At 35.3% G+C, this 60,948-nt stretch overlaps 1 protein-coding gene across 1 annotated transcript; it reads right to left on the bottom strand.

Moving 5' to 3' along the window:
- Positions 1–2,874: 2,874 nt before the first annotated feature.
- On the bottom strand, positions 2,875–33,163 carry LOC149781236 (uncharacterized). Its single transcript, XM_089934683.1, has 7 exons — positions 33,078–33,163; positions 24,100–26,559; positions 22,509–22,732; positions 17,370–17,606; positions 16,001–16,200; positions 11,944–12,165; positions 2,875–3,343 (listed from the first exon to the last, which is right to left on the bottom strand). The coding sequence occupies exons 1-7, from the start codon at positions 33,139–33,141 to the stop codon at positions 2,887–2,889; spliced, it is 3,864 nt and encodes a 1,287-aa protein (XP_089790809.1). The 5' UTR covers positions 33,142–33,163; the 3' UTR covers positions 2,875–2,886.
- Positions 33,164–60,948: the final 27,785 nt, after the last annotated feature.

The following is a 60,948-nucleotide window of genomic DNA, read 5'->3' as shown; positions in this document are numbered from 1 at the left end:
AAACCAAACAATACAAGCTACAAGAAACACCACAGAAAATACAAACAACATATTAAAAACAAACAAAAATAGAAGATGAACAAAATCAAGAAATACAACCAGAAATAACAGCATTTGATCAATCATTAATATATATCAAGCACACAATCACAAAATAATTAAATAATACATTACACATAAGCAACCAATTCATCTAATCTATGGTAGGCTCAAGTCCATAAATATCAAAACATACAAACTCTCAGGAATAAAATAATACATTGTAAGGCATGGTGTGTCATATGAAATAAGATGACATTATTATTGTATACAACCAATCAAATCAGGCATTTCATTTGCTTAAGGTGGAGGACAAATGAAGCACATTTATTGGGCATATAATTCTCAAAAAGAGAGTGATGTGCTGATCCAGTCCAACCCAACCATCACATGACTGGAAAAGTCTATACGCAAAAAGACACAAACAAATCCATAATAAAAATACTTAACAAAATATTCCGGAAACTTCTAACAAAATCAGGCTTACATTCACTAATGTAAGTCTAAACCAAATTGCAAACAAATTCTGATCCATACAGAAAAGTTGCATGGGGATTATATCCTTTAGGTAAGAGGAGGTGATGATGAGAGGCTGTGTTACCATGGTGATAAATGAGGTAGACAGACTCTCACATGAGGCTCAGACAATAACGGCATAATAAAACTATCTACAAGAAAAACAAAACAAGAAAAAAAAGGAGAAAAAGTCAAAAATATGTACAAATATAAATCAAGAAGACTTGATGCAAAAAAAATGTTTAATACTTGATAGTTAAAATGGAAAAGATACAACTTATACCAGATTTGATCAAGGAAAGCCAGTCCTGACATTATAGGGCCTAACTCTACATATTACGACAATTATAAAATAGATCTTTCATGGCTGAACTAAATAAAAATAGACTGATCCAATGATCCATTACATTGATCACGACAAAAAAAAAAATACTGATCCATTGATCCATTGCAATGTTCACTTAAAACAAAAGTATACTGATCCAATGATCCAGTACAATAATCACAATACAATTTTCCAAAAAGGCAATGAAACCAGCAATAAAGGCATAATACCTTAGGAGGGAAGAACAAGCCTATTTTTAAATGTAATTTAGGCTTTGGAATTGAACAAATGGAAACCAGTCAAAAGAATCTAAAAATTCAAGTCCTGTAAAAAGAAAGAGAAAGTCCAGTCCCAAATATTTTCTTCTTTTTTACCCAAAATTCTGTTTCATGTTTTGAAAAAGTACACACAGTGCATAACATGGGGAAAAAACAAACATGGCCATTTTCATGAGTTTCCAAAAATGACCACTGTGACCAGATTTGACTTGGTTCAAAAATCATTTCTACCTATTTAAGATAACTACAGTTTCATACATTTTACACAATGGCATTTAAATCCACAATGAATTTGATTGGTTGTTTGAATATGGTTCATCCAATAAAAATCATCAATGATTATCAGTAAAATCTATGAAAATATAATTGCAACAGAATTACTTTTAATTTACTGCTGATCATGCTGAAATAACTAAAAACAAATCAAGTATTTAACTAATGAAGCAGTTCAAAGGCTCCCAGCAAACACTGAAAAAAACAATGTTGTTCTGGAAGATAAAAATTAATTTGTTTTAAAAAAATGTCAGATTGGTACCAAAAACAATAAGATTTATGATGACCTACAAATTCTGCTTAAATTCCTTTTACTGTCTTTAGGTATATGTGACTGTTCTTTTACTGTATTTAGGTATATGTGACTGTCCTTTTACTATCTTAAGACATATGTGACTGTCCTTTTACTGTCTCTAGGTATATGTGACTGTCTTTTTACTGTCTTTAGGCATATGAGACTGTCCTTTTACTTTCTTTAAGTATATGTGACTGTCCTTTTACTTTCTTTAAGTATATGTGACTGTCCTTTTACTTTCTTTAAGTATATGTGACTGTCCTTTTACTTTCTTTAAGTATATGTGACTGTCCTTTTACTTTCTTTAAGTATATGTGACTGTCCTTTTACTTTCTTTAAGTATATGTGACTGTCCTTTTACTGTTTTTAGTCATCTTAAATTTAACCTCATAATGATGTGTCAAAACTTTTATATTCCTTGCTTCAAGTGGCAAACTATGCCATAATTACAAAATTCTAGGAAAAAATGGTATTTTGACTCTGTAATAGAACAGTATCCTAATCAAAATCTGTATCAATAATGTGAAGACACTGAAAGTAACACATTTTGACCAACAAGCAAAACTTATACTGAAGCATTGTCAAATCTCAGTCTACAATTTAGAAAGGAAACAAGAAGGCCACTGCAGTTCTACTGTATACAGCAAATTTCTTGATGTGGAGTGGGATTTCTGTAAGAGTACCTTGCATGATCACCTTTGAACTAAATATCATCCATTTCATGATCTTGTCTCTGGTAAATGGTCTGGATGCTAGATGTATCAGATGACCTGTCAGATGACCTGCCAGATGACCTGTCAGATGACCTGCCAGAAGACCTGTCAGATGACCTGCCAGATGACCTGTCAGATGACCTGCCAGATGACATGTCAGATGACCTGCCAGATGACCTGTCAGATGACCTGCCAGAAGACTGTGGATGAGAGTAAGTAAATGATGCTGAAACAGGACAAGACCTGATATTGTTGGAGAAACTATCCTTAATGGTAGAAGAACTCTTAAGAGGTTCAGACACAGCCAAGACATTATGCTTCTCTAATGATGAGGAACTCATGTGGATACTTGATGCAAGATGAGTAGACTGATCTGGCAATGGTGGTTGAACTTTGGTTACCTGAGATGGTGTATAATTATGGTTTGGCTTGACTATGGTTGCCTCCTCAAAAAGGAAACTCTTCCAACCTTTTGTAGCAGATGAGATATTCTGGATAACATTGCTTAAAATCAAAGACAACAAATATGGAAGGGTTGTCTACATTGTTGACACATGAGTCAAACAGCTGGTGTGCTGTGCCTCCTGGTTTTTCGGGAGGCCGTGTATAGGTGGAAGAACCAGTAGTATACTCCCCTACCAAGACCTTAGCCAAGAACATGTACCTATCAGCTGTAGAACTGGAATTATTTGTGTAGTAATGACTGTATTTGGCATCTTGAGCAAAATAAGCCCCCTTCCCATATATTGTACCATGTTTTTTGCCACAAACACGGAAGTCAAAACTGTTGGTGCAGATTCCTTGCACAGTGTCAAGGGAGTCTGTGCCGTGGAAGAGATTCCTCTCGTCTACTTCTTTGGTCTGACCAGCTCTCTCCAAGCTGATCTTCATGCTCTGTTTCTGCCTGAAACACAATGACAAAATATGCAAAATTTATTGTCTTGTCTGCAGTGATGAAATATCCAACAACTATAAATTTTAAACATTTTGGTGCCAATTTTGGTCACAACAAAGTGTATTTTGGTCAGGTGGCTTTGCATGGGTATGGTTGTGGATATACATAGTGGTTGGTTTTAGCATGTGGTCATGATGGGGACCTATATTGTTGTTGTTATTAGTCAGTAGGGGTATTTGATCAGCTTAAAGGGGAATTTTACTGAAAGGGTCAAAATTGACTAAGTCCAGAATATTCACATTCAGTCCTGAATTTACCAAGTGTTGTGAAGAAGTCTAAAGTAATATGTACTAAGTCTCAAAGTAGTATGTACTAAGTCTCAAGGTACTATGTATTAAGTCCCAAGGTAGAATGTTTTAAGTCTCAAGGTATTATGTATTAAGTCTCAAAGTAATATGTACTAAGTCTCAAAGTAATATGTACTAAGTCTCAAGGTAGTATGTTGTAAGTCTCAAATTAATATGTACTAAGTCTCAAAGTAGCATGTACTAAGTCTCAAAGTAATATGTACTAAGTCTCAAGGTAGTATGTTTTAAGTCTCAAAATAATATGTACTAAGTCTCAAGGTAGTATGTTTTAAGTCTCAAAATAATATGTACTAAGTCTCAAGGTAGTATGTATTAAGTTTCAAAGTAATATGTACTAAATCTGAAAGTAATGTGTACAAAGTCTCAAAGTTATATTTAATAAGTCTCAAAGTAATATGTACTAAATCTCAAAGTAATATGTACTAAGTCTCAAAGTAATGTGTACAAAGTCTCAAAGTTATATTTAATAAGTTTCAAAGTAATATGCACTAAGTCTCAAGGTAGAATGTACTAGGTCTCAAAGTAATATGTACTAAGTCTCAAAGTAATGCATACAAAGTCTCAAAGTTATATTTAATAAGTCTCAAAGTAATATGTATTAAATCTCAAAGTAATGCATACAAAGTCTCAAAGTAATATATATTCAGTCACAAGGTAGTATGTTTTAAGTCTCATGTAATGTGTACTAAGTCTCAAAGTAATATGCACTAAGTCTCAAAGCAATATGTACTAAATCTGAAAGTAATGTCACTACAAAGTCTCAAAGTTATATTTAATAAGTCTCAAAGTAGTATGTACTAAGTCTTAAGGTAATTTGTACTAAATTCCATAGTAATATGTACTATATCTAAAAGTCATATGCACCTTTATCTCAAAGTAATACGTACTAAATCTCAAAGTAAAATGCACTGCATCTCAAAGTAATATGTACTAAATCTCAAAGTAATATGCACTGTGTCTCAAAGTAATACGTACTAAATCTCAAAGTAATATGCACTGCATCTCAAAGTAATATGTACTAAATCTCAAAGTAAAATGCACTGCATCTCAAAGTAATATGTACTAAGTCTCAAAGTAATATGCACTGCATCTCAAAGTAATATGTACTAAGTCTCAAAGTAATATGTACTAAGTCTCAAAGTAATATTCACTAAGTCTCAAAGTAATATGTACTAAGTCTCAAAGTAATATGTACTAAGTCTCAAAGTAATATTCACTAAGTCTCAAAGTAATATGTACTAAGTCTCAAAGTAATCTCATATAGACTGCTGCAGTAGTAGATTTACAAAGTTCAGCCTAAATATGTCATGTCTACAAAATTATGGGAGCATAAATATTTGTCATTTTTAGATGATGTTCACATCAGGGTATCACCTTTCACAGCAATCCACAAAAAGTTCCAAGAAAAACGGTGAGACTAAATGTGACAATGAAATTGTGTAATCTACTGCATTGAGCTAAAAGATAAAAATGACAATAACTCCAACAAAAACTGCAGGATCAAAGTCATTTGTTGGTGTGTGCATGTTCAGGTTGTTGTTGTTGTTGTTGTAGGGCTTAATGCCATTTTTCAGCACAAGATAGGCTATACATGGCGGCCAGTATTAATGGTGGAGGAAGAACCCGGCAAACCCCCGGAAAGAACCACCGACCCACGAGAAGCTACTGGCAAGCTTTCTCACATAACCACATTAGCCGAATCCGAGACTCGAACCGACGCAGACAGAGGTGAGATGGCAGTGATCTGTAACGGTGAGCGCTTTAGACCACTCGGCCACTCGGGGCCCCGCATGTTCAGGTAATGACCATAGTAATTACCAACTTAAACAGCAATTGATTATGAACTGCTAGATTAATGGCACTAATAAAGTTGTGTCAGATCATGCAAACAAATATGCATGAAAAACTGACCATTGATGCAAATTTAACCCAGATCAAACACATTATATTTAGGCCACAGTGACCTACTTCTTAAGATAATATTATACCCATCAAGATGCATAATTTTTTTAATTATCTTTCTGTAACCACTAAGGACTGATAGACTAACATAAATGCAGCTCTGAACCATTGTCACTGAAGCATGAAATTTAGAGGTTACAGTGATCTACTTTTGGCAAGATGGCATCGCATTTTCAAGATGCATCTACATACTGAGTTGCATGGCTTTGGAACCCACAGTGCCCAAGAAACTTATCTGATACTAAAACTTAACTGAAGTCACTAAAGTTTCAAATTTAGGTCACAATGATCTATGTTCAATTGATTGATACATGTAGTACTCACGAAAACAATCAGTATACAAAAGTGGCATGGCTCTGGGACTTGCAATGCATGAAAACCTGATGTAAAACTTAACCATGGTGTGATATATTAACATACATATGGACCAGTATAATTTTGTATGCCCTTTTTACAATCATGTGGGGCATAAAGCAAAATAGATAAATGCTACTTGAAAATTTGCTATAATAAACAGGTTTTACTGTATGAAATTTAGCTATTAATATGTTACAAGTTCAGTTGATACTGTTATGTATTTTGATTTAATTTATGTTTGATTTACTTTAATTGTTTGTTTGTTAGTTTTCAATTTTTTCTATATTCCATTACATGGTATTGTAATGTAACTTTATTTACTGGATTAGACATTGTCCAGAAATTCAGTTCCGTTCTGTTCAACCTGACTGTTTTTTGTAAACAACTAATAATAGAAACTTTATCTCTAATGCTGACCTGTTCCTGACCTTGATTCAGAAATCAGTGAAGTTGTAGTAAACAAATTTTGAATTTTTTTAAAATATTCTTTCTCAAAGTAAGATTCATAAAGTGAAATCGAGGCCATACTTGGAGTACATGACAAATAGCGTGTAGCAATTGTTACAAACTCTGGTTTTTCCAGAGGATTGACCTACTTCTGGGTATGTTTTGCATTGTAGCTAGATTTATTATTGATGTTTTGAAAAATAATGGTTATTCTTGTCATGACACTTGAGAAGTCAAAGTGTTTTATGCTATGACCAGTTGTTGGGCTAATTATTTTATTTTTCTTCAAATTACTTTTATTCCAAGAGATTATTTTTCCATCAAAATACTTGTGCTCTGAATTAATTCTTGGACAAAGACAGTAATAGAAATTTATACAGAATTCAAACACTGGAATATTATTTTCTGTGATTCAACAAAGAATGACACTGATCACAGCATACATCATCGCCTTCCATTTTGGATTTCATCAGGATTCAAACTCAGTTTCATTAGGACTTTTTATTACTTGGACTTTTTTAAAATAATTTTTGGATTTTTCTTGGGTTATTTTTGGATTTGATTTGTAAAATGGTAAGTAGTTTTTCTCATTTTTAACTTGTTTTTCTAGGAAAATAAATTATTTGTTAAATTTTATAAAGCTTGTTGTCTTCACTTTTTTCTTGTTATGTTTTGTGAGAGCCTAAACACATAACAATACAGATACCTTCACCAGTATGATAGCAAATTCCAAGTTAAAATATGGAGCCAAAACACCATATAACCTTTTGGTCAAACAATTATGAAAATCAAACAATTAGTCTGTCTTCTTACTACAAATCTTGATAAAAAGTTAGTCTGAATCCAAATAATCTTTCAAAAGGTAGCAAATGGAAATGAAATTCATAATGTATGGGTCAGCACAAAAGGAAACGGCTAACATTGTACGCCCCGTCCACATAGATGGTACAGGCATACTATAGTCACTGGTCATTTGTGGACAGGTTCTGTAACTCATTGGTGGAGGTTACAAATAATATATGTATTTTTTAAAGACTATGACTGACAATTTTAATTCACACAAAAAGATTATCCATCTTGGAGGCAGAGAGATGGAGTTCGACACATTGTAAGGTGGGAAATGGTCATGGTTTTCACATAACTTAGACCTAGTATGATATACAGAGAATTTGTAATAATAGCAATATTACTCAGGCAAGATAGGATGCAATTGCATTAACAGTGACACATAAATCCAGCATGATTAGTCACCTGGGCACAGGTAAACCACTGATTGTAAGCCAAAGTTTTATTGGTCTGGGACAAATCATGATATATAAGCCAGATCTGGTAAGTTGTGATGTCAGAAATTAAAGAAGTCAAAAGTAAAATCGAATTTAGAATTACTGGCAATAAAGAATGATGACTGGAAACATTTCAAACCAACGTGTTGAAACAGGACATTTGAAAGAACCATTACTAATGGAGAAAAAGGGAGTCTGTGTTGGTCAGTTTTTAGAGAATAGTAAAATATCCATGCATTTTTAGTGAGAAATTGTTATAAAATCACCAATCCTTCACATATCTGAGTAAATTCATAGTTGCCAAGGAAGACTGAGAGGGTTTTCAGCCTAGGGATAGACTTATTGTAAACATGGAACTGTCAGCATTCTCTAGCTGATTCAAGGAGTGACATGTTGGATTCATTGTTTGATTTTCTGCCCTAGTGACTTATAATAGACATTTGCTAGCTTATAGTGTGTTTGTGATTTGGATATTTTAATGTAGCTTTGACAATTTTTCAGTCACATCACTATGATGCCTGCAGTATGGCAGTTTATTGTGATGTCTAGCAACTGGGGTATCATGCGCATACAGTCACATTATCCTGACACCAGGTCAACCAGTCCAAACACTAACCTCTTAATGCTGAGTGCCAAGTAAGGCAGCTGTTAGTATCATTTTTATAAGTCTTTGGTATGATTCGGCCGGGGTTCAAAACTGCAACCTCATGCATCCGAGGTGGATGCTCTTACAACTAGGCCACCAGAGTGGTGTGTATTGCGATGAGTAAAATTGACTGATATATGAACAACATTATCTCACAATTCCATTTATGTTGTATGAACAAACTATTGACATATATATTGTGTGAACATGATATCTAATGTGTGTACATCATATCTAATGTGTGTACATCATATCCAATGTGTGTACATCATATCTAATGTGTGTACCTCATATGTAATGTGTGTACATCATATCTAATGTGTGTACATCATATCTAATGTGTGTACATCATATCTAATGTGCGTACCTCATATCTAATGTGTGTACCTCATATCTAATGTGTGTACATCATATCTAATGTGTGTACCTCATATCTAATGTGTGTACTTCATATCTAATGTGTGTACCTCATATCTAATGTGTGTACATCGTATCTAATGTGTGTACCTCATATCTAATGTGTGTACATCATATCTAATGTGTGTACCTCATATCTAATGTGTATACATCATATCTAATGTGTGAACATCATATCTAATGTGTGAACAGTATGATCTCATATAATTCAATATCTATTGTCTGAACACAATAATTTCAAATATATTGTGCACAGACTAATCTCATATCTGTTATTGGAACATAATAATTTCATATACTTTCATACCTATTGTGAGTATGTAATAATTTCATATATGTTGTGTACACATAATAATTTCATACATGTCATGCACACATAATAATTTCATATGTGTTGTGCACAAAATAATTTCATACATGTTGTGTACACATAATAATTTCATATATGTTGTGTACACATAATAATTTCATATATGTTGTGTACACATAATAATTTCATACATGTTGTGTACAAAATAATTTCATACCTGTTGTGTACACATAATAATTTCATATATGTTGCATACTCATAATATTTTTATATATGTTGTGTACTCATAATAATTTCATATATGTTGCATACACATAATAATTTCATATATGTTGTGTACTCATAATAATTTCATATATGTTGCATGCACATAATAATTTCATATATGTTGTGTACTCATAATAATTTCATATATGTTGCATACTCATAATAATTTCATACATGTTGTGTACACATAATAATTTCATACATGTTGTGTACAAAATAATTTCATACCTGTTGTGTACACATAATAATTTCATATATGTTGCATACTCATAATATTTTTATATATGTTGTGTACTCATAATAATTTCATATATGTTGCATACACATAATAATTTCATATATGTTGTGTACTCATAATAATTTCATATATTTTGCATACTCATAATAATTTCATATATGTTGTGTACTCATAATAATTTCTCATATTTTGCATACTCATAATATTTTTATATATGTTGTGTACTCATAATAATTTCATATATGTTGTATGCACATAATGATTTCATATATGTTGTGTACTCATAATAATTTCATATATGTTGCATACTTATAATAATTTCATAGATGTTGTGTACTCATAATAATTTCTCATATGTTGTGTACTCATAATAATTTCATATATGTTGTGTACTCATAATAATTTCATATATGATGCATACTCAGAATAATTTCATACATGTTGCATGCACATAATAATTTCATACATGTTGCGTGCACATAATAATTTCATATATGTTGCGTACTCATAATATTTTTATATATGTTGTGTGCTCATAATAATTTCATACCTGTTGCGTACTCATAATAATTTCATGTATGTTGCGTACTCATAATAATTTCATATATGTTGCATGCTCATAATATTTTCATATATGTTGTGCACACATAATAAATTCATATATGTATATATGTTGCATACTCATAATAATTTCATACAATTTAGTGTCTGTTATACAAGCACAATAAATTCATATCTGTTGTGCAAGCAGAATAATTTCAACCTGTTGTCCAAACAGAATTATGTCATTTCTTGTGCAAAAAGAATAATTTCATATCTGTTGTGTAAACAAAATAATCTCATCTGTTGTGTGAACAGAATAATGTTATATTTGTTATGCAAAAGTTGAATGATATTATAAATACATGTTGTATGTACAGATTGTGGCTATGATCTGTGGAGCAAAAAGCATAATTTAATATCAGCTGTATAAATGTAATAATTTCATATCTGTTGTGTAAGCAAAATAATCTCATCTGTTGTGTAGACAGAATAATCTCATCTGTTGTGTAAACAGAATAATCTCATCTGTTATGCAAACAGAATAATCTCATCTGTTGTGTAGACAGAATAATCTCATCTGTTGTGTAAACAGAATAATCTCATCTGTTGTGTAGACAGAATAATCTCATCTGTTGTGTAAACAGAATAATATTATACTTGTTGTGTGTACAAATTGTGACTCTGATTGGAACCATTTTCATTTAATACCAACTACATATCATAAGTAGTTCTTTTGTAAAAAAAACCATGTAACAAAATCAAAACATTATGGAGAAACAGCAATAACAACATTCTCATGATGGCTACCATGACCATCAAAATGCCATTTTCATTTAGAACCCACTAGACACCATATTAAGTTTTCTAGTGAAAAACCCATGTTGATATGACCATTCACTCCGATGACATCAGATGGCTGTATAGTTACCACCCCATGTTGATATGACCATTCACTCCGATGACATCAGATGGTTGTATAGTTACCACCCCATGTTGATATGACCATTCACTCCGATGACATCAGATGGTTTTATAGTTACCACCCCATGTTGATATAACCATTCACTCCGATGAGATCAGATGGTTTTATAGTTACCACCCCATGTTGATATAACCATTCACTCCGATGACATCAGATGGTTTTATAGTTACTACCCCATGTTTATATAACCGTTCACTCCGATGAGATCAGATGGTTTTATAGTTACCACCCCCATGTTGATATGACCATCCACTGTGTTCAAGGTGACCATATTTGATATCTAAGGGACATCCTTTTCATTTAGGGATAAACTAGACATCATAAGAATTTAGTGTCAATAAGACCATCCAGTAATAATGAGCAGTGATATACAGATTTCAAGATTGCTTATTGTGGTGGCCATATTGGATGTCAGATCTGAACCATGTCATAATAAAAACCTTTCCATGAAACCCCATGTTAACATGACCATTCATTCAGGAGGAGTGATAACAAAATTTTAAAGATGGATGTAATGGTGACCATAGTTTATGTCTGAGCATCACAAATTTCATTGAGAAAAGCTAGAATTTGAAATGAATATGTGCGAAAAGTTTCTTGTCAATCCTCTAAGTATGGTATAGTTTAGGAGGATTAGCTATAACAAACTTGTACAAATGGACAGATGATAGATGATTGATGACAACAAACTGAATCGTTACATAAGCTCGTCTGATCTATGACTAGTAGAACTAATATGGGACAATATTACTATAATATTTTAAGTAACCTTCTGAATACTATACTAACCCATCATAGGCCATCCACAGTTCCATGTTTTGTACTCTACATATATATGTTATATGAAACTCATAGGTTGGAAGAGTGGCAAAGAAGGAGCCTTCCACTTTTTGGAACTCATGAGAGTCTCGTTTCAGCTCCACCAATTCAAAGGCATGTGCTAGATCCCATGGAACCCAGCCAACTGGTAAAGGTGTGGCAACCCCTGAAGGGATAGATATCTTCTCAGGGCTGTAAAAATGATGAACACAAATGTTTGTAAACATTTTGAATGAACAGACAGGTAAGTTAATTTGCCAAGTAAATATACCATTGCATCACATTACTCCTCCATGATGGAGATGAGTCTACAGCCAAAAAGCAGAATAACTCTTGGAAATACAGTGTTTATACAAAACAAATGAATGTTCAAAGTAAATATCTAAAAAAATATCCATAATACAGTATATATTAAGTGTCACATCAGTATAGTGAAGCTGCAAAGGGGTGAATTAAAAGCTGTGGTAGTTTGTGTGTATAAGATCCTGTCATTGACTGCATTTAACTGCAAGGAAAAAAGGGCAATGGTTCTATCAAATACATGTTTGAGGACAGGAAGCTGTTAATATGCACATCTTCAAATGATGCACAAAGTTTCATGACACATAATAAATAAATAAAGCTGTTGAGAGCAGCACAGTAAATTATCAATAGGTGATTATGACCTACTGTTACAATTTGGGAGTTGCTCATCAAGATGCTTGAATCCCCTCATCATGTTTCATGTTTCCAGTTATATAACAGTGTGTGTGTGTGTGTGTGTATGTGTGTGTATGTGTGTGTGTGTATGTGTGTGTGTGTGTATGTGTGTGTGTGTATGTGTGTGTGTGTGTGTGTGTGTGTGTGTGTGTGTGTGTGTGTGTGTGTGTGTGGATAGATAGATAGATAGATAGATGTGATGTGTGATGTGATTTGGATTTTTAACGTAGCTTTAACAATGTTTCAGTCATATCGCTACGATGTCTGCTATGTGGCAGTTTATAGTGATGTCTAGCACTGGGGCATCATGCCGCAGACATGTAGCATGATGTCCCACCCAGTCACATTATCCTGACACCAGGCCGACCAGTCCTAACACTAATCTCTTAATGCTGAGCACCAAGTGAGGCAGCTGTTAGTACCGTTTTTGTAAGTCTTTTGTATGACTAAGCCGGGGATCGAACCCACGACCTCCCACATCCGAGGTGGACGCTCTAACCACTAGGCCACCGGAACAGTAGATAGATAGATAGATAGATAAATATATGTGTGTAGATAGATAGATAGATATGTGTGGGGGGTAGATAGATAGATTATAGATAGATAGATATATATATAGATTGATAGATAGATAGATGTGTGTGTGTGTGTGTGTGTGTGTGTGTGGATGGATAGATATGTGTGTGTGTGTGGATAGACAGATAGATGGATAGGTAGGGTGCAATAAAACAAATGTGGTTATGACTTAATTGTAAAGACATAATCTTGGCTGGTAAAAGTGAAATGATGTCACCATGACATCATGTTCTGATAAAGGTGTGGTACTAACCAAGATACATATTTTCCTCAAGTTGGATGATTCCAGCATTAACAGCACTTGAGAAATAAACTGAAAAGAACATACATTAACCAAAGTTGGTGAAGCATGAAATAAGGGTCACAGTGGCCTATTTTGTGATGTAATGCCCTTCAAGATGTATTCCCTTATACATTTTTTGTGATTCTGGGTATAACAGAATGTATACTGGGTGAAAAACGGCTGAGCTAAATGCAGACTTTTAACCATAAATGAATAGTTTATATATATATACAGAGTAATCTCCCTTAGGCTGCTCCCACTGAAGTTGGTGCTATGAAACCCACTTCAGACATGCCTAGAAACCATGGCTGAGATGTGATGAACCTGTGTATATGCATATGCATTTTTATGCATCTTAAGGTGATGACCATAATATTTACCAAGTTAGAAAACAATTCATCAGAATACATAACTTGTTTCACTTACAGCCTTTTGTCACAGAAGGAAGGAAGGATGGATAGACAGATTGACTACACTTGGAGATGGCCATATAAATGTATATCCAGTGTACAAATCAAGTCAAATTTATATGCATTGAAAAACTCAATTAAAATTTATACAAAGATATTTTTGGTTAAAGTATTTATATATTTATTTTCCTGTCTTGATCTTTCACAAAATATTTAAAGTTTTTTACCACTCCTACTCTGATATTGTTAATTTTCTTTTGAAGGTTCTTTAAAATGTTATGTTCTCTTCCCTTATGCACTGTTAATGTTTCATTTATTTATTCATTTATCTATGTATTTCAAACCAAATCTAATCATTACAGTAGTACTCTGAACACCAACCACTGAGAGTCAATAGCTCTTGAGAAATGAAAAATAATATTTCATTATAACTTCATTTCAATGAATGGCTTTTATCTCAGATGGAATATATCAATGCAAACACCCCACTCAAACTTATTGTACCCTGTGCAAAGAACTGTTTTTGAGTCAAAGGGAAACCATATCAGTTAAGTCACTTGTGGATTAATGTTACTTACATTAGACTAAAGTGGTCATTACAAAAGATATAGCTGAACATGCTGTATATACTCACTTATAAGTCAAGTCTAGCTGCATAAAACACTGAACCTGATCTTCTATCATATCATGCACAGGCATATCGGGTCTGTGTTGATGTAATCTACTGATTACTCCTATCTGTATAGATCCAGATCTGACATTGCATTATGCAATAACAGAGCTAGATCTGTGTAGTTTGGAACTGGACTTGACTCATAAGCAATTACATATAATACCTGACTTGACTTGTAAACAATTACATATAATACCTGACTTGACTTGTAAACAATTACATATAATGCCTGACGACTTGTAAACAATTACATATAATACCTGACTTGACTTGTAAACAATTACATATAATACCTGATGACTTGTAAACAATTACATATAATACCTGACTTGACTTGTAAACAATTACATATAATACCTGACTTGACTTGTAAACAATTACATATAATAACTGACTTGACTTGTAAACAATTACATATAATACCTGATGACTTGTAAACAATTACATATAATACCTGATGACTTGTAAACAATTACATATAATACCTGATGACTTGTAAACAATTACATATAATACCTGACTTGACTTGTAAACAGTTACATATAATACCTGACGACTTGTAAATAATTACATATAATACCTGACTTGACTTGTAAACAATTACATATAATACCAGATGACTTGTAAACAATTACATATAATACCTGATGACTTGTAAACAATTACATATAATACCTGACTTGACTTGTAAGCAATTACATATTATACCTGAATTGACAATTTTTATTACCTAATCCTTCCAGAATTAACCAGGGGGCCCCGAGTGGCCAAGTGGTCTAAAGTGCTCTCCGTTATGGATCACTGCCATCTCACCTCTGTCTGTGTGGGTTCGAGTCTAGGAATCAGCCAATGCGGGTATGTGAGAAAGCTTGCTAGTAGCTTCTAGTGGGTTGGTGATTCTTCCTGGGGTTCTCCCAGGTTCTTCCTCCACTATTAATACTGGCTGCCATGCATAGCCTATTGTGTGCTGAAAAATGGCATCAAACACCACAACAACAACAACATTAACAACAACAACCAGAATTAACCAATTTCTCTTACAAGTCATGCATCTTTCAAGGGACAAATTGTTTTTCTAAAAATTGGATTTTCATTCAACTTGGTTGCACAATGTTTATTGTATAGAGAAGATGATAATTTTTATTCATGATGTTTGTTACTAACTTTCAACAGTTTTGTACTTAAGTTTTTAAATTTCATTGAAACCTCTGACTAACACAATTTATTTTTGTTTGTTAATAACTTTTCACCTGTACATTACTAACAAACCACTTGTATGTCAGACTGAAGTGACTTATAAATTACTCACAAGTCATTTATATACCAATACAAGGGACAGCTAGGATCCTGTGATATTGGATAAAAAAAAAACATCCAAAAACTTACTAATGTTTAAATTCTACATCCTCTGCAGACACAAACAAAGGACATCGAAGAATTTTCTGCTCCTTCCCTGTTTCCATATTTATCTGCTTCATGCTTTTAAAGTCAATGCGGTATTTGAATCGATAGTTGTCACAGCAAAACAGATATGTGTCCTGGCATTTGCTTGTAAACTTTTGCTCCAAGGTAAACTGCAGTAATTCCTGGAAAAGAAACCATGTGACTGTATATTATGATATAAGATATCCATTCTTTTGAAGTCAATGAGGTATTTGAATGATAGTTTTCATGGCAGAACAGATGTTTCCTGGAAATAATTCCTTGTGAAATTCTGCTTGAATGTGAACTGCAGTAAAAATTCCTAGAAAAGAATCCATGTATATATCTTGATAAAATAAAAATTCTGACAATATCTTTTATCTGATCTTTGCATCTGACAATCATACTTAAGGAAAGGTGCCAAATTTGCAATTCTTTTTCCATGGTTCTCCCCACTTTTTTGCAATAGGTTTGATTGCTGCCATTAAATTCAATGTTTCCCTTTATCACATAAAAGAAACATGATTCACTCTTCTAGGATATCTGTTGGTCTGCCTACCCACTTATCTATCTACCTATCTATTAAAAATAATGAATTTGTAAATCAAAGTATCTAAAATTAAGTTTACAATAAAGCACAGCTATCATTAAAATATTAAAACTAGAGAATGTTAATGAAGAAGTTGGAACTCTAAGAAAATGGCAGTGGACTCATGAGTTTTGGTGTTTGAGAGTGATGGAAGCTCCTATATCAGAAATTGTATCAAGAGCCCTGTCATATTATCTGTGTTTGTGTACTGGGGTGTTTATCACATATTAACTCTAGAACATATACTAGGTCTTTATCACATATTAACTCCAGAACATATACTGAGGCTTTATCACATATTAACTCCAGAACATATACTGGGTCTTTATCACATATTAACTCTAGAGCATATACTGGGGCTTTATCACATATTAACTCCAAAACATAAACTAGGTCTTTATCACATATTAACTCCAGAACGTATAATGTGGTCTTTATCACATATTAACTCCAGAACATATACTGAGTCTTTATCACATATTAACTCCAAAACATAAACTAGGTCTTTATCACATATTAACTCCAGAAAATATACTGGGTCTTTATGACATATTAACTCCAGAATATATACTGAGGTCTTTATTACATATTAACTCCAGAACATATGCTGTGGTCTTTATCACATATTAGCTCCAGAAGATATACTGGGTCTTTATCACATATTAACTCCAGAACATATACTGGGGTCTTTATCACATATGAACTCCAGAGCATAACATATTTCATACTCTGAAGAGAACTTACTGGTTCCAGTAAGCACCATCTCCCAAAATCATCTGTGTAGAACCATCTCCATTGAGTCTTGAAGCTGTCCTTGGAAGATGGCTTCTTTCCCTTTGCATATGACTTTGTGGACAATCGTCTCACACTAGTCTCAATTTTAAATTTGGCACTCCCACCAGCCTTTACTGCTACTGCGGTTAAAGTGTCTGGCATGTGAAACTCAAGAGTTGCATTGTAATTGCTGCCACCATAAAAGACCTGAAAATTATACCATGAATGTTGCATATAATGCAAAATTTGAGCATAAATGTAGCATCTTTAATGTACAGCATAATTTTGTCCATTGACATTGCAATCCTGCAACCAGTCTTGAAGAAAAACTTCAACCAGACATGGAATCTATCAGAAGAATATGCACTTTTTCATCCCCTATCCACCCATCAACCTGTTTATCACCCCCACCCCAAACAAGCCATGATATGCCTGTTTTATGACATTTTCCCTACTAATGACCTTGGTCTTTGAGATAGGGACTTTGATACTATTATTATGGAAATTATGGTGTGGACCTGAGATAGGGACTTTAATGCTATTATGGAAAAGTGTGAACCTGAGATAGGGACTTTAATGCTATGATGGAAAAGTGTGGACCTGAGATAGGGATTTTAATGCTGTTATGGAAAAGTGTGGACCTGAGATTGGGACTTTAATGCTATTATGAAAAAGTGTGAACCTCAGACAGGGACTTTAATACTATTATAGAAAAGTATGGACCTGGGTAAAGTTTCATTGAAATATGTGTAGGAGTTAAAAAGTGATGGCCTGGATAAGGAAATTTAGGCCACAGTGATTTATATTATAAGCTCTTGTGAACTGCTGCTGTTCATAACACTATTAAGCAAAGATATATAACATTCAAGTCAAAGTAACATATCTCAGTGTTATAAAAATCATAACCATATGTCGAAAGAAGTCAATGATTTATATTTTCCCTTGCTTGACATTGACACTGAGTCAGTTTCTTTTTCTATGACCTTGAAGCGAAGGCATGGCTGCTGTAAGCAACACAATGTCGTAAATAATACATAAAATATGATTGCTTAAGGTTTCATTAAAGTATTGTTAGTGGTTCAAATGTTAAGCTCCAGAAAGGATACAGGTCACAGAATTAACATCTTCACTTTATGTGACCTTGACTGAAGAACATCGGGAAAGGCTATGGTACACAACACACCATATATATGTATCAATATATATAGACAAAATTTAATGAAATTATATCTAATAGTTACAAAGTTACAAACTAAAATAGCAAACGTTAACAGATGGATGGACAGATAATATGCTTATTTACACCTCACACCTTCCATATTTAAGAGGTGCTCAATGGGTGTTTCTTAATTAAACCTCTCAAACTTGATTCTTTACTGAAAATTTACAATGGACCTGATACTGCTGATAACTTAAAATGTTCTAGGAATGATCATTTGACCCTCATCCTGGTTCTCATATTGTGACAATATTTTATAATAAAGGAGATGTAAACAGAACTTTTTCATTCGAATCTTAATATCAGTCATTAATAGTTGTTTTTCAGTTAGATGTGAGAGGATTTATTTAATGAATTTATTTACTGGAATCACAAAGTGTTCAGTAATAATTTCCAACTAAGTCACTATTTTGGGATTATTGTGAATTCATTTAGAGACGTTTTGGATTACATCATTTTAATACATCAAGACTGTTAGCAGATCAATGCTATTCCAGGCTATTGGTACATTAGCACATTATATATCAGAATATTTTTGGAACACCACTGGAACTTTTTGGGCTATTTGGGATTTAATTCACAATATCGTAAGTTCATTTTAAATTTTCAGTTTATATTGTAGGGAAATACACTATATGTTGAAGTTTTCAAAACTTGTTGGTTTTCGCTCTTTCTGTTACTTTGTTTAAGAATATAGAGTTGTTACATACATACATGAAAACAAGTTTTAACCACGATTTTTTGGGGATATGATATATGTGAGATTTTCATCTCAAATTAAAAACTTGTAGTATTTTGTAAATATACATGTATTTTGGTAATGATCAAACAGCTACTGTTAACCTAAGTCCAATTTCCTCTTTGGGAAAGTTCATTACATCAGTTTGTATCATAATGACTTGAATAATTTATTGATTGCTTGATTGACTGATTGATGGCTTTTTTGATAGATTCATTGGTCTTTGTTATTGGTGCTTCACAATACAATTCCATATTTAAGATGACAGTACAATATATATAAAATCTGATTTTTGACTACAGTTCCCATCTAACTTAGATATTATAAACAGAATTGAAGACCTCTCTGTTCATCATCATTACTAACTGGCAATTAACATAATTACAGAGAATTTAGATTTCATTGAAAAGTCCCATAGATTTATTCCAAGATTTCAAAACCTCTGTTACAATCTACTCATCATAGTGAAACATGGACAGCAAATATAATTATCCTTCCACAATTAAAGCAGATGGAGCTACCACCCAGTTTCTAATCTTCCATTCATATCAACAATCTTAGAAAAGGTTGTTCTATCCCAGCTTGTATCACATCTGAATTCAAACAGTCTTTTTAGCAATGTACAATCTGCATATCGCCCTTGCCACAGTACTGAAACTACTCTTCTAAACGTAGTTAATGACATTCTCTCTGCTTTGGATAGCGGAAAGATTACAGTCTTCACCCTCCTTGATTTGTCTGCAGCATTTGACACAATAGACCATGATATATTACTTCACCATCTCCAGCATGTATTTGGCATTCATGATACAGCCTTACTGTGGTTCAAGTCCTTAGCTTGGTCAACAGGACACAGATTGTATCTGCAAATGGAATACACTCCAGCCCACTTAATCTATGTTGTGGTGTTCCACAGGGGTCTGTTCTTGGACCTATTCTCTTCATTATATACAGTCAGCTGCTCCCAAGTGTCATAGATCATCATCCAGTGTCTCACCAATTGTATGCTGATGACAACCAAATATACAAATCTAGCCACCCAACTGAAGTTGATGCTACCATCCAAGATGTACAGAGGTGCATTTCTGATGTGAAATCATGGATGACATGTAACAAGCTGCATATGAATGATGATAAACCTGCGGCCATTCTGATGACAATACAAAGACTTTCTCAATCACATCCTTTACCTCAAACAATAAATATCAGCAACACCAATATTAAGTTCACACAGTCAGTACAAAACCTAGTTGTTACTCTGGACAGTACTCTCACATTGCACCAACATGTCATGAACATGTGCAAAGATGCATATCTTGAGCTGAGATGCATCAGCTCAATTCGCAAATATCTTTCAGTTGATGTCACTAAAACACTTATGTGTTCATTATTACTTTCAAGACTGGACTATTGTAACTCAATTCTGTCTGGTTCATCTCAATATCTACTCCAGAACCTTCAAAAAGTTCAAAACACAGCTGCTTGGATCAAACTTAGAGTACCACGATCAGAGCACACCTCCCTGCTGCTCTGTAACCTACACTGGCTATCCATTTGATCCAGAATCAAACATAAAATTTGTTCTCTGTGCTATGTTTCACTGACTGACTCCAGTCCAACATACCTATCCGACCTCACCCATGTGTTCACACCAGCAAGAAACGTACGCTCCTCTTCTAACAATCGTATACTCGTTATTCCCACTATGAAAACAAAGTCATATGGACAGTGTTCTTTTGCATACCAGGGCCCAGCAATGTGGAATGAATTGCCCACTGAACTTAGACACAAAGACACAGTGACCCCATTCAAGAGATCTCTTAAAACTCACTTATTTTGATTGCAAGAACAAACTTAAAGACCTAATAATGTTTCCTACCTTAAATATTTTCAGCATGTTTTTTATGTTTTCTAATTTCATGGTGTTTTGTTTTTTTGTAATCATATCATTATATATGTTTTTTATGTTATAGGTGTTGTCTAATGTTGTAAAGCACTTACAGCCTCTAAAGATTAGGTGCTATACAAAGTCCTCATTATTCTTATTATTATTATTATTACAAAGAATGAGTGATGGACATATGGATGAATGAAACTATGACACAACAATTTTCTCCACATCACCTGCATACTGGTATTTACCAATTTCATCCCTACATATACATAAAAATTGCTTACAAATTTGGACAATGAAAACTAGCATAAATTATATGTAACATATTTTGACTGAATACTCATTTCATTTGAACAAATTCCTTTCCCAAGTATTATGATTGTTATGTCGATTCTTGGACTAATTTTTATGTCATATCATTTATGCAACATATATACATAGGATGAACTTTTATGTCAACACTGACATCAATAAAACATATCATATATGCAACATATATAGACAGGATAAACTTTTATGTCAACACTGACATCAATAAAACATATCATATATGCAACATATATAGACAGGATAAACTTTTATGTCAACACTGACATCAATAAAACATATCATATATGCAACATATATAGACAGGATAAATTTTTATGTCAACACTGACATCAATAAAACATATCATATATGCAACATATATAGACAGGATAAACTTTTATGTCAACACTGACGTCAATAAAACATGTCATATATGCAACATATATAGACAGGATAAACTTTTATGTCAACACTGACATCAATAAAACATGTCATATATGCAACATATATAGACAGGATAAACTTTTATATTAAAACTAAAGTCTATACAAATATCTATGTATCACATTCATAGGATTAGAATATGGTTTAACATTTAGTAATTAAATCAGACATGTTGGTTCTCAATGTCATGTCATACAAAATATCATGTTTGAAGCATACATAGATGTATGGATTAGCATTTAGTAAGTAAATCAGACAAGTTGAATCCCAATTTCATGCCATACACATACATCTAAAATCATTGGCTTGCCTGTTAAAGCAAATCCTGGGAAAGCACTAGAAAAAATTGTTTTGAATGAATAATGAAAAGTATTATGTGACCAGCTAATATTTATAGCAAAACAAACCCAATACCAAATAGAAAATCTGAACACACTCAACCAAAATCAAAATCAATCCACTAAAATGTTACCAACTGGTGTTACAAAAAAATCGTCTCCTCACCGTTGTCTGATAGGTGCTCGCCTTGTTGCAGTAAGCTCTTTCTACCTCAATCATGTTCAGCTTATCCAGAGTCAGCCATGAATTAAACATCTGAATCTGCCAGATGTATGGCAGCTTGATGTTGTCATGGTGATGGAATTTACAGGTAGCTGTCTTACACTTGTCAACAAGATAGAGGTCACAGATTGCAGTGGACTGGGCAGCATTTGTCGCCAGAATTAAATCTACATAACAGTCAAAAAAACAACATTGGTCATTAAGAAATCTGTTTCAATATTAATTCTTTAAAAAAAAGTAGTGTTGTTTAGTTGCAAAGAAAAGCATACCTAAATTGTGAAAGCAGCAATGTTTGGAATGAATACCTATTAATTAACCAAACCAAAATGGTCTCAGAAGGAGGGATAAAATTATGTAGCACAAAGATTCACTCCTAAAATGTTTGATCCATGCATTAACATTGGCATATTCCACAACTTTGGTTTTCAAATCATGTTAAAGTGCAAAGAAATAAAGTATTTACTGCTAATGATGAATTGTTTTTAAGAAAGAATTTTTTTGTGCACAAGAAAAATACATGTATGTGAAATTTTGGGAGCCATGCCATGACCATGTTATATCCAAATTTGTGTTATAACCGAGCACACTATAGCAGGGTCACACTGTATATATATATGTGTGTGTGTGTGTGTGTGTGGATCTATATATATATATATATATATATATATATATATATATATATATATATATATATATATATATATATATATATATATATATAATGGTATGGAGGAATAGGGTCCAAGGTATCAAGTCTGCAGTGAATGAATAGTTTAAAATACAAAGTCATTCTACCCTAATAAGTCAGGTGTTTGTGGCTTAGTTTTGACATGATAGAATTCCTCTTGATATATCCACATTCCAATGAGTGTAGGTGAAACACAGTCGAAGAGGCTGATAGTATGAAATATGGATAGCTGAATATAGAAGTCACTCAGATGTAAACTGTAGGTCAATATAACCTACTTTGTGGATAGCTATTTATATGCCAATATTATGATGGCTGGTGAAATAGGGACCAAGATGTCAGATGTATACTGAATGAACACCCCCACCCACCTGACAAATAGCAGGCTCAACACTCTACTCTCTACCAACTTCATTGTCCTGCCTCTATGCAGATACCATACCTACACTTCTAAATAAATAAAAATACTCTCTTGTAATTCGAACATCATGAATGCTTCCTACAATATTTAAGATGCTAACATAATGATAAGTACTGTTTATTTAGATGTAAATGGTACTTTAGCTTCTACTTTGTAAAAACAACCAATAAAACATACTAAGGTAGCATAAATCAATTGTTTGTCTGGTAGAAGAAGAAAATCTTGGTTGGAATCGTTCTTGAGACTATGAAATAGAAACCTTATGGAACCTACGTAAGTTTTAGATGATGAATCTTCCATATTCCTCTGTCAAGTTTTCATTTATCTTATTTTTTTATTATTTTGTACTCTTATCATTTATGAAATTTGTAGAAATAATGAATGCCAGTTACAAGGGCTGTATGCAAGCTTTAAAATATGCAAACCTTGGGATGTTGTTTCTTCTTCATTGTTACTTCTGTGTCTTGGCCTGTGTCCCTTTGGTCTTGCACCTCCAATATACGTGACTGTATTGAGAACCTTTGGTTCCAAATAGCAAGCTCTGCCAGGATGTGGTGAAATTATTGTTGCTTTCTCTTCCATTTGCATTTCCTCCACTTGAACGTTTCTGTTCATAGGTAAGGGTCTTGCCTCCTCCTCCTCTGTTTTAGTAGTCATTAGGTCCCTTTTAAAGATGTCGTCACTTCCAATATTGTCTTTCCTAAATCTCACAGAGGAGGGAGAGGCTGATGATCTTCCAGGATGTGATGAAATTTCGATTGATTTCTCTTCCATTTGCATTTCCTCCACCTGAACGTTTCTGTTCACAGGTAAGGGTCTTGCCTTCTCCTCCTCTGATTTACAAGTCATCAGGTCCCTTTTAAAAATATCGTCAGATCCAATATTGTCTTTACTATATCTCACAGGGGATGGAGAGGCTGAAGATCTGCTATGCCCTCTCTCATCATTGCTGGCTCTATGTATACTCTCTCGTTTCCTTTTCTGCTCCTTCTGAACGTTGCTTTTGCTCTTAGCCAATCTATTTAATCTGTTTTGAGATACATTTCTTTCTTCTTTTATCGATTCCCTTGAGCCATGAGTTGATCGTCCATTTTGCTGTATGTTTCCTTTACCAGTGAAGGTACCAATACAAATTACCTTCTTGACTAAGGGCTCTTTCATATTGGATAGCCGGTAAGCTTTTATAACATTTTTATTGTGGTATGTTTCAAGGGTATGACCCAAGGGACAATCAGATTCCTTGTCACATCTGCCTAACAGATTTCTTTTACAAATGTGTAGACAAGCACAAGCTATAAGATGGCATCTGCGGGTTGGAGTGTGATAACCACATACATGTGGATACCGCTGGCTATATATCAGACGTATTTCTTCATTGCTGAAGATATTTAACTCCAGCTTGGATATTAGACTGGAATTAGCCCGATCGTAAAAGTTGTGTGAAAGTCGACATTTCTGTCCTTGTCTACAAGAGCCACCAACAAAATCCTTACAAATATGTGCATGAGGGCAACTAGATTGGTCACACCTGTCATTCCTGCCTATATTATTATAATCCAAGCAAAATGTTGCTTCTTTGTAAAAAGGGACAATAAATTGATCATTTTTGTCTTGGTTTTCAAACAAGATAAACCTTCTTCGATGACCACGAAACCAGCTTAGAATATCAAAATCTTTTGGGAACAGCTTCGTTTCAGAAATATTTTTAACAGTTGTGGGGCCTCCCACTTCTTGTATCAAATATCTAAATACTTCTTTTTCACCAGGAGGTTCAGTGGGTCTTCTGTACATCAAATCATCACTTGCAACTGCTATGTTTGTTAGATTATCTGGGTCTTGTGTGCTTTTCTTTGGAGATGTTCTCTCTTTCCTCAGTGCACCTAATGATGTTTTAAATTCGTGGCTTTTTGGTTTGGAGCTTTGTCTACTTTTTAATGAATATGATGGTAAATCCTGTTGTAAATCTGATTTACTGACCTTCAACTGGGCAATCTGATCTCCAAGATCCTTAAATTTTGACAGAAGAACATCAATATTTGTTTTATTGCTTTGCGAAAGTCCCTCATTTTGAGAATTAGAAGACGAAGATGTTGAGTCATCAGTATCACTGACAGTTAGATCTCCTGTCATTGGCGGAGATGTTCCTATTGCTTTTTCAGTAATGTTTTCATAACTTCTATCATATGCTTTTTTCCCTCTTTGTCTTCTTTCTTGTGGTTTTCTTTCAGTTCCCGCTTCCACTCGACCATGAACATCCACATTAGATGTTCTTGCCTTTATTTCAGTATCAATCTGTTTATCAGTGTTACCGCCTCTCCTTCCACGTTGGTCTCTCTTCCTCCCACAGCCTCTACCTATATCCCGATGATCAACACATCCTTTGGTCTGTCCATTCAGTTTCTTGTATCTGTGTCCTTCGCTCCCACCAGAAGCTGATTGAGGTCTACTAGCACCTTGTGACTGTGTATCCCCATCCTGTCTCTTTTCTCGTTTGGAGGCATTTGCTTTTACAGACCCTTTCCTCATCTCCCTTCCTCTTTGTTGGCTTTGATCAAAATTAAGATTACATGGTACACTATAACCAAGGTGTGGTGGCATCCCAAGTAAGGAATTCTGACTGCCAAAATGTGGTGGCGTCCCAAGTAAGGAATTCTGATAGTCAAGGTGTGGATGCATCCCAAGTAAAGATTTATGATGGCCAATCGGATTTCTTTCCATATTGCCATTATTACCTCCATCTTTCATATCAAAGTGACCACTACCTCTTTGATCCTGAATATTCTGAACTCCTTGAACCTGGTTACTGCTTTTGTTGTCATATCTATTTCCTTGGAAACTCAGAGGATCTATGCCACCATCCTGGGAAAGAAATCCTGTTTGTTCAGCTGTAAAGAAAATGTACTAAGTCAAGGAGGAAATAAAAATTCTCAGAAGATACACTGTATAAAGATTTTAACAACCACTAGTTCTTGCCAGAGCTATACTATTATTTTCTCATTCCAGCCCTTGTCCCATGACTTTCAAATTCGTAATCACCTGTAAACACAAATTTCAAGTGTTGATGATATGAGCAGGAACTTAATCTATAGCTCTTGTCTCCCAAAGGTGATACTGTACATGGCTGAGATAATAAAATATTATGTTCCTGAATAGTCTTAATAGTCTATTCCCATTAATGAGCTATTCCCATTATTTTGATTCTTTTTAAAACATAAATCCCATACAAGTTTATGTCTTGTAAATCTAATTGTACTACTGTTTTTATCCTCAAATTTAATACTTTTGGTTGTCACTACAACTACCATTTTAAAAATGTTTGCAATCTTTCATACCTTTTACGGTTATAATTTTATTTTTGAAATACTGCAACTTAAATAAAACAATCCCTGAAAAGTTTTTGCTTTTATTCCTGTTAACTGCTGTATGTTGAAATAATCTCAGATGATATTTAGATGTTAAAACAGTCCAATGTTCGTAACAACTTGCAATATCTTTATTGAATACAGACACCCCACTACAGTGCATAAAATGACCTGATTAAAAAACAAAGTGTGATGGGCAAATGGACAAATGGATGATCAAGATTAAAACTATATACCCTACACTAATCTGGTGTGGCAAACAAAATTCTCATAGGTTTCAATTAATTTTTTCAAATGATATATGGGGGACCAGGGCTGGGGACAAGTGGTCTAAAGTGGTAGACTTTACAGACCACTGACATCTCACCTCTGTCTGAGTGAGTTCTAGTCGCAGGAAGACTTGCATACTGCAAGACTTGTTTTGATGAAAAGCTCACGTGATTGTCACCCTTGGTTTAAAAGGGCTAGTGATAACAAAATCGTTGAGATTGCCACTGTAATTGTCATGGCAGAGGTTGGTTAAAAACCATTTTTAGTCACGATTACTACATGTTGCTATACCGTTTCATTAAAACCCCAAATGTTTTTATGATAATTTATTTAGAAGAAACATCATCTACCTTGTTGACGTGAATGCGTTAGAACAGAGTGGTCTATGGGGCCCCTGAGTGGCCAAGTGGTCTAAAGTGCTCATCGTTATTGATCATTGCCATCCCACCTGTCTGCATGGGTTCGAGTCTCGGGTTCGGCCAATGTGGATATGTGAGAAAGCTAATGCCAGTAGCTTCTCATGGATCGATGGTTCTTTCCGGGGTTTCCCTTCCTCCACCATTAATACTGGCCAGAATGTATAGCCTATTTTGTGCTGCAAAATGGCATTACACCCTACAACAACAACAATATATATATATATATATATATATATATATATATATATATATATATATATATATATATATATATATATATATATATATATATATATATATATATATATATGTGTGTGTGTGTGTGTGTGTGTGTGTGTGTGTGTGTATCACGTTTACCCCAACCCAGAGTAGCCTGTATAATCAAGGTAATTCTGACAAGCCATTGTTTGATGTTAAACATTGCCGCAGGCTACCATTAATCCCTTACGTAAGATTGCCGTGGCTAGAAGCGGAGAGCCAGACCTAAGAGCTGTGAGGCCGCCAGATACCGGTAGTCAATTATCACCTAGATGTGGAAACGTTTGTCCAGATCAAAAGAAGTTGCCCGAAGAAGTGAGAGTGTCTTAACTTCTTTTCCCTGCAGACAGATAGCCAGGTTGAACTGGCCACTAAGACGATTGGACAGGGTCACAGCGCCACCCAGTCAGAATCGAGATAGAGGGGAGACCCTGATTTGGCTAGAATGATATCTCCGCGTCTTCCGGCAAGAATTATTTCGCTAGAGAGATTGCCCAGAGGAGGATAGGGTAACTCCTAACAGCCATTCATTATTGGTGGGAATATCTTAGAACAGGAAATTTCTAAGTACAGACAGCTTCAAATAAGGTCAGTGAGCTAGTTGTTCGGTCTTTGCGGAATGCGACTGCATTTTTAATTGTAGGTCGTATGTATACTTTATTATTACTAGAATCGTAGTACGAAGAATTACTTTGTGGTGTTAATATGTTTGCATATTTTGAAGGAATGAGATGATATTTGTAAAGCAATATATAGCTTGCTAGCTGTCGTAAGAGTTAATATTGTAATTCGCTCTGTGAGTATTTTATAGTAGACTAGCACATGTGTTCACGTGATTATAGATTTTGCCATTGTTGAATATTTGTGTACGCTTGTGGGAGTGTAATGTACAGACATGAATCTGATTGTTGTCAGATTGTAGTACAATGAGATTAAATATATATGTGTATATACTGATGTGACGCAATGTATTGATGTCTGTATGACAATTCTCTGATACCGTGTTATCACGCCATTGCTTACCTGCAAGAAGTGTGTGGGAATTTCGATGTGTACGCATGCGTGACAGAAACCATAATAGCCTTATCTGATGATTAATTGTTGATCTAGTGTGAGGTGAGATTCGACAAAGCATATGTTAACGCCTTGTGGTTTTTCACAGGAAACTTTGAAGGACAGACCAGTTACAGTTTAGTCCCGTAGTCTCAGATAGAGAGACGGAGGAAAGGAGAAGAAAGGAGATAAGTCAGGAGAAGTTGAATTCTAGGAGGAAAAGGGGAGAGAAGGGAGGAAGAGGAAATTGAGAGCAAAATTGGAGGAGGAGATAGTCGAGAAGCAAACGGAGTCGAAGGAGGTGTTGGAGGAACGGAAGGAAGGAAGAAATTAGCGGGAAAGAAAGAGATGAGTAGACGCAAGGACAGGGGGAAAATCGAACTCACACTGTAAATCACGGGATGAATTAGGCTGTCACTTGGTCGAGGGAAAGACGGGTGATTGAGAGTTTATCGTTTTAAATTATCGAATTAATTAAATTGTTATTAATTGAATTTCATCTTCGTGTTCTCTATAATTTAGCAGTAGGCATTGCTGACTGGGGGCTCAGAGCTGTAAATCTACCTCGTCACTAATTTAACTTTCTAACCCCACGAGCCCGGGTGGAACTTTCATCATAATTTAATTAATATATATTGGAAGAACCCCACCCCAATGCGTGCAACCGTCACAATATATATATATACACACACGAACTTTACAGTTTTGACCCATGTGGCCCATGGAGTTGATGATATTGGACCACCTTGCTTTAGAGGCTTATATGCACTTTGTGGTGCACTGTTGTTTACATGCATCCTTTAGATTCTTTCAATTGGCTTTATTTAGTTGTTTAGTTACTACTTTATTACTTAAATATTTATTAACCTATTGATAACTACTGCTAATATTTGCTGCAACAAAACCAAATATATAAATTTGTTTTGCTTACATTTGTATGCTAATCTTACATTTAAACAATATCTATGTAATGTATTATTCATACAAAACAAGTGCAGCAACATGTAACATTCAAGTGCATTGGTCATTCACTGTAAAGATGTTCAAGGGACCATGAAAGAGTACTGTGATAAATGCAAGGTTGTATTAAAATGGGTGTACAGCATACACAGTACAATGGTTTTCATTATAAGGTTATTGAAAGGACCATGAAAGTGTACTGTGATATAGGCAACGTAGCATTAAATTGGTATACATTATACAGAGTACAGTGGTTTCACCAATAATGCTGTTCAAGATGATCTGAAAGTTTACTGTGATATACGAGAGGTAACATTGTACTAGTGTACAGCATTCAGAGTACAATGGTTTTACCAATAACATTTTTCAAGGGACCATGAAAGTTTAATGTGATATAGACAAGGTAGTTTTATACAGGGGTATAATTCAACCAGTATAATGTGATATAGACAAGGTAGTTTTATACAGGGGTATAATTCAACCAGTATAATGTGATATAGACAAGGTAGTTTTATACAGGGGTATAATTCAACCAGTATAATGTGATATAGACAATGTAGTTTTATACAGGGGTATTATTCAACCAGTATAATGTGATTTATTCCCACCACTATTTGCTGCAAGAAAATATTTGCTGCACCACTTCCAACTACCTTCTTTCCAGTCGACCTTCCGGACATGTTTGCAAATTTCTTTCGTGACAAAGTACAAACCATTAGAGATAAGCTTGACACCACAATTTCAATTGACTCGTCGTCACCACACAGTTAGGATACAGAATTTGAGCAGCAACCATTAGCAGCATTTGAACCTGTCTCTATGGATTTCGTACGTACAGTCCTGATTAAGATTGGACCAAAGTCATGTGAACTTTATCCAACTCCAATATCACTGCTGCTTGCGTGTTTAGATCCATTATTGCCTTCACTAACTGATGTTATTAATACCTCTCTCTCATCCGGGGAATTCCCATCATTTTTCAAAACTGCCATTGTAAAGCCTCTGCTTAAAAAACCAACACTAGACCATAATGATTTAAAGAACAACCGCCCAGTTTTTAATCTCCCCATTCATATAAAAATCTTAGAAAAGGTTGTTCTATCACAGGTTGTATCTCATCTAAATTAAAAAAATCTCTTTAGCAATGTACAGTCTATATATCGTCCTTGCCACAATACTGAAACTACTCTTCTAAAAGCAGTTAATGACATTCTCTCTGCATTGGATAGCGGAAAGATTACAGTCCTCACCCTCCTTGATTTGTCTGCAGCATTTGACACAATAGACCATGATATATTATTTCACCATCACCAGTATGTATTTGGCATTCATGATACAGCCTTACTGTGGTTCAAGTCCTACTTGGTCAACAGGACACAATTTGTATCTGCAAATGGAAAACACTACAGCCCAAATGATCTACGTTGTGGTCTTCCACAGGGTTTTGCACTTAGAACTATTCTCTTCATTCTATACACTCAGCCAGTCGCAAGTGTCATAGATCATCATTCAGTGTCTCACCAATGGTACGCTGAAGACACACAAATATACAAATCTAGCCACCCACTTGAAGTTGAAGCTATCATCCAAGGTGTAGAGAGGTGCATTTCTGATGTGAAATCATGGATGACATGTAACAAGCTACAGATGAATGATGATACAACTGAGGCCATTCTGATCACAACACAAAGACTTTCTCATTCACATCCTTTATCTAAACAATAAATATCAGCAATGCCAACATTAAATTCACACAATCAGTACAAAATCTAGGTATTACTCTGGACAGTACTCTCACATTGCAATAACATGTCATGAACATATGCAAGGCTGCATATCTGGAGCTGAGACGCATCAGCTCCATTCGCAAATATCTTTCACTTGTGTGTTCATTAGTACTTTCAAGACTGGACTATTGTAACTCAATTCTGTCTGGTTCATCTCAATATCTACTCCATAAACTTCAAAAAGTTCAAAACACAGCTGATCGGATCATATTTAGAGTACCACGATCAGAGCACACCTCCCCGCTGCTCTGTACCCTACACTGGCTATCCATTTGATCCAGAATCAAGCACAAAATTTGTTCTCTGTGCTACGTTTCACTGACGGGCTCTAGTCCTACATGCCTATCCGACCTCACCCATGTGTAAACACCAGCAAGATACTTACTCTCCTCTTCTGACAATCGTTTACTCATTATTCCCACTATGAAAACAAAGTCATATGGACAGCTTTCTTTTGCATACCAGGGTACAGCAACGTCGAATTAATTGCCCACTGAACTTAGACACAAAGACACAGTGATCACATTCAAGAAGGCTCTCAAAACTCACTTATTTCGACTGCAAGAACAAACTTAAAGACCTAATAAGGTTTCCTACCAGAAATATTCTCAGCGTGTTTGCTATTTTTTTTTTATGTTTTTCTAATTTCATGGTGTTTGTTTTTGTAATAATATTATTATATGTTTTTTTTAATTTTATCTTATAGTCGTTGTCTAATATTGTAAAGTGCTTAGAGCTTCTAAAGATTAGGCACTATACAAAGTCCTCATTATTATTATTATACTGATGTGTCTTAATAGTTTGTAATACTGAATATTTAATAATAATAATAATAATAATAATAATAATAATAATAATGTCATTATATAGTATATATGCATAGGGTTTTATAGCACAACAGCACAAGCATGGCTAGATAGTGTTACGATTGGTAGCTGTAACAGTAAGGGATATAATTCCGACAAATCTCCTGCATTATGAGACAAAAGATAGCTAAATAAAGATAACAACTACAAAGGGTACTGTTCTAAAAAAGTGTAATACTAATTTATAAAAAGTGCACTCTTTGAAGGTAACAAACATCATCTGAAACACCATTAATTATGGGATACATTACATGGCAACATATTGCCTCCATTAATAATACTAACTGCAATAACAAAATTAAAAGCAATAATAGTAATAATAATAATAATAATAATAATAATAATAATAATAATATAGATAAAGGAGAATGGATTTCACTTGTCTAAAATATTTAGTTAAACTAGAGTTTGCTGAAACTATAATTTACCAGCACGGATTGGGACAAACCTGGCCAGGTCTCTATCCCACCTTAATCTCCGGCCTTGGCTCATGTCTCTTTCAGCTGATTCCTTGTCTTAGATGTTAGTTACCCCGCAGCTCGCCAAAACTGTGAAGAAATAATAAAAATTAAATTTCAGAATCTATCGTTATTATTTATTTCTTTTAGGATACTCCTCCCCACCCCCAGCTGGTATATGTTTGTACTCTCCCTAAACCGGGTCTCATACACACTACTAGAATTGTATCATTGACTATACACCAAATAATGTCCAGGCTGTTATATATGACACAATCTCAAAAGTTAATGACATATCCTTGAATGTACATTTGTAGTTATGTCCAAAAAAAATTCCAATCTGCCTCTGTTTACACGAGTTTCGATTGCAAATCTATATTGCACATTTTACAATCAATGGGAATTTTTTGACCAGTTGCAGAGCTCAATGTAAATCCTGCTTCCTGGTTCTCAATTCTCGTTAGTATAGCTCTATAGTAAGGCTAAGGGTTACCAACCCAGTTGTGACAAAAATCTAAAGAAAGGGAATGGTATTTATAAGTTTGACCCAAAACTACTGATGGCTTTAACCTCGTAATATATTGTTTTCTACGGTCGATGCTTTTTCTTCCGTGATCGCAATTAATTTGGAAACAATTCATTAATTGGTAATAAAAGGGTGGTGGGGTGGTGTTAAATGAGCGTCCTTATTGACTTTGAGATATTTTATATATACATGTATTTGCGTTTGGATAGTGTTTAAATAGTCCATAAGGATCCAATGTTTGACTACTAAATTGCAAAGTATGTTTTTTTCAGTTTTTGTTTATATTACCCATAGGAGAATATTTACCAAAAATTGAGTTTACCATTCATATTTACATCCCTTTTCATTCAAATAAAAATGTATAAGAAAACCAGGTCAGATTTGAGATACATCAGACAGCATTAAACAGCGTTTGACTACAAATGCAGTCAATGATGTACCCTCTACCTTCAGGAAGCCACCAGCTAAGAAAACGAAGTTCCCTAGACACCAACACGTATCAAATTTGACAAAACATTAAGAAATTAAATCCATAAAAAGACTTTACAGAAATGATTCTTCTATGGTTCTGTCATCAAATACCCACCCACCCCGGTCATTTAAAGTCACACTATCCCCTCCTTACAACATGGAAAAATCCCCACAAATTCGATTTTCAACCCTGTGTTGAACAAATATATCTCATATATAAGGCGGTGATAACGCAAGTAGTGATGTTTTTCAACTGAGCTCTAAAATGACCATGATATAAAAAATATTTTGTTATATGTGAGCATGTGAGTGGCTGATCAGAACACAATACGTGGCACACTGGACAGGAGATACTATTTTGGGTTGCTTGATGAATACATATTCAGTCTTGATATTTATGCTGCTTGCACTGCATGATGCCTCAGCTGAGTCTAATGATTCAGTACGGATGAGACTGCGTCAGGACGAATAATCTCATGCGAGATCTTTGAAGCGTTTCTTCTGACCTTCTTGAGATCATTCCGTATACGATTTTATTTGGTAATCATCTGGTGGTATGGCCTGCCCATTTCAGCTGCGATTGGATGCTTGAAATAAATGTCCGCGTAAGCACCTCATTGTCTGGAACCCTGCCAGACCATCTTATTCCCCATAATTTTTCTTTCTAATGTGAAATTGGTTCACCTTCCCGAAATTACATACATACAAGCAGGATCGGCAACACATCTCAAGTTTTGTTTGCAGACATGTGCCTCTTTGCTTTTTTGCTTGCGCATATTCTATCAAAGGCCACGCTTGCTCTGGCGATTCTGGCATTGGTTTTATCATCGATGTGGACTCTAAGAGACAGTGTAGCGCCGATGTTGTTAAAAGTATCCGCTGCCTGGAGGGTTTGACCATTCATCATGACGGAAGGCTATTTTTAAGGTTTTTGCTGGTACATGTTGGTTCATCATCATGTTGTCACAAGTAAATGAGATATTAATTATTCATACGCTGTTGACTGTCAGGTTAAGACTAGACATTCAGGGAACAGTCATCAACTAATCGGAAAATCACGAACGTCCGTTCCTGTAACTTCGTTCTCGCATGCAGTCTTGTCAGATTGAATAACTTGCCATCAGTCCGACATGTGATGTCGATCCTAGTGTGTCAGTAGGAAGGCATACAGAAGCATGGCAGAGAACATTATACTGAACACACATCCATTCTTGACTCCATTCGAGACTGAGAATGGTTTTTATGACTAATCGTCATCCACAGTGTAAGCATGCATGCCGTAATGAGCTTAAGACCTTTGTCAGGTCAATAAAAGTCTTGTCATTATTGCTGTATTTGCTAAAGGCATTTATGCCAATGACACGTGGCCGTTTCGGATGATACATGCCAGTTCAAGCACTGAAGTCACCAGGGACGATGAGCTTGTCTGCTTTTGGCACTTCTTCACAAAGAGACTCCAGATCTCATCAGAGCTGGCCACAGCGGGTGCATAGGAAATGATGATAGCTGAATGTCTTTTTCCAGGAAGTAGGTTTCTCTTGGCATAATTCTGACATTCACGCCCTTTGGAATATTTGTGATATAATTTGCGCTTACATGCATTTACATAAAATAACAGACTTCTTTATGGCTCATCGATTTCTAGGTCAATACAAATATTTTCCAGTATCAGCAACAAAATAAAATAAACTAGCTGAAACATAATAAAGTTAAAGGTTTATTTCCTTTAAAACAGCCATGTAAAGTTTTGCAAACATAACCGTTTTTCTGTTTTATTTGTTTGTCTTGTCTATGTTTTGTATTTGCCTTTGAAAAAGACTCATTAATTAAGAGTCGAATGCGCTCAGGCTAATAAGTCACTAGTTTCGTTGTCAGTTTATTTCATTTATCTTAACCAATCCCCGACACATAACAGAAGATATTTAGATAGTACTCAAAAGAAGAATTGGAAAAGTGACTATTTGCTGGAAAATGTTTCGTTTTCATGTTTTAGCAAGATGTTTATTGTTATACTTAATTTCTTTTTAGTTGTGTTGATGTTCATACACTGCATTATTGATAATTTCAGAATTTGTGCCGAACCTGCGTTCTTTGCTAAGAGCAACAATGACTAGCCCGATTACATCGGTACCGCCAAAACAGACTATTCGGAGTAGACCGGCGTGCTATTCCGCTGTTGATAATATTCCGTCGGGTAGCAGGCCATAGCGGTTGTCAGCAAAAGTTTTGCTAGATAGCATCAATTCGGTACGGCTCTGGGCAATGCAGGCATGGTATAAGAATAATATAATCTAGTCAGACTCAACCCCAAACCATGAGAAGCGAGCAAGAACGATACAAAACAGAAAATGGAAACCTGCAAACCAATTAGGCGATGTCTCGATGCATACTTTACCAACTTAAGTTCTGCATGACTGAACGCTAGTTCACGACGTTCATAACGGTATCTCAAACAGTTCAGGAGGAATTAGCCTAGAAGAGTGAGACAGATGGATAGACACATGTTGCAATGAACGTATAAAAGCACTAATCTGACAAAGTCGACTCTTGTATATGACACAGACCTATGTCATGATAAAACACATACCAAATTCCCTGAAAGACGGGAACAATTTCATTGAAAATGGAGATAGCTAAGGTCATGACGCAAAATTATTCAACGTTTCATAAACGCAGGGGGTGGGGTGGGGGTTGGCGATAAATATGATGTTTGTGTGATTTGGATTTTTAACGTAGCTTTAACTATTTTTCAGCCATATCGCTACGATGCCTGCAGTGTGGCAGTTTATAGTGGTCTAGCAATTGGGCATCATGCCGCAGACATGTAACATGATGTCACACGCAGTCACATTATCCTGACACCAGGCCGACCAGCGCTAACACTAACCTCTTAATGATGAGCGCCAAGAGAGGCAGCTGTTCGTACCATTTTTAAAAGTATTTGGTATGACTCGGCTGCGGATCGAGCCCACGACCTCCCACATCCGAGGCGGATGCTCTAACCACTAGGCCACTGGAACAGTCTGGTAAAATATTAAATTAAGAGTATTAGAAAAAGCATGATTTGTGAATAATCAGTCATTCATTTGCAGCACTGAGACACGGTTAAAGGTACCAACCTATGGTTCTGGGGGATGGGTGGTAGGTAGGAAGGTGCTGTGATTTATGAAAGAAAAATGTAGGCCTCCAAACAGCTTGATAATATACTCATCTTATAGTTTTTGTCAAACCTTACTAAATGAATGCATTATATAAGTTACAACAAAATGTCTTGCGGTAAAAGAAGCGCATTTCGAAATCAAATCCCAGCCACCAAACCACACCTCAGTTTCTTCAGTTCAATAAACTTGCTCTCTTTGACTTGAAAACAAATCCTTTTCTTTATTGAAGATTAGTTGTAAGGATTTGACATATTCTCCTACACCACCACCTGGCCACGTATATGGGGCATTACCTTAAAAATTGTTTCCATCATGAACTTTACATAGTTCCCTTGCTTAGACACAACACACAAACATGTACACAGACACAACACACAAACATGCACACAGACACAACACAAACATGCACACAGACACAACACACAAACATGCACACAGACACATACACTCACAAACAGTGTACACAAAGAACCTTGAAAAGAACCTCATTCACAACCTCCAAGGATTTTTAAATTGCCTGTTTGGTTTGTTATGTGACAGTAAAGAAAAACTAAGAAATCAAACAAAAATATGACAAACGGTCCACTTCCATTCTCTTGCTTAAAATAAAATCTTGGTGTCCATATAAGAAAAGCGATTCCACAAATGGGAATAACTCTTAAACTGCATCTTGAACACATTGTCTTGTCATGGTAAAAGAGCATATGCAATTTGATGAAGAAACCTAAAACGGTTATGGTGATACAAACATTCGCATCTCGGTCAATCAACTGCAGTTTCAATTTTGGCAAAGCCATTTTTGGCGAACAAAATGTACGATTTTTCACAAAATTACTGCGCCCACTTTCGAAGCTTCATTTAATCCTGCAGAAATAGCCCAGCGAGTGCCGAATGCGCAGGTTCAAGTTAAGTTCACCTAACACTGTGCCCACTTTCAAAGCTTCTTTTTATCCTGCAGAAATAGCCCAGCGAGTGCCGAATGCGCAGGTTCAAGTTAAGTTCACCTAACACTGCACCCACTCTCGAAGCTTCATTTTATCCTACAGAAACAGCCCAGAGAGTGCAGAATGCGCAGGTTCTAGTGAAGTTCATCTAAAACTGCGAGCGCATAAGTTGAGAGTATGAAAATTACGCGCGTTCGGCTTTCGGTAAGATCAGTTTCAGCCTGAGCTGGATGTCACTGGGTGCATATGGAAAAGGGAATTTCGGGTAGTTTGTTGTAAAACGTTACAAAAGGGATAAATCAAAGCAGTCTATTGTAAGTTGAAAGCAGAAATAATTTGAAACAGATTATATATTAAGTTTAAAGAGGAAAGTGTTTGAGAAAGTTATCGTATATTAAGATATGAGATACAATACAAATTAATTTGAAAGAAAAAGATTAGATATTCAAAAACCTTTTATTGAAAATTGCTACAATAGTTGACAATGAGAAGCAAATATATTCCCTTATGTCTGACTTATCTAACTTTGTGAAAATATTAGGAAGTATAGTTTGCCTTGCACATTTGGGTTAAAGCACAAGGAATAAACTGACCGTTTAAAAATAAATTAAAACTTGCTTCGTTCATTTATTAAATTCTATTAGTAACTTGCTCCAGTTGACTGATATGTCTTCTGTGGTAATCGGAATAAATGTTGCTCTACCTAATATGCTCTAATATACAGCTTCATTTCTTACAATACTGTGTATTACGTGTTTTATGATAAATTAAATCGAAAGAAAATGACCCATCACCGTCGTTACATTAATTTCACATGCATAGTTACTAAAGTCATGTTATACAAGTCCTTTGTAATCAACCCCACCACTCAGTTAATAGCTCCCTTTCTGTACTTTGGTTCATCCTTTCTCTCTTCCACATCAATCCATCCCGACCTGACGCATATTGGATGGTAGTTAGTTGCAATATGCTGTGCGCATCAAATAGTAATAATTATTCGAGATTGCATTACACCTGTCAGACATATTTCATGTATGAATGTGATTATTGTAGTAACAATCTCCTAGTAATTCTTACAAAAGAATTTACTGCAGAAAGAAATCAACTCATGTCCTCGCATGCGTCCTGTAAATCATCGTATTTGTTTTTAAATGAGTTTGATGTATTACACGGCTCAGTCATTATAGTTTTATGTTGGTTTGAGGGGCAATGCTTATTAATTCATTGTTAGCAGCCAACGGTTCTAGACCAATATGAATATGGTATAGTGTGGTTACTGATGGATCCTTCTGCAGGCTGGAAACAGCGAGTCATACAAGGTAATTCCTGAACCATTCATTCAGAGCTGTGGAATCGAAAGTGTCTCGTAGTTATCACATGGAGGCCACAAGACTAGTATCATCATATCATTCATTTTGAATTTAAAATGCAATGTCTCTATATGAGCGACAATCAATCTAGTATATCATCACACTTGTAAACTGATAATACTTGTTGATAATTCCTTGGATTGATCCATATATCCATCATACCTGTTTATAATTCCTTCGATTAATCCGTTCCATCATACCTGTTGATAATTCCTTTGATTATGCGTTCCATCATTATTTTTGATTAAAAATACATTGAGCATGATTATGTTATGTGTCAATTAATCAAATAAACTGAAGATCATATCTGTTGATAACTTCCATACAGTGACCATATTTGTTGATATATTTATATATCAATTACACCTGTTGATACATTTTATTTATTACTCATTTAACATATGAGATTATTTGCAATTAGTTGTTGAAAATCCATGCTTTGATTGTATCCATTTAACAATGATACAACTTTCTTACATCCATTTTGAACTTTGTGTGCATGAATAGAGTATCAGCATTACACAAGGGCTCATCCTGTTACATACCTATTAAGGGTTACTCGAATATTTCGGCGTCCCTATTTACATTTGGACTGTCATGATTATCAAGCTAAATTATTAGACTTTACTGAAGGAAACCTTTCTTTAATTAGGGCTAAACCCATTGAAGTTGTGGGTACTATTACTTCTTGGGCCTATTTGAATTAATTTCTTTAATTAGGGCTAAACCCATTGAAGTTGTGGGTACTATTACTTCTTGGGCCTATTTGAATTAATATTCTTTGCATTTGTATAACCTTATTCTAATAGACTCACTCTACCTTATAATTTTACTTTCGATCTTTGGCACACCAGAGCAAAGATAATTTTTGTTTCTCCCAATAATAACCGCACAACAGCTGGCTCTACCGTCGATCAGCTGACAGTAGTATTGACTTCCGGCATACGGGATGAGTGCAATAGCATTGTCCTAGGTTTGTTGAGCCTCCATCCTGACTAGCAAACTTAACAATGCAATAGTAGCAGTTATTGGATATTACATTACTGCTATTAAAATGCAGTTATTTATTTTTTTAGGGGTGGGGTGAGGGTAAATTAATTTAAATTATGTAATACTTACTTTCTACTATTGCAAAGACTCCCTCCTCCCACCCTACTCTGATGTCCTTTACCCCAGGTCTACGTTAAAGATGATATTGTCCCGTAGGTAGGCTGCAATTCGGGAGTCAGACTGGGATCTTGTCTTGTTCTTTCAAGTATCAGAACCTGCCAATACTATTTGGAATAAAGAATATGTAGCTTGGACGAGAGACCGGAAAGGAAAGCAATATGTAGCTTGGACGAGAGACCGGAAATGTAAGCAATGCAATAATAACTGGCAAGGATAATTAAAATTAATTTCACTCCTCCCCTCAACCCCCATCACAACAACCGCAGTGACTTTTTATTATCTGTAGCTGATCCAAAATGAAAATGATGATGATCTTACATCCAATATGGACGTTACATCGGCAACCATCTTGAAACTCTCCTTGTCATTGTTTAGTCTCGGGTTTTCCCAAACTACTTCTTCTAATTTCGAGTTTGGTATTATAACTGGTGACAATTTGACATCCGTATAAGCACCACTGCAGTCATGTTGATATCGCTGTTCATCCTGAATGAAAGTTCTTATCCACATTGGGTATTCACTAAAAATGTCTAGTTGTTCCCAAATGAAAATGGTACCTATCTGACATAGTATAGTTACCAAGTAGCCATCTTGAAAACCTTGTTGTCATCACTCGACCTGAATGGTTGGTTATAATGACATGGAGTTTTCACCATAAAACTTATTATGTATGTTGTTAGTCCAAAATGAAAGTAGGTCCAGTCTGACAATCTGACACCTGGTATGACCGCCACAATGTCCAATGGAAAATGTAATCAGTGCTTCTACCGAAAGGATGGTTATATCAATATATCGATGTGACTTTGTTCTTTATGATGTCCAGAGCCTATTTTACATACAGAGTGCAGTATTCTCCCCGGGCCCATTTACCGGTCCCATTATGCTATCGTTTCAGCCCGCGTCGTTTTGCACTTGTGCCGCTACGCTTTTGTATGCCCCCGTTAACCCTTAAAAATATGTTACAAATAAACATCATGTTGCCTAATTTAGAGCCCTATCACTCAAATTATACATGTTCTTACATCTTCTTGAGTACGTACTTAAGATAATGTAGGATAATTACTCACTCACTTTGCCGATATCTTATTTACCCGACTTTTGTACCTGGCTTGCCAGACTACTGTTGTGCAACCATTTAGGTGGATTGTTGCCTTGCACTGACATAGTCATGTGATCGGCCAGCAATGATGGCCATATCAGTTTCAGCTCAGTATAAACCAATAACAAATAACTGTTAGTGTTATATATATATATATATATATATATATATATATATATATATATATATATATATATATATATATATATATATATATATATATATATATATAGTGTGGACTTAGTACAGCGCCTAATCTTTCGAAGTACTAAGTTCTTTAAAAGATTAGATAACACATATTCAGTTACAAGATTACAAAAACAAGCACCATGAAATTACAAAACAAAGGCATGTTGACAATAATTATGGTAGTAAACCTTGTTAAGTCTTTAAAGCAATAGGTGAGTTTTGAGAGTATTTTTTAATGAGATCACAGTGTCCTTGTGTATATGCACAATGTGTAATTCGTTCCACGAAGTTGTTCACTGGTATGCAAAAAAACGTTGTTCGCTTGACTTTGTTTTAACAGTGGAAAGGCTGTGAACACGAATGTCGGAAGAGTAGCTTAAATTTCTAGATAGGGTATACACATTGGTGAGGTCAAATTGGTCTGGAGCCAACGAAAAATAGCATCGTGAACATATTTTGTGTTTGATTCAGGATCGAACTAATAGCCAGCCAAGTTTACAGACTAGAGGTAGGTCTGATCTGTTTTTGCAGTATCAGGATGACCAAGCAGCTGTGTTTTGAACTTTTTGAAGTTTGTGTAGTAGATATTGAGATAATCTACATAGAAGTGAATTACAATAGTCCAGCCTTGAAAGTACTGGGGAATTCACAAATGTTTTAGTGGCATCAGCTGAAAGAAAATTGCGAACGGAGCTGATGCGTCACAGCGCCGTATATACAGCCTTGCATGTGTTCAGGAAATGTTAGTTTAATGAGAAAATACTGTCGAGTGACACCTAGGTTTCTTACTGTTTGAATTTAATGTTGATATTGTTGATACATATTGTTATAGATAAGAATGTGAATGAGAAAGTCTTTGCGTGGTGATCAGGATGGCTTCAGTTTTATTATCATTCATCTGCGTTTGTTTCTTGTCATCCAAGACTTCGCATCGGAAATGCACCTCTCAACGCCTTGGATGGTGGCCTCAGCATCAATAGTGTATTTGACTGTCACCAGCGTAGAATTAGTTAGACACCGGGGGTATAGAATGAACAGAACGGAGCCGGGAACAAAGCCTTGTGGAAAACCAATATATAAATTAACTATGCTGGAATATTTTCCATTTACGGACACAATTTATGTCCAGTTGACTAAGTAGGACTTTAACCTATGTAAGGATTTATCGTGAATACCAAATACGTGACGGAGACGGTGAATTAATATATCATGGTCTTTTGTGTCAAATGTCTCAGACCAATCAAGGAGGATATATATCAGAGTTGTTAATATGTTGTTAATATTTGAAAACTTAAACTGCAAAAGAAGCACATTTATTTGATAAACAGAGTAACATAAACAGAGTGAGTGCGAATGATGACTTATTCCTAGGCCACATGAAAACATGGCGGGCCGCATGAAGGCCCTTGGCGGGCCGTAGTTTGCCCACCCCTGATATAATATATATATATATATATATATATATATATATATATATATATATATATATATATATATATATAGATAGATAGATAGATAGATAGATAGATAGATAGATAGATAGATATCACTCAGTCATTTTCACTACCAGCTACACATAGTAAATTGCAAGTGACAGAAACAGCGCCCGGCTAGCACCATGAAGGTCTAACAACGAAAATCAGAGATTTGTGATTATTTCGACCAGATTTGAAGGTCAGGGGTATTGAATGAAATGAATGTCGATTAGACTTGAATTTATTAGAAATAATGTATACTATCTCAGGTTAATTTTCAGATGCAGTAAGTGTACGTGAATCCGGATGTTATTGGGATTGAACTGAAAGCGATAACTTTACTTAACCTGCGCAATAATAACCAAGAATTAAACTTTAAAATGCATATTACTGGCATGATCAAGGAGTAGAGATTTGTTTAGGTTTTTCCGTTATTTATTTTCTCTTTGTTTTCTTTGTAATAAATATTCCTTCGTGGAATATAAATACTTCTTCCAGTTTTCAGTAAAAAAAAAATGAACAAGTATCTTCATCACTGCATGGTATCTAAAGATAAAGGATGAATATTAGGTCTCCTTTTACATATTATTGTTGCTTTCAATTTTTAAAATTGAACATTGATAAAATCTTTGTAAGAACAATTACTTGGAATCAGTTACGTTTTTAAAGGATCGTTGCAAACAAATATAAGCCTATTATCTTATATATATATATATATATATATATATATATATATATATATATATATATATATATATATATAACACTTAATTCAAAAATAATTGTTTGTTAGATATATATATAAACCGTTGGTGGGTTATTGAATACAATGGACCCTTGTAATTAAAAATAACACTTAATTCAAACTAATTGTTTGTTAGATATATCGTACTTAAATTCGTCAAATTTAATTTGTCAACAACAATTAACAATTCCAGTGTTTATTGGCGTTATTATGTGTGTATTCTTCTACTGGCATATAAGGATGGTCAAGACATTGCCATTATATAGTTTCGTTTCTTAGTTTGGAACTGATTGAATGATTTTTGGGATGAGCTTCATTTAAACATGTTTAAAAATACCCATCTTTGTGTCACCCAATGAGATGAAACTTTTGAAACTTTGATAGATTTCAGAGAATATCTTAAATCCGGCATGGGCGGGGAGGACAAGATTGCAGAAAGAATAACCGAATTTTAAGTATCATAGGAAAGCAAAATTTAATTATTTTTTTTATTAAAAATGTAACCACCACCACCCACCACCCACCCCAAAATATACCATCTGAAAATATAAAGGGCCATCAAGAAAATTTGGAGACGGAATAAATTCAGTTCATTTGTATCTGCTGCACTTTCGTGCAAAACTGGTGCCGACTCATCCCAGGGACATGACCGCCCTTGCAGACTTCCTGATTGTTTTTTGTTTACACGAGAATAATAGCAAAAGCAAACAACTATAATTATACTAATAACAAGCACCAATTTTTTCAGTAGGTACGCGTTTAAAGTGTCCTTTATCATGGGTAATTACCAAACCCTTTACGTCCTGAGGAAACACTATACACAACAAGGAAAACCAATTCAATAACACACACACACACACACACAACACACACACACACACACACACACACAACACACACACACACACACACACACACACCTGAGACTAAAACTTTAGTTGTTTCAGATTCAAAGCATTCAATTTATAAAAATGTTTTCCCCGATTACCTGATGTGGTGTACAAGATAATATATCATTTTGTTGTGTTTCGTTTTCTCAGCAGTATCTACACGACAAAGTCAAATTTCGTTACATCCAAACCATGAGAACGCAAACTCATGTAACCACTTCAACTTTTTAATTATAACAGTCACTGAGATTAAAATTAGTATTGATTGTACTAATACTATCAGTGATGAATGTTGTCCAGAAAAAGGCACATGTAACATTTAACAAATGAAAACTTTTTCCAGTCTAGCATGTTAACGACGAAGTTCTCTTGTTCTTTGTTTCAGTTCACCTGATCATCTGGGCAATGGTTTTATCTACATCTGGGTAATAATTATATTTATATACGTGCCTGTATATGATCTACTAGATATGATATATGCATGATGATCATAGTACAGACAGGATACCTTATTGCTTAGGTACAGCAGAATGCCATTATACCAGTTTTGTTTTGGGAATGTTCACGATACAGACTCCCACAGTGTACACTGAAAATTTGAATTCCTAATTGATTATAGTTTATTATTATTTAATTAAAACCTTGATGTGAGCGAAGCTTGTTGCACGTGTACAATATCTGATGTTGTCTAATATCATGGGGATTTGATACATTATCTCACGCCCATTCTTTATGTAATCAAATGTTTATTTATATTCTAGTTGAAACAGAATGATGGTTATATCGATCTTCCTATAATAAAACATTAATGCATGATGCACTGTATGAACTCTCCCTTATCTATGCTCATGCCCATACTTAAGTATGCGCAACACACCATAATCTAATGATGGCGGCTATACTTCCGGGCCACTGTTTTCAAACAGCAAGGTTGTTATGTACATCTACAATTTCGTACCTTTTGGTATGATGACTATACTTATTTCTATACCTATATTTTGTGTAGTATTTGTTCATGACTGTAAATTGTGGTGATCCTCTATAATCCTGGTGAAGAGTGTACCAAAGTCATGTGAACTTGATCCAATTCCAACATCACTGCTGCTTGAGTGCTTAGATCCAGTATTGCCTTCACTAACTGATGTTATTAATATCTCTCTCTCATCCGGGGAATTCCCATCATTTTTCAAAACTGCCATTATAAAGCCTCTGCTGAAGAAAATAACACTGGACCATAAAGATTAAAGAACTGCAACCCAGTTTCTAATCTCCCATTCATATAGAAACAACGTTAAACTCTTACTTTATGTTTGTTCTTGCAGTCGAAATAAGTGAGTTTTGAGAGCCCTCTTGAATGGGATCACTGTGTCTTTGTGTCTAAGTTCAGTGGGTAATTCATTCCACTTTGCTGGGCCATGGTATGCAAAAGAACGCTGTTCAAATGACTTTGTTTTCATAGTGGGAATAATGAGTATACGATTGTCCGAAAAGGAGCGTAATTATCTTGCTGGTGTGTATACATGGGTGAGGTCAGATAGGTATGCTGGACTAGAGTCCGACAGTGAACTGTAGCACAGAGAACAAATTTTGTGTTTGATTCTGGATCGGATGGATAGCCAGTGTAGGGTACAGAGCAGCGGGGACGTGTGCTCTGATCGTGGTACTCTAAGTATGATCCAAACAGCTGTGTTTTGAACTTTCTGAAGTTTCTAGAGTAGATATTGAGACGAACCAGACATAACTGAGGTACACTATTCCAGTCTTGAAAGTACTAATGAACACACAAGTGTTTTAGTGGCATCAACTGAAAGATATTTGCGAATTGAGCTGATGCGTCTCAGCTCAAGATATGCAGCCTTGCATATGTTCATGACATGTTGGTGCAATGTGAGAGTACTGTCCAGAGTAACACCTAGGTTTCGTACTTATTGTGTGAATTTAATGTTTGCGTTGCTGATATTTATTGTTTGAGGTAAAGGATGTGAATGAGAAAGTCTTTGTGTTGTGATCAGAATGGTCTCAGTTTTATCATCATTCATCTTCAGCTTGTTACATGTCATCCATGATTTCACATCAGAAATGCACCTCTCTACACCTTGGATGGTAGCATCAACTTCAGTTGGGTGGCTTGATTTGTATATTTGAGTATCATCAGCGTACAATTGGTGAGACACTGGATGATGATCTATGACACTTGAGAGCGACTGAGTGTACATAATGAAGACGACAGGTCCAAGAACAGACCCCTGTGGAACACCACAATATAGATCAAATGGGCTGGAGTGTATTCCATTTGCAGATAAAATTTGTGTCCTGTTGACCAAGTAGGACTTCAACCACAGTAAGGCTGTATCATGAATGCCAAATACATGCTGTAGATGGTGAAGTAATATATCATGGTCTATTGTGTCAAATGCTGCAGACAAATCAAGGAGGGTGAGGACTGTAATCTTTTCGCTATCCAATGCAGAAAGAATGTCATTAACTACTTTTAGAAGAGTAGTTTCAGTGGCAAGAGCGATATGCAGATTGTACATTGCTAAAAAAAACTGTTTGAATTTATATGAGATACAAGCTGGGATAGAACAGCCTTTTCTAAGATTTTTAAAATGAATGGGAGATTAGAAACTGGGCGGTAGTTCTTTAAATCGTTATGGTCTAGTGATGGTTACTTCAGCAGAGGCTTTACAATGGCAGTTTTGAAAATGCATAGCACAAGTCCTTCAACCAATGGAAGCCAAATTTATTCAATTATTTTATGTTTAAAAAATGTAAGAATGTTGTTTTCCTCTAATGCTTCCTTTGTGTCTGCCTTCACTGGCAGTGTTTATCTTATGCTGTACACGTGACTCTATTTATAGAAGTGGGTATTCTTAGAAAAGTAGTTCTCCTTACAGTTCATACGGAAATGAACGCAATTCATTTTGATCACGTGGTAACATTCTGACCAATGGAAATGTTACTTTCCTGTACCAGCTACTGCCATTGCAATTATGACCTAATAATGTTTCCTACCTTAAATATTCTCAGCATGTTTTTTTATTGTTTTCTAAGTTCATGGTGTTTGTTTTTTAAATCATATCATTATATTTTTTATATATCTTATAGGTGTTGTCTAATGTTGTAAAGCGCTTAGAGCTTCTAAAGATTAGGCGCTATACAAAGTCCTCATTATTATTATTATAATTATTATTTATATCACAAATTGATACCTAGCTAATTTTTGTCGATGGGTGTAGATTCTATTTTTATCGATAATAAGATATAATAGGTGTTGACAAGTTAAATTGGACCTATATATTTGAACCTATGGACACGTTTGGGGTAATTTCTCATTGGCTGGTGTATTCTTAGAAAAATTAAGTAATGCCCCATTGATGGGTTAGGTCATCCGAGTAGACATTTATGAAATATTAGATTGATTAGTAAGGTCTATCACGTGGGGTATATTGCAACATATAGTTGTAATATACAACTTGGAGATGCATATACGGAAAGATCTGAACAATTAATTCATTCCTATTTCAGATTCTTGTTGAATGTGTTAAACTTAGTCCGTAGATATATGAGATATATTTAATGTTGTGTTACATATTATTTCAGAGGAGATATGTATTTAGATTATTCACTGGAATTATAAAGTGCTTATTGTACTACGATACTATTTTTTTTAATATTAGGAATTGTTAAAAGGAGTACTGTTCCATGCCATTGTCATACGTACATTCGAGTATCTGAGATTCATTTGGAACAATCGATTCTTTTGAACTTGGATAGAACTTTTTATGATTGTTTTGGAATCAGATTATAATACGGTAAATTCCTCTTACGTTTTCATCTTATAACCTTGGTAATTAAACTATTTATTATTTTTTAAGACTTGTTGGTTTTGCTTCCTTCTGTTACGTTACTTAGTTTGTGGCCATAGAGTCGTAACAAGGATATAACTTTTGCGTACATTGTTTTACTTGAACACATTGCTTAAAGAGCCGGTTATAAAAAGTCCGCCTAACGTTTCACTTCACTAGCTATTTCGAATCAGAATTTGTGTCGCTCATTAGGTCCAGATAATCAATATCGGTTTTTTTAGTGAAGTTTTCACTCAAATTAATAAAGTTCACTTTGATCCAAAAGATAATGCCATATTACTCACAAATCATCCATAGCCGGATGTGAAGTTCTCAGTGAGACATGCTGATTACCATGGAAATGTTGTTGTTGTAGGGTTTATCACACTTGATACTTGGCATTATTTACAAAGGGAGGCAACACATGACATCCAATAGATGTCGCTTGGACAAGCACCAATATAACTGTTCGATCAACCAAGGTGTAGATAGGGTTATCGGAACCTTGGCTAGCGAAGATGGGTAGATTTAGGCCTGTGGCCTGTTGGTACACTGTGACAGCGGTTCTAAGTGTTGCTGACGGAGAGGGTTCTGATCTGTTAGCACCATGTACGATATCAGGTTAAAGTCTACCTGTTTGATTGGACTCTTATGTGTATCATACTGTTTGATGACCGATATAAGTTTACGTGCTTGAGTAGACTTTGAACTGCTGGCACGCTGATGACTGGTCCAAGTCTACGTGTTAGAGTACATTCATATCTCTTTGCAGTATGAGATGGCCAGACTAAGCCTACCTGGTAGAGAAGACTCTGACCTGTTGGCACGCTTTATGATGGCAAGTTAAAGTCTTCATGGCAGAGTATATTCTGATATGTTGGCACAGTATGTGATGGCCGGTCTAAGTGTGCATTTTTACAGTTTAATATACTCGGTACATAGATCAATGTCATACATAGTCTTTCAGTCAGTCATCAGTAAATTATATCAGTTTGTCAGTACTGATCATTTGTACAGTTTTCTATATTTATAGATTTCTCATAAATATTTCTTTCCAGATTGACAACAAATTGGATTTCAGATCCCTCACGCCCGAGTAACAATAGATCTCTAAAAGGCACGATAATGTCCTCATGCCAGACTTTTATTTCACAAAATTATTTTTAAGGCGGTAAAGTACTTGCACTTGAAATATAATTATCTCGTGCTGCAGAGTACACCTTGGATTACAACCCAACTTTCGGCAGTAAACAGACTCGAGGCGAAGTTTTTTATTTCTCAATGTACTTGTATTTTCATTTTATTTTATTAAAGTAAGAGTAATAAGTACATGAATGGGGACAAGTATTTTATAGAGTATTAAGTACACTAAAAAGGACACGTATTATACGAAGGTTGGATTACTAAGTACACGAAGGACAAAATGTAAATGGTGTACATCTGACATTACATGTGCATAGAATGTGGAAGCCTTTAGTCATCGTTTCTGTGAATAACTCAGTTTTTTAAAACATATACTCTTGTTTCATTCGCAATCATCATTCACACGCTACAAGGCATTGTCATGATACACCATGTGTACACGTGTGACACGTGCTAAACAACTTGGAGTGATGTTTTCAACGATCGATCAGAGACTGGATATAAAAAAGGAAACTTGTACAGAAAATAAAAGAGCTACATTAGAAAAAGCTTTTTTGAAAATTATTTCCAACATGATTATTAAATGGGTATTTAACCACTTAATCACCCTCACCTCTTTACACTGCCAATACTCATCTTTCGTACTAATTCAGAGGCCCCATGGTAAAATCACATCCTTGTTTATGCTGCATTATGTGTTTGTAGACCCATTTGTGCGTGATTTATCAAGAGAGATGTGGATAAGAGCTGTTCATAAAGTAATCATGTGTACAAATATAATTTGTATGAATCTTCAACCTCATATAATATGGAAATCTGAGCTGTACCGAGAAAAGTAGTAATGTATACAGATGGGGTACTTCTGGCATTGCAACTGCATAGAATCAGGAAGCCTGACACTGCACCGGTAAAAGTATTCAGTGTACAAATGGAATACGTCTGACATCGCACCTGCATAGAATCAGGAAGCCCGACACTGCACCGGTAAAAGTATTCAGTGTACAAATGGAATACGTCTGACATCGCACCTGCAAAGTATTTGGAAAGCACAGACTGTACCGATGAAAATAGTAATGTTTACAAATGAAGTATTTATGACAACAACTGCAAAGAATTTGGAATCCTCAGACAACACCAATAAAAGCAATAAAAACAAAACACAGGATGTTGCATAATATATCAGAATCCTTTATTCTAAGCACGATTTTATTTTTCAAGAGCAATCTGATTTTTATTTTATAGACCAGATGATTACAAACAAAATGAAATCTAACAATCCTTCAAAATGGGTTTAAATTCACAAATATCTAGTTAATTGTACCAAGAATGGCATGACATTAAATCTAAATCATAAATATCAATGTGTCTTATCTTGATTTTTGACTGGAATGTCTAAGGTTATATTTTTTATATTTGGAAGTTACTTATGGTCAGGTTATTGAAAAGGAAAAATATTTAATGACATTGTTCATTGTATCAGCAACAGTGTATCTAAGGGTGAGGAAACTGTCTAGATGCTGTAAGTATAAATACAGATTAGCTGACTGTTTAGCTAATTTACATAAACTCACAGATGAGATAACTATTTAGCTGCTGTATGTAAACACACAGATGACTACATGTGTGGCTACTGTAGACGAACACACAGACGAGTTTCATGTTTACCAACTGTGCATAACGCACAGATAAATTGACTTTTATTTACTGTACATAAACAAACACAGATGAATTTCAAAATGGGACACAGTGAAATATATGAAGAATAATTCGGATTTAATGATAAGCACGGTGTATTCAATAAAATAATTAAAAGACAATGAACTAACATGCTGCACTTTTCCAGTCAGATACAATGTCACTAATAGTTAGGTCAAGTCAATGGATATAAAACTGATGAGATTAAAATTTTAGTAATAGTTACGTCAAATCAATGGATATAATATTGATGTGATTAAAATATCAGCAATAGTCAGGTCAAGTCAATGGATATAATATTGATGAAATTAAAATGACAGTAATAGGTCAAGTCAATGGATATAATATTGATGAGATTAAAATGTTAGCAATAGTCAGGTCAAGTCAATGGATATAATATTGATAGGATGCTAAATGTCACTAATAGTCAGGTCAAGTCAATGGATATAATATTGATAGGATGCCAAATGTCACTAATAGTCAGGTCAAGTCAATGGATATAATATTGATAGGATGCCAAATGTCACTAACAGTCAGGTCAAATCAATGGATATAATATTGATGAAATTAAAATGACAGTAATAGTCAGGTCAAGTCAATGGATATAATATTGATGTGATTAAAATGTCAGTAATAGTCAGGTCAAGTCAATGGATATAATATTGATAGGATGCCAAATATCACTAACAGTCAGGTCAAATCAATGGATATAATACTGATAAGATTAAAATGTCAGTAACAGTCAGGTTTAATAGTTGTTATAACATTGATGAAATTAAATTTGTCACTAATAGTCTGATCAAGTCTATCGACTTAATATTGATTGTGATTCATAATGTCATTAATAAACTTGTTAAGTCAATTGGTTTAGTATTGATGAGATGTCAAATGTCACTAAAAGTCAAATGAAGTCAACTGATACATTGACAAGGTGTAAAATGTCACTCATAATCTGATCAAGTCTATTGATGTGATATTGACTAGGTGTACAATGTCACGAATAGTCTGATCAAGTCAAGTGATTTAGTATTGATGAGATGTCAAATGTCACAAGAAGTCTACTGAAGTCAACTGATATATTGACAAGGTGTAAACTGTCACTAATAATCTGATCAAGTCTATCGACTTAATATTGATTGCGATGCATAACGTCATTAAGTTCAAGTCAATTGGTTTAATATTGAGATGTAAATGAATAGTCATGTCTATTTTGTATCGATAGTCTGCTCAAGTCTATTGATTTAATATTGAGATGTTAAATATCACTAATAGTCTGGCCAAAGTCTATTTACTTAATATTGATGTGATGTAAGATGTCACGGATGTCATGTCTATTTTGTATCGATAGTCTGCTCAAGTCCATTGATTTAAAATTGTTGAGACGTAAAATATCACTAATTGTCTGGACAGGTCAGTTGATATGATATTGATTAGGTGTAAAATGTCTCCAATAGTATGGTCAAGTCTATTGATTTAATATTAATGAGACGTAAAATGTCAGTAATTGCCTGGTCAGGTCGATTGATATAATATTTATTAGAAGGTTGCTGCGTGCGAAATTGCCGCCAGCCGCCTGTTCGCCGACTGTCAAATTCGCTACAGACTGTGGCAAAAAATGAGTAGCAGTCCGTCTGGCCAGCTTGATTTTTTGGCATATGGTACAAATTTAATTTACAAATATTATATTCTCTAAGTTATTAAAAGAAATATAAAAAACCAAATGAAAAACAAATAATTGTGGATTGTTTCTTATGACCACTCGTGACATGAGAAGATTAATAACTAGCATTTAATCTACGTACACAAAATGCGTGCAACACTAAATAAATACTCTTCTGCGTCTATGCGATATGTGATGACACATGCTACTTCCGATTCCAAAAGTCAACTTTTGAGGTATTTGGACATAGAGTACAATTAATTCTACTATATGTTCTCTACATTTTTTTCTCAGTACCGACCTTCCCACTGTGTGACAATCGATACAAATCATATGATAATCTAAAATACCTTGAAAGATGACTTCACGGTGAAGTTCTTTCCAATGGTTCATCTGCATTTTTTTTTGGGAGAGGATGGACTGTAAACAAAGCAGTATGCAGTGGAACACAGATTTCACTTCCGGATCAGCACCAAGGTCTTATTACTCACTGTGCACTGTCGCGAAAATACACACAGATAACCACACCATGAGCTCGTATTCTCAAGAAAAAACAATTACCTTTAAATCCCTACCAAAAAATGCATAAATATAACTCTTCTATCGCTACCAAATCATGAGAGGAAAAAATGTTCTAAAAATAGACTAGAACTACATTCTGGGTATTGAAATTGTGACCCGATTCCATTTGGATGCTTGGAAGCACGATGATCCTGTTTCTTATTCACACTGTTATTCAGGCTGTTCATCACTGGTTAGATGTCCAGCCTCTGTATGAGTAAAGTACGGATCTGGATCAGCTGGACAGTGAGAATCATTGTTATGGACACTGAATAGTTGCCATGTTATGGACATCGAATAGTTGCAATGTTATGGACACTGAAGAGTTGCCAAGCTATGGACACTGAATAGTTGCCAGATATAGACACTGAAGAATTGCCATGTTATGGACACTAAATAGTTGCCATGTTATGTTCAATTTAGCAAAATGCATTAAAGTTGGCATATGATATAAAATATCTTTCTTTTTTGTTTTACTTTATTTTCTATGTTTCATTATACAGCGCTACATCAATAATGTTATGTACCATTCATCAAAGCAGTTACGATGTCGTAACCTCAACGTGGTCCACAAAGAAGGGGTAAACATTATATTACCTAGGATGCCATCAGTGGCTTGAAAAGCAAAGTCGGTCAAGGAAAAAAGAACAGTTCAACAGGAAAACGACACTTTGAAAGGTAAACGATAGTTGGGTTACTTGGAACATAGAAACATAAGGTCAAGGCCATTACAATACGGTAATAATTCGTTCAGCTCAGCATCGGAGACTGTAGTTCAGGGAATTTTCAGGAATGCATCTCAGAATTTGTCATGATTATGTCTACGTCGAAAAAAAATGTATATATGTCGACCAGTGCCGAAGGTCACATATTGAACAATCATTTAGTTTCTAATCGTTAATGTCGACAGGCGGCATATTCCGACTAACACATTTTTCTCCTGTACAAGTATTTGGTGTTTGCCGGTTGGTTTTAATGTTGCGGTTTCCACGCATTTCTTCTGTTGCCGTTTATTTCTCTATACAAATACTTGTTGTTGTTGTTCTAGGGTTTAGCGCCATTTTTCAGAACATTATAGGCTATACATGGCGGCCAGTATAACTGGTGGAGGAAGAACCATGGAAAACCCAGGGAAGAACCACCGACCCACGAGAAGCTACTGGCAGGCTTTCCCACTTACCCACGCTAGCCGAGCCTTGGACTCAAACCCACGCAGACAGATGTGAGATGGCAGTGATCCTTAACGGTGAGCGCTTTAGACCACTCGGCCACTCGGGGCCCCGCTACACAAATACACACACACATCCAAACATACAGCGCGTTGTTATCCATACAGTATGGTCAAAGCCAAACTACATTTGAGAACATGTTATTTAGTCGCTCTATCTTCAAGTTTTAATAGTATTAACGTTAAAATGAATGGGCATACACTGTACGGTACTTTCATATAGTAAACGGACTGTTTTCAGATGTACTATAAATATATATTGTATCTGCCTCATAGGAAGTGTGCATATCTAATTCATTTTCTCACAAGCTATGAAAACATTTAAAATGTAAGGAAAATATTATAATGGTCAGTTTATATATAAAAGACGATTGTTGGACGGAACTCGGCTTCAAACTAGACATTGTTAGCCAATTTATTGGTTGAACCTAAACTTTGATAAAGCTTACTCACACGCTAAGACCAGGTTCGAATTTCAGATCGGCTTTGTACCTGTTTATTAAGTTCCAAGGTTTGATCCTGCTGTAAAAAATAATGACTGAGCTTGGTGTGGGGTGGCATATCGTTAATGTTATACACCCTACACATAATAACGGGTGTTTAATGAATCCCTAACGTAGAGTATTTGTTTCTCAAGTGACAGAGATTAAATATTTCGGTTCTCAGGTATAAAATTTAAAGATTTTGAACTGTCGCATAACTTTGTCGCATGGCAAGTATGTTAACATTGGCTTGATAAAACTACATCAGATGTATAGCCCTTGAAATGTTCCACATTAAACCTAAATAAAACTACTTGATAAGATATAGACTACAACTAAGTAACAAAGACTAGCACCCCTGTCTGACTAACTTATTAAGCAAGCAACTCTAGGATACACTCAAAACAACAAATTAAGATATTATAGGCGGATGTAATCATCGTAGCAAAAGTTAGCAAGCTAATATAGGAACAGAAATTTAGAATATCCTGGAAGTTCTATTATTAACCTAACTTCATTTTAATCAAAGTTATAATATTCTAAGAGTTCTGATTTGTAATGCTTAAAACATTTCCAGAATACGGGGCCTGGAATTTAAGTATATAATAATTACTGTAATCATCTGTTATCAAGGTAGTGTCCAAGAGAAATCACTAATCTTCCAGTTCCAAGCGATATAAAATTACATTATATTTTGTTGATCAGTACCATCATATTTTTTGATACGAATCATGTAAGTGCGTATGAAAATTTCCTACAGTTCCACTAAATAGGCAGTTTTGAATAAAACAACAAATCAAATAATTCTTAACGAGAAGGAGACACGCTCACATTGAATTTTGCGGGATGAAATAATTGGCAATTTGGATATGTCGTGTATTGATTGGAAGCAATTGCACTGAAACATTGTCCTGTAATTGTGGAATACTGTGATACAGTTTATTAAATTGTTATACCTTTCACCTTATTAATTTTATATTTTAAAACCTAGACTGTCTGCTTTGCTGACTGGAGGTTCGGGGCTATTTAACCTTTAAATTTTCCGTCCTTCTCCTGGGATAGTAATAATTCCGTCAGGGGCACGTGACAAACGCTATATGTGAAACTAAATCACGATTGAACAATACAGTGTGTACAATTTTTTCTTCTAGTTTTATTGATTAATATGTGGAATGATAGATTGTTATATTAGGACAGAATATTTGTGTAAAAAGTATTAAGATTGAAATTTTCTCTAAATTTTATTAAAAGATAATTTTTATCAAATTATTTTGAAAGTAATTTTCCACATAAATATATTGAGATTAATTTTATCTATTTCTGTACTACAACAGTATACTATTTTAACAAAGATCGCGCTTTACGCGCAAGTGCAAAAACCCATAAAATACCTTTCCCTTGTATCCAAAGGTCAGCAGTTTAGATTTGGTGGGAAGCTGCTAAACAGGCAAATTACTAAATCCGTAATGGATAAATAAGCTAGATGATTCATGCCTTTCCCGTGAGAAAGGACGAGAGTCTTGTTCTGATTCGAAATAAATGACACAAGCACTGAATATAAATAGAGAACAGGCTTACGCAGATTTGATTCGTCCATCGAGAGTCAAAACAGCTCTGTCTTTCTTTACAGGTAAGAATCGTCTGTGTTCGTAAATTTCGTTCAAAAATAGGCACTTTTAATATTTGAGATTTTAACGGTAAAGTTCATACTTTCGCATCATTTGTGTGAGTTCTTTCTATTTTATATTATATTGTAATGGAATGTTTAATTGTTTAAAATAATGTATATTAGTAGTAAATGGGGATACCCTAGCGACAATGGGAATTAGCATTACAAACACCCCTGGGACAATCTGGCGACAAGGGAAAATTAACATGGAGAAAAATCGTGGGACAATCTGGCGACAAGGGAAATTAACATGGGAATAAATCGTGGGTCACTCTAGCGACAAGGGGAATTTAACATGGAACTATAGTGTGGGTCTGTATAGCGACAAGGGGAAATTAACATGGGAATAGAGTTTGGGTTTGTCTAGGGACAAGGGGAATTGAATATGGGATTTTTTTTTAAATTTAAATTTAAATTTAAATTTAAAAAAGGGGTAGGCAATGGAAAGGCTATCTCTTTTCGAGAAATATGGCTGGCCCTGAAAAGGGCCTTTGGGTTTATGTTAATGTATTCATTAACATAAATGGTACCGCATTGGTCTTCTTCTTGTCCTTAGGCTACGTCTCACTGTTGGTCCGTAAATCAGCACTCTTTTCAGGCATCCTTGTCTTTCAACGTAGATCCTACGTATCCACAGGCTGGTGTTTGTCCTGTGGACAACAGTCCACTTGGATCGGACATACATGAGCATGTCCGTCCGGAACATCATGGAAGACACAAGCGTAGAAGATTGCACATCGGTCCACATCTTGAAGCGACGAGAACAAGTGAATCAATGCAGTGAACTGCGCTTATTTATAGGTACAGGAAGGATTGAAACGGATTGAATTCATTCACCAATCCGAACACGCGTTACAAAATTCAGTCAGCTCGCATCCAATCCAAAGAGAGCAGTCTGTGACGTCACGTGGTCTTTATAGATTCGTTAGCGCTTGTGTGCAGTCAATCTATGCGACAGTGATTCAACATGACGGAAACTCAAAAAACGATCCATTGGGGTGCACCAGCAGGGGAGACTGCCCAAGGGAACCCGGACTTACTTTCAGAAGAGGTACATTGGGATTTTGTGGATTTTCTTACCTCGCAAGAATTTGTTCCGGAACCTTCGTTACCTTCTTCATTACCGCAAGTGGAGAATTTTAGACAGAGACAGAAAGAAGAATTGGAGAAATTTATGCAACGACAAAAGGAAGCGGAACAAGCTTTTCTCCTACAGCAACAGCAACAGCAACAAGAAGAGGTAAGATAAAAACAACAGCAACAACAGCAAGAAGAAGTAGCAGCAAAGAAACAAGAGGGTGAAAATCAAACGGCTACGGTACTGTTGGACATTTTAGCGGAGTTAAGAAGTCTGAAACAAATGTATCAGACTTCTTTATCACGACCGAAGAGAATACGACCTTCCCGAGCTAAACACGCCAACCCTGTGACTAAGCCTGTCGTACCACCCTTAGTGATTTCAACCCAATCATCAGAAGTAGGCCTTGGCCGTGGCAAAGGCTTAAGGCAGTTAAAGTTGATTGGTTAAACTCACCCCTACACCAAAATAAAAAGGCCCTTTTCAGGGCCACCCACATTTCTCGAAAAGAAATACAATTTCAATTTGCCAATAACTCAAAAATAAACCCCACCCATTTTACCCTTATAGTACGTGTCTGTGTATGAGTGCGTGAGTGTAGCTTCATATTTTAAAATCAAAACTCAAAGACACTTACCTTATATCATTCATGTATTCATTTATCCATTTTTTACAATCCAATTCACAATTCACCACAGAACACTTTAATTAAAAGTTCATTGACTTCTTCTTTCTCCTTGTTTAGTCTCTCTGTTTTTTGAATTTCTTCACCGTTTTTTCCTCATTTTCTTCCCTTCTTCTTTTCTTCTCCTGTTTCTTTGCTTCTTTTAAATAGAATTGTCTTCTTTCTTCCTCTTCTTCCTCTGAAGAATCCCTCTCTTCTTCCGAAGAATCCCTCTCTTCTTCTGAAGAATCCTTCTTTTCTTCTGACTCCTCTTGTTTCTTTTTGGGGCAATCTGGAGACCAATGTCCTTTTTCTTTACAATAATAACAGGTATCTTGACTTTTGTCTCTTTTAGTCCCTGTTTTTGTTCTTTTTTTTACGGTCTGGACACTCTGAAGACCAATGCCCTTTCTTCTGACAGATATAGCAAGTATCTTGACTTTTATCTCGAAAGGAAGGAGAGTAGTCCGTCGGCTGGTCTGAAGAGAATTTTCTAATGACCCCTCGCAAAGCTCTGACGAAACGTTCCATCTGGGTAGTCTCTTCCATCGTTGTGCTCGGCTTGAGAGTGAAATGAATAGTGAAAGGACAAGACACACACCCTTTTTATATACGCTGGTTTGCCAAGACTATAAATTAGTCTATGGTGTTTAAACTTGAGTCATTTGACGTTTTGCACTCAAGATGAAACGATCCCATTCATTCGAGAAGAAAGAAGAAGAAGAAGAAAGTAAGAGGCAGAAACGTGATCTATCGCCTCGTACCAGGGCTGAAATCTTGGCACAAATTCATGCCAGTGATTTTGAAGAGGACATGAGTGAACCAGAATTTGAACCCTCTAAGCCAAGTTCACCAACCTTAGTCAACCCTGAAAAGTACTATTCCATTCGAGAGACGGAAAAGCGCTCCTCTAGAAAATTTAGAACCACGGCTGACACCTACACGGTGAAGTTTAAAGATTTCAAGGCCGACGTACCCTTGGAGAAAGCAGAAGGGTTTATCACCGAGATGTGGGATTCTTTGCTCACCGCACTCAAGCGACAATGTCAACCCAAAGAAGACGATCGCTTGACACTATCCATAGATCACGACGGTTTGAAATCCCCTGTTTGGATCGAGTTTAGCAGACCCGCAGAACTAACCCCTTCCAAAATCATGGACAAGATTCAACACGTACAACAATCTAATGACCAGTTTGACATCACCGATGGTAAAGCCACACTGAAAATGGCCCACGTCTCTCTTCCTCAAGGGACAGGACGCAAAAAGATGTTATTGGTGGACAACCTTCGCAACACCAAAACAAGTCTCGTCCGAATTCACAACCCTCAAGACCAGATGTGTTTAGCCCGTGCCATCGTGGTGGGACGAACCTATGCCAACAAGAACGACACGGTAGAATGGAAAAGAACCTGGAAAACTATTCAACGATCCGATCGAGCCAAACAACGAAATGAAGCAGAACTCCTGTTACAACAAGCCGGACTGTCCAAAGACACACCCTGTGGCATTCCTGAGATGCAAAAATTGCAAGATGCCCTAGCTCCACGCTACACCTTGAAAGTGCACCCTCAAGAAATGCGTGGAACTCAGAGAAAGCAGAAGGGTTCATCACCGGAGTGTGGGATTCTCTGCTCACTTCACTCAAGCAACAATGTCAACCCAAAGAAGACGATCGCTTGAGACTTTCCATACAACACGACGGTTTGAAATCCCCTGTTTGGATCGAGTTTAGCACCCCTGCAGAATTGACCGCTTCCAAAGTCATGGACA

The sequence above is a fragment of the Sinohyriopsis cumingii genome, chromosome 15 (genome assembly GCF_028554795.1).
Source record: "Sinohyriopsis cumingii isolate HCF-2022 chromosome 15, ASM2855479v2, whole genome shotgun sequence".
NCBI lineage: Eukaryota > Metazoa > Mollusca > Bivalvia > Unionida > Unionidae > Sinohyriopsis > Sinohyriopsis cumingii.
The sequence above is the reverse complement of the archived record's forward strand: the minus strand, read 5'-3'. Positions and strand labels throughout refer to the sequence as shown.

Bases quoted from the DNA above. Each gene is read 5' to 3' on its own strand.
- LOC149781236 (XM_089934683.1), bottom strand. From the start codon at position 33,141: ATGAGCCAAGGCCGGAGATTAAGGTGGGATAGAGACCTGGCCAGGTTT. The intron at 22,733-24,099 runs GTTTGCATATTT...ACTGTTATGTAG, and splicing joins AGAAGAAACAACATCCCAAG to ATTTAATTCTGGCGACAAAT. The intron at 12,166-16,000 runs GTAAGTTTTTGG...TCATTTTTACAG, and splicing joins GATGTAGAATTTAAACATTA to CCCTGAGAAGATATCTATCC.